The 68,682-nt window shown below is 41.5% G+C and overlaps 3 protein-coding genes across 7 annotated transcripts; all 3 read left to right on the top strand.

Annotated features, from left to right (window-relative positions):
• The first annotated feature begins 16,706 nt into the window (after positions 1 to 16,706).
• On the top strand, positions 16,707 to 29,585 carry LOC115003709 (sine oculis-binding protein homolog). The gene is given in 8 exon segments (XM_029425609.1): positions 16,707 to 17,031; positions 19,624 to 19,753; positions 20,052 to 20,246; positions 21,224 to 21,375; positions 22,727 to 22,822; positions 23,060 to 23,665; positions 23,667 to 24,950; positions 27,121 to 29,585. Coding segments are annotated over 7 exon segments (2,547 nt in total). The 5' UTR covers positions 16,707 to 16,938; the 3' UTR covers positions 24,942 to 24,950; positions 27,121 to 29,585.
• Positions 29,586 to 30,444: 859 nt separating this feature from the next.
• On the top strand, positions 30,445 to 58,162 carry LOC115003454 (rho-associated protein kinase 2-like). 5 transcript variants are annotated; one of them, XM_029425240.1, is made up of 34 exons: positions 30,445 to 30,883; positions 35,151 to 35,232; positions 35,949 to 36,049; positions 36,738 to 36,875; positions 37,596 to 37,856; positions 38,501 to 38,645; positions 38,752 to 38,890; positions 40,678 to 40,769; positions 43,305 to 43,464; positions 44,636 to 44,732; positions 44,846 to 44,925; positions 45,343 to 45,391; positions 45,485 to 45,620; positions 46,025 to 46,116; positions 46,329 to 46,575; positions 47,854 to 47,960; positions 48,164 to 48,323; positions 48,662 to 48,822; positions 49,000 to 49,184; positions 49,357 to 49,426; positions 49,602 to 49,705; positions 50,240 to 50,426; positions 50,963 to 51,056; positions 51,334 to 51,428; positions 51,699 to 51,887; positions 52,012 to 52,180; positions 52,475 to 52,690; positions 53,285 to 53,352; positions 53,455 to 53,543; positions 54,199 to 54,277; positions 54,400 to 54,664; positions 55,252 to 55,531; positions 56,678 to 56,787; positions 57,567 to 58,162. In XM_029425240.1, exons 1-33 carry the CDS (start codon positions 30,788 to 30,790, stop codon positions 56,757 to 56,759), a joined length of 4,515 nt encoding a protein of 1,504 aa, XP_029281100.1. In that variant the 5' UTR covers positions 30,445 to 30,787; the 3' UTR covers positions 56,760 to 56,787; positions 57,567 to 58,162. The 5 variants fall into 5 exon arrangements, with proteins under 5 accessions (XP_029281100.1, XP_029281101.1, XP_029281102.1 ...); XM_029425241.1 differs by lacking the exon at positions 56,678 to 56,787 and adding an exon at positions 56,395 to 56,477; XM_029425242.1 differs by lacking the exon at positions 57,567 to 58,162 and adding an exon at positions 56,395 to 56,477 and having other exon boundaries at positions 56,678 to 56,693.
• A 3,006-nt stretch (positions 58,163 to 61,168) lies between these two features.
• On the top strand, positions 61,169 to 65,315 carry LOC115003901 (platelet glycoprotein V-like). The gene is made up of 2 exons (XM_029425841.1): positions 61,169 to 62,500; positions 63,951 to 65,315. The coding sequence occupies exons 1-2, from the start codon at positions 61,509 to 61,511 to the stop codon at positions 64,960 to 64,962; spliced, it is 2,004 nt and encodes a 667-aa protein (XP_029281701.1). The 5' UTR covers positions 61,169 to 61,508; the 3' UTR covers positions 64,963 to 65,315.
• Positions 65,316 to 68,682: the final 3,367 nt, after the last annotated feature.

Genomic DNA, 68,682 nt, shown 5'->3' with positions numbered 1-68,682 from the left:
AAACAGATAATTGTTGTTTTTACACTTTAATAAATTAGTATTAGTTCTACACAAATGAGTGAGTCTTAGAGGTATTTTATTACCTGATTGAATGCATTTTAATCGTGTCTACTGTGTGTTTTATATATATATATATATATATATATATATATATATATATATATATATATATATATATAATATATATACATATATAATATATATATATTAATACATTATATATTTATATATTATATATTATATATACATATATTTATATATATATATATATATATATATAGAGAGAGAGAGAGAGAGAGAGAGAGAGAGAGAGAGAGAGAGAGAGAGAGCGAGAGGAGAGAGAGAGAGAGAGAGAGCGCGAGAGGAGAGAGAGAGAGAGAGAGAGAGAGAGAGAGAGAGAGAGAGCGAGAGGAGAGAGAGAGAGAGAGAGAGAGAGAGAGAGAGAGAGAGAGAGAGAGAGAGAGAGAAACCCTGCACATTTATTCAGCCTGGTTCACAAATGAATGTTCTTTCCAACATACTTTACACCTGCAGGGAATAAATGTAACCCAGACAGCTCTTTTACCAGAGAACGCTGCACATTACACAATTACAACTAAACTTTCTCCACAGTCTACTGTGTCTCACTCCTAATTGGGAAGCTGTCTGATAAATAAAACACATTCATTGCACAAATGTCAGTGGCTGCTGGTGTAGTGTTTAAATAAGAGAGGGCTGGGAGGAGGGGCGGAGGGGCTGGGAGTCTAGCTGACATGCTAATGAGATATCTTCAAGGAAAAAAGCTCCTCAGTCCATTTAAGAGGCACAATTTCTAACATAGTAGATGGGTGTTTGATATAATGAGGCACGCTGTGGAATTAAGGTTTGTCTTCTTGTTGTTTTTTTGTGACCGTAAACCATTTCCATCACCATCATTACATGTTTTCAGCGGTTTTTCATATTGAACATGGTCAACCTCTATCCTTTATTTCTTTTAAGTGCAGGAAAACACTCCAACAATGTTTAAATATTTTTCCCTCTTTTGCTATTCAAATTCTCTCACCACATGTTGCTGTTTACAATGCAGCAGTGGGTGTGATATGTTGGGAACAGAAAGTAGAGCCCTATCTGATATCCATTTTAAGGTGAAAAAAGCTTGTTATTGTAACAAAAGAATAGGTCGCATGGGCAAAAATGTTTTTTCTGCGTTACAGCATTTACCTTTGCCTTAAAAAGCACGGCAGAGAATATCTTTATGTAAATATGGCGTGTAACTCAATAGTGACATGTAAACTGAGTAAAAAAACACATTAGCCGCATGTCACACTGTGCTTTGTTGCCCAAGGTGAGATGCAAAGACAAAATACACAGTAGTGAAGTGTTCAACAGCAGATGGTACTTTGAATGTACTTTCTTGACGGGAGTTAGTTGACACAATCGGCCTCAAGCTTCTCATGTAACTTTTGACGAGAAAACATAGGAAGTGTATCTCAAACTATTCCTTTTGACCCATGAAACCCATTTTTTAAAGCTGTGCCATTAGGTCAGATAAAAGAAATGCGCACACACCTTGCAGAGCGCATATCTGAATGTGTCCTAGATATAAAAAACAAATATTGTAATCAGCTCTAGGATCATACACTGAAGTATACACTCCAGGGTACACACCAGATGCATCCTGGTTTGAGACCTACAGATTTAAAATGAGCTGGAGTCAATTTACTGATCAACTGTTGTTGATGTTAAGAGCAAATCTGGGCCACACCGTGTACAAAACTATACGAAAGAGTTCATAGATGTTGCGGGAAGTAAAAATCATCACTTCATCTGACAGCAATGGAGTCAGCAGCTCTTTTGCCAAAGTTTCCAGATGGCCTCTGCTTTGAACATTGTAGTTGTGGAAAAGATGGAAAGGATGTCACTCACTGTTTACTGAAAGTGATGGTAACTAAGGAAGTTAAAGAAAAAAGGTTGGGCAGTACTCAGTGGATGGTATTTTAATATTATGGAATATATCATAGATAACAAAATATCTGCCAGATGATCTTGAAAGCCACTTATAAATCATCACCGCTATGACTTTCATAATGGTGGTCAAACGTTGCTAGCATATTTTGTTTCTGAGATTCTACTAACATGATAGTAAATGAACAGCTCTAAACTCTGAGCTTTGGTTAAAATGGTCAAATTTCATAATACAAAAGCTGTTGGCATTGGTCTTCAAAAGGTTGTGGTGGCCAAAGGTTATTTCCTCAGCTACACACAGTTGACATTCAAATGGCTTTTTACCAAATTTGACAAGTATTGAACTATAAAACCTCAAATTTTCGGCTGCTTTTAACGAGATCCCTTCAGAGATCCCTGGCAGGAAAACCCGTTTTAAGTGAGTGCAGCTTTCAATTTGTCAGATGTTTCTGACAGACAAGTGCAGCTTAAAGAAAAAACATTGATTCTCTGTTGCCTCGTAGACCAGATGGTACTGAGACACGCAGACTCCCTCTCTCACGCATCAATGTATTCAACAGTCATTGTGCGCAGGATTAGTGCATGTACATTGAAGGTTTCTGGCTCGGGCTTCTCGTGTTGTCTTCTTTCAACACAGAGTGGGTGGAAGCTCTTCCGAGCAAACAGGTGCCATCGTGTGGCATCAGGTGTCCCTCCAAAAGGTTAGACAGAGAGGGGAGGATGGTTTGTCCTAGATATGCAGTTAGTTAGATCAGAGGCGCTCTCAGAGGACACTCTGAGTTCGGCGGCCACTGACAGCAGGGACAGTAACGCTGTAAATCTGGGATGCAACCTGATTTGCTTGTGAAATCAGGTTAGCTCTGTGGGCGATCATGTCATGGTAAACAAGTCACACAACACTAACAAAAAGACTTTGCATGTCAGCAGAGTGAATATTAATCGATGTAAAGTGTACTCCATTAAAGTCCCACCTGTCTGATCGCACAGTAGTATGTCCAGCGTTGATAAGGCAAATACTCAAGGGAGCATTTACCCAACAGGACAGTTTTCCAGGATCAGTGTCAAATGCCCATTTATGTACCTAATTGACGAGCTGCGCGGTACATGTTATTCGGGAAAATTAAAGAAACCAAACAGCTTTATGTGAAGTCTGCCCTCATCGCTGCTAAATAATCCACTGTATCTGTCTGTTGATACAGCAAAGGAGAGCGTCATTGTGTCTAAAAAGCAACACGCTTCAGACACAAACGAACAGCTGACCATCTGGCAGGAAGGACCTTTCAGCTGATTTACAGCCTGTTGTCTTCCTTTTCCCTTTTCCCTTCCTCTATTCAAGTCATTAAGGGCATAATGTTACTGAAATGTTCCTGCAGCCCTTTTTAAAGATTAATTTACAATTGATTTCCTTTTAATGGATCAGAGAAAGATTGTTGGAAGTGATGTTTTCTGCAGTTTAGTGCAGTTATTTCTATGTTGTGCACACAGCGTGGTTTCCAGGGGCTTTAATCAGCATTAATCAAATTAACAACCCTCCAGGCATCAATCAGGCAACACAAAAACAGGTCAGCATTTAGCAGCATATCTCAAATGGGTAAGAGCTAATACAGCTTTTCAAAAGAAGGCAATAAAAGTGTGAATATGAGTACACTATCCTTTAGTTATCGCAGATGTTGTTTCTTTGAAAAATAAGTACTTCTGAGGATGAACGTGACAACCTTGTTTCCTAGTTTTGTACTGAACCAGTATGGGAGTCTTTTTTGGCAGCTCAATGATTAAAAACAGAACTAGAAAAGCTTGGTGAAATAAGCTTACTCTTATGAGTTAGGAACAGCAGAAGTCTTCCACAGAGGCAGCACAAAAAGGAAGCAGCAGTTTATGTCATCCTCGGTCAGGGATGAGTCTGACCAACGCCCTTTTGGTGCTGCAATAAATATAATTCAAATCTCATTTATGCCTCAGCATGAGCTGTGTATTTGTGCTGAGATGACTTTTATTACTCTCTCTTGAGATATTAAATGCCTGTTTGATACATCAACTAATGTTGGTCCATTTAAGATGAAAGTAAGGTGTTTGTTGCATTGATTGATCTGTTTAACTGTATATCTGTCTATATTTGTGTTTTTATTTTAAAAATCAAGGAAAGTTCAAGTACAGCCAAGTCGGCCTAAAGGCCCTGTCACACATATCCGTATGACAGAAACGTATGCCGGCGCATACGAAAATCTGTCAGAGTCCAAATACATCCAACTTTTCATCGGGACCGGATCGGAAAAGTGAACATATACAGATACACATGTCTAACCTATTGATAGAGTATTACTTATACAAGATGTATCAGACGAATGCCCAACGAATGCATAAGATATACAAAAATATGGCGTATACAAAATATCGGCAACACGCTGGTGTACGTTGATATAAGAGCTCACTGTGTTACGCTGGGGTGCGTTTTTGAACGCTGATGTTTTGAGCATGTTCAAAATTACCGGACGTACCCGACGTGTTCTTCATAAGATATGCAGACGTTACGTTGCGTTAGACATACGTGAATACGGAATACGTACGTGAATACTTTCCTACGTAAATATAGTACGTAAATATAGTACGTGAATACTTACCTACGTAAATACAGTATGTGAATACTTACCTATGTAAATATAGTACGTAAATATAGTACGTGAATACTTACCTACGTAAATACAGTATGTGAATACTTACCTATGTAAATATAGTACGTAAATATAGTACGTGAATACTTACCTACGTAAATACAGTACGTAAATACAGTATGTGAATACTTACCTATGTAAATATAGTACGTAAATATAGTACGTGAATACTTACCTACGTAAATACAGTACGTAAATACAGTACGTGAATACTTACCTACGTAAATATAGTACGTAAATATAGTACGTGAATACTTACCTACGTAAATATAGTACGTAAATATAGTACGTGAATACTTACCTACGTAAATATAGTATGTGAATACCTACGTGACTACGTTAGAGGTACGTTAGATAAAGGCTACGTCGGCTGACGGTGAATCCTACAGCCAATGTATTGATAACGAGTGGATAACCTATTCCTACCCTATGTTAAGATGATGCCTGACGACGGAGTAACTTATTAAACGTGTTTCTACAGTACAGCTAGCGTTCAGCATGTTAGCCGTTCTCCAGCGTCAGCATGACGTGAACCAGATGGCACTTTTCCAGCTCCGTTGGCCAGACGCTCTGATATGTTTTAAATAAGTAAGTGATACGCTATCAATGTTTGACATACGTATAATAATTTGTTATGTATTCGTTATGTATACGTCAGCTACAACACCGCTGTGGAAAAGTTGGACGTATTTGGCTAATTTTCATATACGCCAGCATGTTTCTGTCATACGGAACTGTGTATGTCTGGCGTGTTCGTCATATCGTCTGTGTCCTTCAAACGATCACAACATACCCTTAATTTATATCAACGTATTGTCGATATTTCATAAGTTTCTGTCATACGGATATGTGTGACAGGGCCTTAACCTAACAGTTTGAGCAAGAAATTAATCTGTACTGGTTTAATATTAATATTAAACTATTAGTAAGGACAAGAAATCAAAATAATGTAAAGCATTTGGTCTCATTTGCTGTAAATAGCTTTTGCTGGCTGAAACTATCGGAAGAGACTCGACAGATGAGGGAAATGTCCTCGCAGACGGCAACAGCTTGTTCCAGTCGGGAAAGTCAAATGCTGACAGGAACAGATGATTTGCATAAACAGGATAGAAGAGTGATAAACTGAAACACGGTCATGATAATCTAATTTCTGCAAAGTATATTACTGTTACAGCCCTGAAAACCACACAGCATTTACATTAAAAGCTTTTTAGATATTACATAATGATTAATTGATAGATATAAAACACATAAAATGTATTGATTGATTGTATACGTATAGTAGTGTGGGTAGGCATGAGTTCACCCTTATATTCACAATAAATATTTAACGTTCAATTGTTTCCAAAACGCCACATCATTTGACGATACGTTTTAAATATGCAGCTTTGTTTTCCATCATCATAATCACTAGTATGCATTTACTTTTTAAGTGTGCTTTAGATGAAAGTACATAGTTGCTCATATAATTAATGTCTACTTTCAAATGAATAGTTTCGTCAGTAAAAGATGATCTTTAAGTTATTTAAGTACATATCCATGTCATGGAAACCTTGCAAATCTGAGAGAGAAAGTTTGCAAGAATGTAAATTTGTGTAAATTGTCTTTGGTCCTCGAGTAAATATCTAAACTCAGAAGGTCCTTCCTTGTGCATGTGACTTGTGTGTTGATTGCTTACAAATTTGGTTCTTCTTCAGGAAGACTCACAGAGATTTGAATGACCTTGGTTCTTTTGAAAACACACCTGTTAAGACTTTGAGGGCAATTCACCTCCTCGAGTTCTGTTGGGTGTAAGTTTTGAGCTTGTATAATTCTTTAACATAATTCACTTTTACAGTGTTTCCATTAACTGCTAGATACACATTAGGTTGAGCATTTTAAAAGAAAATTAGCCTTAAAATAATATTTGGTAGGTTGGCTTCAATACACTTTAGACTTTATAGACCTGTTATAGACAGACAGACAGACAGACAGACAGACAGACAGACAGACAGACAGACAGACAGACAGATACTTTATTGATCCCGAGGGAAATTTAGACATCCAGTAGCTTAAAAGACATATAACATCTGCCCCCCCCCCCCCCATTAAAAAGTAAGTAAGAATAAAATACAAAATAAGCGATAAAGGCTGTACATTATAAATACAAAAGTAAAAATACAGGCTGTTGTGAAAATGTACAAAAGTACACTGCAACATTGACCAAAGTTTGAAGTGTTTGAATATTTATTATAATTACATTACATTACATTACAGGTCAGGGTTAAGTGCCTTGCTCAGGGGCACAATGGTGGCAGCCCTGGTATAGAACTCACAACCTTGTTGTATTTGGAAGACGTACCACCAGACCACTAGGTCAAAACCAAACCCTAATACTTATAATATACAATACACAGAAGGAATCAGTATTTTTAATTAATATGTCCCCAAAAACAGATTGTTTTGACGCAGCGTTCTGCAGCTGTTACCTGTTTTTCTTTGCACCAAGCGAATGAAAGGCTAGTTGTTGTTAACCCAGGAGCTGTACTGAGTGTACTGTGAGAACAGCGTGTGGGCCGCTGCTGTTTCTGATCTGACCATTTGAGAAGTCAAACCATTTTTACCTCACTTATCTCCCGTCTATAAATCAGCCAGTGGAGAAAGGGGTTTCTGGCCACTTGGCAACAAGCACAGGGTTGGACAGGTGTGACATCGAGCCTCACATTTGTCTGAGGTGTGAACTGGATTATTCATGAGCCCAAAACTCCTGGATAGAGTGGAAGCTATAAACTCTCCCTTACAGCTGAATAGGTGCAAACAAATAAAAGCTACATTTGACATTTATAAGTGGATTTTGGAGCACATTAGTTTTATATATTTGTGAAATATACAGATTTGTTGTCTAAAAAGCTGCTTTATTGTTCCTAAGCAACTCTGCAGTGAGTCGTCTTACTACTGTCCTGAAACATGACACAAGTCAGTGGGGCCTTCATGACAGAAACGTGACTAAAGTATCTAATATCAGTTACATTATTGCCACAGAAACATACACTTTTACTAGTGTTCACACACTTGCTTTTACACAATGAAATGTATGAAAGGCACTGAAGAGATGGGTGAGTTGGGAGAAGAGCATTGTGTGTGTGTGTGTGTGTGTGTGTGTGTGTATGTGTGTGTGTGTGTGTGCGTGTGTATGTGTGTGTGTGTGTGCGTGTGTGTGTGTGTGTGTGTGTGTGTGTGTGTGACATTGTCCCCTGCAACACTGCCGGCCATCTGAATAATTCATAAAGCCGATCAATGATTAAATGTCTGCTGGGTGTCACACCTCAAACCAGAAGAGAGGTCACTGTATGTCATTCGGGGTTACGGAGATAGGTTGTTGAGGTAAACTGACAAGATGTATTAAAGTTAAACTTATGGGGAAATACAATACGATTTAACTGAAGGTCTTTTCTCTCTTTTATTCTTTTACTAAATGTTTGTTCAACTTCAAGTATTTGTTGCGTTATACATACATATACAAATAATTCACTTATTATTTAGAATACTTATTCCATTTTATGACTTATATAATTGCCAGTTGAAGTAGTATAATAGCAATTTACCTTCATCATGAAAGCTTGCACGATTGCTGTCGTGGCTAACAGCCTGTGTCTAATGGGTCTTTACAGGAAGAAAAAAAAACACACTGGCACACAGGAAGTATTGCTTCTGAGGTTACTGGAAGCAGCAACTCCAGTTTATTATTGAAATTCAGAAGAGACTAGACACAATGGATAAACAGACAAAGACCTAAAGAACTTTATCAATGGGAAAAGTACACAACTCTTATGGGATGGGAAGTGCTTTATGTTCCAGCAATATGTGGTCAAAACTAAAAAAAACAAGAGTCTTGTGGAGAGGTTTTATAAGAGATGTTGTACTTCTCATCTTGGCTGTGAGATGTAATTAAAAAGAAGAAAACGAGCAGCTATGGAGGAAAATTTGAGACACTTGAGACCCATCTCTATAGAAATGACTCTGCAAATTGCTGTACTGATGTGTGTTTAAGTATTACTTTTTTCAATATATATATATTATTTAGTGAAGCAATGTATGACAGGTGTGACGACACAAGATAGTATTGCATTAGAGTTATGTACAAGTATTACTGTATATTATGCTACTAATACTACTTCACTCCTAAACCAAATGCTGCCCAAGACACTGGAATTATTTTCTGCGTATGTAAACGGTCTTCATTGTTAAACAATAATACATTTCTTAATAATTGGTCCAGATTGGAGATTGGCTCTTTCCGTGGTATTAAAGCAAAGGGTCATGAGTTGAGTTCAGGTGATTAATGTTTTTAATTTCAAAGATTCAGCAAAACATCTTGTCTTCAAACTTCTATTAGTTCAAAGTTTCTCTACTGTATTTACATTTAGTGCAACACAAATGGTAATGCTCACGTGACTATTATATATGTATGTGTTGACAGCAAATCCATGGAAGTAAGATGCTCGACAATAACTGTCTTACATCATTGTAATGCTTAATACAATCTAATAGGTTATTGGCTATTTTATTGATATTGAGACCTCTATATGCTGATGACACAGTTATTTACTGACACAATGTTTCTGAGCAAATCTCCGTTATAAACCTGCAGTTTATCTTCAGTGTTTCATGTAACTTTATTAGCTTGGGGGAGGGAGTCAACCGCAATTATACAGGGATGGACATAATTGAATTGACATATGTACAATGTAATTCAAAACATTAAAACATTGCAATACCAAAATATTACCTGTGTGTTCATTTTTTTGTTGAATGACAGAGTTGCTGTATTCCTTGATGTTGTATTGGACTGTATTACATATTGTAAGGTGTTGGTTGTATTTTGACCTCCCATTATTTACTGGTAGCCATAGTCCATAAGCACCTGCATAGTGCAATGCAACCCAATCAAAACACTACTTTTAATGGTTTCAAAGACCGCAGTAGAGTGTAAAAGTATTCATGATAGGCTCTCTGAGCTAACGTGCTGTATTTACCCATTTGCAGATCCATTTAAATGTAATGTGTTGACATCATCAACCTCCAAGGGTTACAGCTGTGCTATACTCGCTGTACACTGAGGGCTGAACAAAGAACCTTTCCTTTTGTTTCAGATTGCAACCATGCATCCACCTACACACTTAAGCCTTTAGATGTCACGTTGTTTATTTAGAGAGAATTACTGTATTCCAGGAAATGCCATTTGCATTAGTCAATCCATTTTATACCAAAGACTGAGTTGGCTGACACGTTTTATTTATGAAATAATAGCATAAAGAAAAGGCTTTAGTGAAGTAATTAATTTAATTTGTTATTGTTAAATGGAATTAAAGTTTACCAGACCTCTCTGAGATCCTTAATGTGTATTAAAGATGGTAATTAAATCAACTGTTCAGTGAATTGTTATCTCATAGAGGTGAACTACTACACTCTTTTTCAACAGCGTTGAGAAAAAGAAAACCCTTAGTCATTTTCGAGAACCCACATCTGTAGAGTCCCTGCAGACCAGACTGGTGGACAGTAAATGGATAGATCCGGAATAGGGATGTTAAAAGGGGAGGGGAGATGGTGGGGTGACGGCGTTGTGTGGAGAGAGGTTAATAGTGCAGAGAGGATTGAGAGACAATAGGCTGAACTAATGAGTCATGAGGCCGGCTTTACTGGTGCTGAGGCATTTCCGAGCTGCACGCTACTCACTCTGCCATCACAGTGATCACCCAAAGCTCACATACAGTAGTGCTTTTGGTAGTTTTGCTCCTGTTGATCGGTTTTAGTACTTTTAATTGATTGCTTGTCAGATCAGTGGTAAAAAAAAAAAAAAAACACAGATGGTTTGGATTGGAAGAGATTTGTTCCAAAAAATGCTTGAATGGACAAAACTGCTCAAAACTCAGTCTTCTGTGTTACTCTACATTTTTTCATACTGGTAAATTACTATATAAAATGTTAAAAGTGTAAAATTCATTTTAAGCCAATTTCTTCTCCCACTGTAAATTTCAAAACCATATTTTCATATTAAATCTAAATAATAATACTATTTATCTATACAGATTTGTCCATGCTCTGCAGCTGTTAAGCACAGGGACACAGACAGTGTTGAGTAAGCCAAACGTGTTCACCTTATCCAATATAACATTGGATTCCCTTTATGGGCTCTTTAAACTCATATTTATTTTTCCACTAATTGAAAGTTATAAATAATGACATCCAAACTCCTGACTGAAAGAACAGGTTTCTGTATGCTGACAGAAATGGCTAATCTCCTCCTGGTAGAGTCAAATGAAGAATTAATAATCAATAATAAAGACTGTATACATCACTAGAATACCATCGAGGCTGGTACTGGTTCATATCCAGTCGGAGCAGCTCTGGCACTTATCCAGAGGAGATCAGTGGGGGCATCAGGGAATGCTGAGTCCATCTCTGGCCTCCAGCTCAGCAGTTGTCAGTCTAGACTGCCTGGCAGCTCAGTAATGATAAATATGACATCACCACCCAACATCAACTACATGAGGGTGGTTTTATGGACTGAGATCCATACACATTTGGAGGATGTAAGATTATCTAAGAGGAAATTGTGTTAGGAAAATATAGGATTAAGTGCTGCTTTCACAGAAAAGATAAACTGTTTACGTTAAACAAGACGGGAATCAAAGAAACAATTACAGTTGTCGTAATTTTTCATAATTTATTGTACATTTCTTCCATTATTTTATACCCAAACTAATAAACAGTACAACATTTCCATTTATACAAAATATAAACTATAAGGGAGAAATATAAATCTAACATCAACCCTTCCCATATGGTTATACAGTCATTTCCTGGGTCTAACCCATGGATGAAGGGGGAAAGGTGTCAATCAAACCCTCATTGTAAAAGACCACAAAACCTTTAAAAATCACTAGGAAAAACTGACAAGTCTTGTGGCAACTTATCTGCTACATACATCTCTTTGACATTTCTAATAAAAAGACCGAAGAGCCAAATTAGGAAAGAACCCAACTAAAAATTCTGGCTCACCATTTTTTTTTTTTATCTCCTAGTGTATGTGCCAAACTTCACTTAACAGACACCATTCTGATATTAATTTCCAGGTGGATTTAAAACTACAAAAAGAACCTCTGTACACTCAAGTGGCCCACATTTCAATCAAGACATGCGACCGCAGCCCTGAGCATCTCCATAATGTGATAGCGTGACTATGGAAACAAAAGCCAAAAGGGAAGCTGGGTGTAACCGCCACTCCTTTTGATTCCATGCAAGGGGCTGAGCGGGGGAGGGGGGGGGAGGGCTTGGTGATGATCTCCAGCCTGAAGGTTGAACCCCTTTTATTGAAAGAAATGTCTTGAATTATACATTTTTTAAAATCATTACTTAAGGAGGACAAAGGAGGTTGTGGAGTCCATCCATGTTAGTCTTGTGGTCTTTGTGCAGTGCGGTGAAGAGGAGAAGAGTGAGGGTGGGATGATGGGATGGGAAGTGAGGAGGAGTGTTGAGGCAGAGAAGAGGGGGCATGTGGTGGTCCAGGGCTTCAACAGTAGCGCAGCAGGAGAGAGGCTACCATGGTGACGGGGATCAGGAAGGAGACGGTGCCCGCGTGCAGCGAGACGCCTGCTCCGGTGGCTGTAGTGTTGGCCGAACTGCTGTGGGTGTCTGTGGCCATGGTGGTGGTGTTGAGGTTGGAGGTGGAGTTCCCCCATGCTGTGGGTTCTGTGCTGTTGTTGACCGCCTGTTGGAGTATAAAGAAGAAGAAGAGGAGGATTGAGGGACGAAGGGGATTTAAATCTATTCTGTAACAACGCCTCTGCTTCAGCACTGAATTTAGACGTCACATGAGGAAATACACTGATAATAAAAACCAGACGCTTTACATGTATCAATACCTGATACATTTTACATGGAGCTATTAGCTGTACTAAAACTTAATGAAGCATACTGAGATTGTGAGCAAAAATAATTAAACACTGAACATCTATTAAAATATCAATCAATCTTTGCCAAGTGTTAAATTGTTACCACATATATTCCTGACTGCTCATCCAACTAATAATAGGCTATATGGTTTCTAGCAACAACAAAAAAAGACTGACCTACGTTTCTGCGCGTGCGTATCAGGTTTCGTTTAGCACACACCGAAAAGAAACTTTAGATTCTCTCCCCACCTTTGCACAGGTACACAATACACTGCACCTGAATCATTAATTCACCGGAGTGAACGCTGATCAAGAGGTAGAGATAGGCTAAATGTGAAATAAATATTAGGACTGGAAATTAAGTTTAATTAAAGACACACCCCAATTTAGAAATCGACTGACAGAAATTCAGGATCACGTTCATTTCCCAGGAGAACTTCAAGTCTAGCCTGATGTAATCCAGACCATCACCCCCCCACCCCAACCGATTATTAGCGTGTAAACCCGGTCTAGGAACATCATTAAAGTCAAAGAACCCATCGGCACACGGATCATTTCCATTGGTAATAAAGATAATATCCAAGTAAACACAATAAATGTCAACCTCAACCTAAATAATACAATACATTTTACAGCTAAAACATAAACAGAATATATGTCAGCATACCTGTGTTGACAAACATATGGCGAACACAATCACTCCAAGCTGAACGATCGTCATTTTTGACATTTTCTTCTTCTCTTTTCTTTTTTTTATGTTGCAGTAATTTGGCCAGGTGGAGGAGGCTGCCCACAGACGCTGCTTCTCTCTTATGTGGACGCTGCTTCAGACGGAGCTTTTTATACCAGCTACAGGTCTGTGACGTAGCCTATAGGGTCCTGACATCCGGACATGGTGAAAATAAGAGTTGAAATTGAATATGATGATAATGGAAAGTGGTTTGACCACAGGAACTTGAATTGTAGACACGATGACACACTTTAGGCTAATTGTATTCAGTAGTAGGCTATTGTAAAAAAAAAGAAAATGTGGGAAGTCAGCTGAGCGCGCATGCTCTATCCAAATCCCAAACGTTCCACTTTCCTACCATATGGTTTAAATGCCTTGCTCGACAGCATGAGAAGAATCCACTTTCACCAACATAGCGACAAAGGATGTCGAGCCGGGTACCATCTGTACACACCTGCACACTGCTCCCACCGTTATGTTGCCATGGTGATAGTGTTTCAGGCTACCATTGGGTTTGTGATTATAGAGATGTCAATACCTATTTCCACTTATACGACTCAGAATCTTTTAGCCTATTTATATTTTCAATAAAGTGACATAAATCGAATGAATGATGGAAAATAATTAATGCAACCTGTTGAACAAGCTCTCGTGTCAGGCTATAGCTTTAAGTGTGGCAGCAGTGACACTTGGTGGTCAGTACTGTATTGCATCAGTTATTCTTTACTAAGTTTGAACGTAGTCCTTCCTAAGTTTTTTATTCATTTTATTAAATATTAGTTTCAAACTAGTGATTTATTAAATCAGGTTGCAGCATTAAAATATGAGGTATGTCTCTGTATTGGATCGTGTTAACAGACAGACATTCAGCAGGCATGCAAATAAATATTACAGGGTGTAATGTGAATCAAATTAAATTAAAAAGTAAATCAATTAAATGATGTATGGTACATAGGGTATCTAAACATAATAAATTAACACCCAAAAAATTATTCTACTTTAATCAGGAGCCACAGAAAAGTATTCTTTAAAATATAACCATGTACGTTCAGTGAGTGTGCAACAACTATTCTCCACGTGATAAGAAATAGTTTGTATGTTGGTGCTTATCTGCAGGCAACCCTTTATTTTTTATATTTTCACATGTTTATGTCTAACTCTATACTGAATTATCAATGAAAGAAAAAAAGATACATAAATACACAATTAAAGGACAGCCACACAAAATAAGGGAGGGGGATGCAACTACAGTTCAGTAACATATGATCCAACATCATCTCATTGAATTGAAGATTAATTACTGTTGAGGAAAATGTCAAAGTCGATAATGAAATGTGAATACAAATTAGAGTTAAAATTCTTTTATATATGCTCCAGGTCAGTGTATTTGGTCACTGAGCCAGAAACACAGGTACCCTCGGCATGACTGTATTTGCGTGTAATATGATGCAGGGAAAAGCCCATTGCTATATTCATTGACACATCTATGTAAAACCAACAGGTAGACATCGCCCCCTAACGGTGAAAACACATTACTATAAACCACAGTAGATCACACTGTAAATCCCACCGTGAAGACCAGACTCCAACATTGTGTATCATCTTCTAAATTGACAGGTTATTTTTTACTGTAATCGTGTATCTATGGACCATAATGGAAGTAATGATACACCAAAGTGGCCAATTTTTATGATTCGGTCCAGATGTTGGGGATTGTAACTTTTGACTTATAGTCTTCTATCATTTGTGTGGATTTCTGAGGGAACAGTGATACTGTCTTATCCCTGCCTTCACCCCCAGAGGAACCTGAAGGGACAGCACTCCCTGCAGAGGCACCAGATGTGCGCTGTTATGGAGAGCCGGAGAGAGGGGCCTTTTGTGAGGCATCAGATAAGCCCTGTTCCCAAAGCCGGGCCGGATCAGGTATCATCAGCGGGTGTACGAGGGGGCGAAATCCAAGCCCTGCGCTGGATCGGGTTTCTGTTTACACGAGCCGTGGTCCCTGGATTCCTCCAACCAGAGCAGACCGAGGACAGCTTGAGACAGGGAGGAGAGAGGCTCTGAAACAGCCCTCACGTCCCGCCTGTCTGTCTACCTGTCTGTCTCTCTGCATGGGTTTTAGTGACCAAGTGAAAGTTTTGCAAAAGAGAGACATGTAAGGATACTATCCATAAGCCCAGTTTGCCTACATATTTGGTAATGACATGGCCAACGTTATGGCCTAAATTCATCATAATAAGTAGGAACCTGTTGTGAGTTAAAATGGGGACGCTTGTATAAAAGAATAGCAGAAAGTAGTAAATTAAATAATAAATAAAAATGTTCCAACATGTCTGAAATACACACACACACACACACACACACACACACACACACTGATCAAACAGATGCCATTTGAGCCACATGCATTCTGTCATGGTATCATTTAACTCACAGCGTTCTTTTCATCTCTTTATTTTAAGACAAGTATACAGACAGTGTTTGTACTGTGTCCCCTCAGATAAAACACAGTCTTTGCATTCCTTATGAAATGTATCTGTTGAGATTTGGGAGGGGTGGGCGCCAGGTGTTGGGTTACATCAAATTACAGGGCCCTCCCTTCCCTATCCGGGGAGGACAGCGTCAAGTTCAACAGAAAGAGCAAGAATTAGACCGGAAGCTCGGTGACTTTGTTTTCAGAATAAAAACGCAAAATGTATCTTGTCAAAAGGACATCACAGAGAAGCAAACTTTATTTAGACACACATAATGGAGCTAAACATACCCCCTTTTATTTCGAAGATGTGCAGTATTTTACCACCCATACAATATGAAGTTAGTTTTTGACAATATGTTTGCATGTTTGCAATATGTTGCAATAGGCCTACAAGTTTGTTTCACTCAAAAACAAATAAATGGTGCAGCATTTATTTCTGAAGTTCACATTTGAACAGAGCCAATGAGTCTTAAAGGGCACAGTGTTATTGTTTATCAAATATGTTTTATTTTATTTTAGTTGTTAGATTTGTGTTTGTTTGTTTTTGCATTATTTCAAATGCTGCAAAATTCAAATTCAGATAATATAAAAATGCGTGAAGTTTAGTTTGACCTGTTATTGTCTTGTTTGACTATGGTTTGTGACAACAATGCTGTTAATATTAAATTGGACTTCAATTGGGATTATTATTTGAAATGAAAAAATGGTTAGCATCAAGAAGTTAGCATCAAGTTTTAGTTTCTAAAGGTCAATTAATGTTGGTCATAAGTCATTAAATATATATTTTTTAATTCATACCAATATCAAAGCTCCATAATTAATCCAAAAAAATGTTGATTGTGAACATTGGTTGTCCTTAATTTGCTTTAGAAATCCCTAACGTTGGGTTGTATTTAACAATTTACTTTGAAAGTTCCAACCGGAAGCCTTATCTTTGTTACCTGCAGATACATGACAGCGTTGGAGAAGAGAAGTGAAGATTGTTCGGCGGCGGACCCTCCAGCCCGGAGCGCACGCATGTTCAGTGGACTCGAATGGTGTGAAGCCCCAGATGAGGGACTCAGACGTACGGGAATGACAGCCGCTGTCACCAGGAGTGACAGCTTTCACTCTGAGCTTCTCCTCTAAAAACTCTTCAGCTGACAACCAACACTGATCCGGATCGGATCCAGACAGACAAGGACTATGCCAGAGATGGAGAAAGGGAGACCACCGGAAAATAAACGCAGCAGGAAACCTGCGCACCCCGTAAAAAGGGAGATCAACCAGGAGATGAAGGTGAGAGTGAGTTTGTGTGCCACTAATATATGTGTATCAAGTGAGACGTGTTGACCGAGCGATAACTTTTGTACGCGCACAACCTCTTCCTACTCAGAGCAGAGCGAGAGAGTCGACTGCGCACAGATCAATGCTGGGAATAATCAGACACATACTGTATTTGTTTTCAGTCAATGCTCTCCTTGTGTCTTTTATGTAAGCAATCATATTTCATGAAGCCACTTTTGCTGCAAAAAAAAAAAATCACTGTGATCTTCAAAGTTTGCACTCCTTGGAGAACAATTAATTAATCATAATAAACATAATCTCGAAATGTCACACGGAGAGACACAGGACGTTTTAATTATAGCGGTTCGCAGTGAATAAGAGTAGGTTGGCCTTTGGCTATTTGGGACGCCATATCAGGCCAGCTGTGGCCGGACGCGCTCACCGTAATGTCCAGTGGAGATCCAGATGTGCGTCACTTCTTCCCCGCTCTTGCGGTGCGCACACTTGCTGTACCACAGAGGCTAGCCCTCATGCCTCCCAAAAGAGAGAGGGCATTTATATCCTGCAAATAGCCTACCTCAGCCTTACACTGGGAAAAACACTAAAGCACTATGACACCATTTTAAAGAATGTAAATATCACATCAGAATAAAGTTAGTGTTCAGAGATAATGTTCATTAGGGCACTTCCTTTCGTAAAAGCTCATCTGTTACTTGCTTTAAAGGACAGTCACAGTTAAATCACAGTAACAGACATGATTCCCTCCCACTATTATGAGCCCATTACTGCATGGAAACTAATCCATGGATTGTCTGCTTTGTTTGGGTTTGGACACTGGCTATTTGAGAGTATTGACTGTGGTGGTAAGGGATATCTGAAGCTCCTTCGAGCAAGAGCGCAGAAATCTAAATAGACAAGCAACTTTCCTTTGGGAGGAGGGGGGGGGGGGGATTTGGGCCTTTTCGTGAGAGAGGAAATGTGTTCTTTTTGTGTAAGTGGTTTGGATTGTAGCGTTTGATATCCAGGGGAGGTGTAGTGTTACAACTTAACTAATTTTAATCAAAACATGTGAAACGATATCCCCTCTTGATGTGAGCCTGCCTGGGCTGAAGCTCAGGGTCGGCCCCGGTTTGTTGCCTTTGGCTGCGACTCTCTCTGTGGTTTGGGATATGGCTTGTCACTCTCACAAAGCAGATGTTTGTCTGAACTGCCAAAAAGAAACAAAAACAATATTGTGGGAAGTGGAGGGTTGGGTAAAAAAAAAGAAGAAGAAATGCCCGTCTTTCGTTAGCAAGAGAACAGAGAGACTAAATGAAACTGAGCTGTATGAATAAAGGAAAGAATACCCAAATTAGATGTGATGTGAAACATTAAGTTCAATTGTAAAGTAAAATCATAGAGATGAATGATGGCAGAGGAAAAAAAGACAGACAGGAAGGCAGGCAAACTGATTTCTAGCTCAGCTGAGGTCCAGCCTTGTGTTGTCTCTGTAATACATCTGTTTCAACACCACATTCGGACCTACTCCCTCCACGTCAGACCCGAGCGCAGCACCAGACACCGGATACTTAACTTTAATCATCGTTAGGCATATTTAGCTGTATATGATACGACTGCTTGCACTCACCCACACACTCTCCCAGACACACACACACACAGCAGAAAGTGAGCAAGCAAGGGAGAGATCCATTTCTTTGAGGCCCTAGAGCAGAGCAGAGGTCGGAGTGAGGAAAGCAGGGGAAAGAATGTGCAGTCAGAACTACAGCACTACAACACCACCAGAGCAGACTGGCTGTGCTGGAAAAGGGTGAAACCTGAGAGTCAGCGCTGTGTCGGGTGTCAGGGCTGGAAGGTGCTGGGGTGGATGGGGAGGATGGTGAAGATGGGAAGGGGGGGGGGGGGGGCAGAGGAGTGAACGAGAGGCAAGGGGAGGGATAGGGAAATCAGAGGAATAGAGAGAGTGGTGGACACTGGAGAGAGAAGAAGGGAGAGGAGTGGGGCATTTCCGAGAACCGTGGGACCTCACTGTGGTGTAGGGTGTCCCGCTCTGATTTCTGCCTGTTCCGGATCAGGTTTCTCCTCCAATTCGGTTCTCCCAAAGCCACAGAGAGAGGTGGGTGGATAAAGAGAGAGACCTTTGTGTTTTCTGTTTTTTTTTTCATCTGGACGTAATAAAAAAAAAAGAAAGAGGGGATCACACATCCCATCTGCGGGAAACAGTTTTCTTTTCTCCCTCTTTTTTCCAATTAAAATAGATAAACAAAGGATGATTCATAGATTTCACACTGGTGTTAGATTTTAAACCTTTCCGTCTCAGATTTAGCAAGAGTAAACAACATGAATACATCATGGAAAAAGCGTCATACTGTACTCCACTGTGCCCATATTCATTTCCCCAACTGGGCCGGGGCTGAGAAAGAATCCCTTGCATTGATTCAGAGTAGGAAGGTCTGATTATGTTTAACATAGGATAAAAAGTTCCACTAACAACCCTAAGATGTACGGTCACAATTTCCCATTTGCAGGAAGGCTATGGCTCAGTTACCCCTATCCATTTACATGGAGCGTTAATCAGTGATTTCTTTTCCTCTTTTTCTCATGCAGACGTTTGCAGAAAGCACCATGAACGAACTTCTAGGATGGTACGGCTACGACAAGGTAGACCTCAGAGACTCGGAGGCCAACGAGATCAGAAACTACAGAGAGAGGCGTCAGCATGTGTCTGTGCTTAAAGGTGAGAGCAGGTGTCAACAGTTAGACCAGATTATTCTTGAATTTACACCGACAGGTTCTGCAGGTTTCAGTCCAGACATTTGAGCAGATGAATTAACTAGACATACTCTCCTGTAGTTCTCAAGTTTCATTCACTCAGATACATCTATTGTTTCTCAACACGACTGTTCTGAAAAGTTAGTCTAGGGCATTGTTATTGGCACAGACGTTACTACAGTATCATGTAAGCCATACTGTGGATTTATGCTATTATATTACATGAAAAATCAATAGCATTATATTGTGTTTATGTCTTTTAGAGAACTCATTGCCAAAACCCAAGAGCCTGGATACCAAAGTCGGTAACACGGTCCTCGCCATGAAGAGTGGAGAGAGAGAGTCCTCCAGTGTCCCTTCCTCTTCACCCTCCTCTTCCTCAACATGTTCATCCCTGACCACATCCAAAGAGCACACGAGTGCCCCTGTCATTGTCCCCCTTATAAAGCCATCAGCAGGTATGGGGCTACCGGACTACATATTAAGTGATTTTAGTTTATAGCGTTGTTGCCCCCTAGATTCACACGTGCACAAATAATCCACAACTTGTATTGTGTTTGTATTTGATAAGTCAGAGTGCAGGGTCAGGAATGTGGATGGGGTAAATATGGGTTTCAGAAATGTCATCATGGCTCCTGCACATTTGTAGAAGCTCTCTAGAGATTAACACCACACTGTTAAATATAGTATTAAGTCAATGTATTATTGCTCTAAGTAAAAAACAATACTGAGATAAATTACTTTGGAAATTGTGTTGCTATCACACTAATAGCTAGTTGAAGCTCAGGAGGAGTCAGCTCAGTTAATGTGAACAAGTTGTGCAAGTGTAGTAACATATTCTGATATGAACCTATGTGTCTAAAATAAGGTTCAATTTAATTTTCTGTTGTTTTGAAAGTTTACTCCAGCATCTTGGGTCTAAAATTAAACAATGATTAAAATAGATATGTGCTTATTTTCAAAAAGGTTTGAGAGTGTCATCAGGTTGAACAGCGTAGGAATTGTTACCCTTTCCTGCATTGTCCTGCAGCACTGTACATATTCTGTATACTGTACATATACTGTATGTACAGTATAACACTCGATGTTGAACCTAAGGCATTGTTTCATTTCAATATGCCAGAGTACAAAGCCAAAAACAATTTAAACATGTGTCAGGGTCCATATACCTATGGACCACACAAAGCAGTGATGCAGATAATTAGAAATAACAGGGGTGCAGCAGGATCTCCGGCCTCCCTCAAAGAATATAGCCCCAGTACTTCTTAAATTAATTCACAGTGGGATATGTCCCTCTTGAAGTTTTGGATTTCATGATTCTCTAACATACTGATATTATTCAAACATACTTGATCAGATAACTGGCTAAAAGATCAGTTATGCAAATTGCACTCAATAGTTGACCTTAAACTTTTTTTCTGCTTTTCCCCTGCAGTGGAAGATGTACAGAATGTGCAGATAGTGTGTGTTTGGTGCCAGAAGGAAGGGGTAAAACGCTACTCTTTATGTATGGGTTCAGAGCTCAAGAGCTTCTGCAGTGAGAAGTGTTTTGCCGCCTGCAGACGGGCCTACTTCAAACGCAATAAGGTTAGTTGAAAACAAAAATGTTATGCAATACTTATCAGCATCACTGTTTGCAGTCACAAACATTTAGATATAGCTTGTACATAATTGGTGAGATGTTGGAAATCCTGATATCTATATGGTAAAGAACTGTAGATTTGTTTTTATATTTTAGAATTTTGAATTCAGTAGACTCTCACACACAAATGCACATCCACTCACACATACAAGTACTTTATATGGACAGAGTTTGGGCCAGCTGTGTCACTCTCGATACACAGGAGACCTATCGTCAAGGCATCAAGTGGTTTCTGGCAGTTAAACAGTCCTTCTGAAACATAAACCCCTGATCATGTGAGGTCATAACTGATGGATTAATTTACAGAACTTTTAAAAGGGAGGATCTCTGTGAGCACAGTTTCTAGTTATTATGGAGGACCCAGTGTAGGAATGGAGGAAGGGAGGTCAAAGTTTGTAGAGGACACTTAGTATCAGTTTCGCGTTAATGGAGGAGGGGCCGGCCATTAAGTGGCTCTGGTCTGGAGGACAGGAAAGCTGCAACTATGGAGAACCGCTCTGATGCACATTGCCGTCATTTTTCACCTTCCATTATGACATGGATATACCCTCTTTAGAGGTGCGGTGTGACAAGCAGCTATATCGCCTTTCACCCCCACTGTTGTTTATACTGTGATAGGTTTATTCACACGATAACAGAGACAAAAAGGAGGGCTGAACAGACTCTGCGCGCAACAAGCCTTCTAGTTTTTCGGAGGCGGGGAGGAAAGCATTGCCGTTGGCTTGTCGCTGCTTGTCTAAGAGGAAAGCCATGAGGCCTAGGCGAGGTGTCCACTTTCAGTGCATACCTTACCTTCAGCTGCCTCATGTTTCGTAACTCAACACTACTCACAGAGATGGGGGAGAACTCAGATCTCCAGCAGATCAGCTTACACGAATCAAGAGGAATTTCCTATATTAATACTGGCAAGGCCATTAATAATATGACAATACATCACCTGCATTATCTCCCTACTTGGTTGTAGAATCATATCTGTTTCACAACACAGTGGTTTCCCTTTGTTGTACTGACCTTTAGGGTTTGGTGCCATGCCTAAAGTTGAAACTGCTTTTAACCTTGATGACAAAGCGATTAATTCGAAGCTATTTTCTGCACTTGTTATGTAAGAAGCCCAAATTTGGTTTAATGACCGCAGACTAGTTCCAGTGTAGCATTTTTATTTAAAGCAATCCACAGCTACAGTACATCATCATGAATTGGAGAATAAATCCATCAAAAGAAGGATAAACTCAGAGCTGAAAAACCGCTTCACAGGGTTCATGTCATGTGTGTCATACTGTGGTTTTCCTATGTCAGGCCAGAGATGAAGACCTCCACGGTGAGAGATCTCCCCAGCACCCCCATACAGAGGACTCGCCCAGACTGGTGCTTAAGATAAACAGCAATGTCAGAGTAAGAGGACACTATCAATGTATCTTTTCTTTTCAAATGTAAAGTATTATTATGAATGTGTTATAAAATGACATGAGTAAACAGCTTAATACACATGTAGCTTGAGTTCTTCTTACCTTAAGAGGTTGGGATATAGTCAGCCTCCCATTACTGCATATTTGTACAAAGGTCTTAAAGTTTTCATCTAGAACCTATCACTTCAATGACCCTCCACAGTCTCTCTCCCCTGTGCCACAGGTATGCGATTGGTGCAAGCATGTCCGTCACACTAAAGAATACCTGGACTTTGGATCTGGGGAGGAACGACTCCAGTTCTGCAGCACCAAGTGTCTGAATCAGTACAAGATGGATGTTTTCTACCGAGAAGCTCGTGCAGCTCTCACCAGCTCCAGCCCAAACAGAACCAGCCAGGAGGGGCGGGCGGACACCATTGTGGCTGGGCAAAAGCTACTCACTCCTGAATCTTGGAGCAGCAGCAGCAGTGGAGGAGAAGCTCGTCATAGAAATCTTTCCCCTAGAGGGCCTACGCCAATCCATGGATCAACAGAATCCACCTCCATATCCCCCTCAGAGGCCTCCTCTTCTAATTCAAAGATCCCTGTCTCTGGGATGAGGAGCCTGGAGAGACCCATCCAGCCTCCTCCTCCTGCTGTGGCGGTATCACCCCACCATGCTACCTTTCATCCTCGTCCCCCTTTGGAACATCAGCCGTTACCTCAAATCCACATGCCCTTCATCAGACCTCCTCTTCATGCTCAGAGCATGAAAAGCCCTCATGTTAACCCTACCAGACACCCAGGCCCCCCTTCAAGCCCTATTTACAGACCTCCTCACTCTCCTCATCCTGCAGCACCCAACCTCTTCAATGAATCCCCCTGGCATGATGCATCCCTTCCCAGGAGCCTACTTCCCTGGCTTGCACTCCCCTCCTCTGAACATGATGCAAAGAGGTCCTATCCCAATGCCTCACATGATGAACTATGGCATTCCTAATTTTAGCCCTCTTCTGCCCCAACCCACTGTCCTGGTGCCTTATCCCATTATTGTTCCCTTACCTGTCCCCATACCCATTCCTATCCCCATTCCATACCCTGCCAAGGCAACCCTAGAAACTCCAAGTCACAGTGGAGTTATTCAACCTGTGCCAGATGGGGTAGACAGAGGTAGATCCAGGGATACCAGGCTGCCATCTCCAGGGATCCTTGAAGCGTTCAGCAGATTGATAGCCAACAAATTGGGTGGAACCTTGAGTCAAGGTCTCCCCTCACCAAGTGAGCCCAACACAGATTGGGTTAAATCAGAGAGGCCATTCCCGTCCCCAACATCCACACAACACAGTGGAGCATCCTCCCCGAGAGCACAGTACAACAAATCCCCCTGCTCAGCCTCAGGGTCAGAGGGGCTGACAGACTTTAAGCAACAGCAGTCAGAGCGACAAGTTATCCAAAGGGTTCTTCAAAGGACCCAAGTAAAGCCCAGTGCCAATGGAGTGGTGGACCTGTCAGGGCTGAGAGAGTCAGGAACTGGGCAGGGTACCAGATCAGGGCTTCACAACATCATCAGACCCACCCCTCCTCTACCACAGTCCCCTTCACCTGACACTGTCTACCACCACCAGGACACTCACACTCCACCTTCACACACCCCACCCAGCCCTACTGGGAGCGGCCATCTGTATGATGCCAGATGCTCTGCTTTCAAATCTCATGACCACAGTCCAAATGGGATGTCCTCCTCATCCACACCGGCCAGTCCGGACTCCTCCTTACCCAAGAGAGTACCAGCACCACCCCCTGACCCTGCGCTCAGTGAGCTGGAGGCCATCAAAGAGAACAAGTGCTCTGTTGTCGGCCCAGTGCGGGTTGAGGGCCCAGTCAGTCTGTCAGAAGAGCCCTTAGCAGTAGTCGTGGAAGTAGGAGAGGACCCCCATGTTCCTGATGAGGACCATGCCTATGCCCTGCCCACAGCGCCAAAGACAGGTGGGACCACCACCCCGCTGCTCTTGCCCAAACTCAGGGACAAGGGTAGCCTGCGGAGCCCTGCTAATATGCCCAGTGCTGGAGACATGGAGCCAGCTCTGAAGAGGCGATGCTTACGAATCCGTGATCAGAATAAGTAGAGGATGGAGGTGAGAGATTCTATTACAAGGCAAAGTATAGATATAATTGGTTTCACTAGCTGTTATATCTAATATTACTGAGTTGTACATTGAAAGAAGGGAGAAATGCCACATTGACTGGCATTCACTGCATTTTAGAGATTGTGAGGTACATTTAAGTAGGATACCAAATTGACCCTATCTGTATTTACATAAACTTCCTAAATCCTGTTGCTTTGTTCTGTGTGGCAAATCCCACCCATGTGGTATTCTGTTTTGGTTAAATTAAAAACCAGCAATTGTTTTTAAACAGCATTTGAATAGGGATTGGAAAATGTGCGCGTACACACATACACAGGGCAAGCTTAATCACAGGTATCACAGTATGCGCATGGTCACTAAACAGCATGGCGCCAAAGAGAGAGAATCCCAGTAACCTGGCACTCCTTTGGGCTCTAAGGTTACAGCAGGGAAAGGAGGTGGAGGGCACAGGCAGTGAGAGTCACTTTGAAAGGCAATCACTTCACCACAACCTGACAGTCACAATGCTTTGTTTGCTTGGCAGCCTGTTTTGTAGGGAACATTTTGCCAAGATATGTGAGTATGTGTCTGTTTAAGAGGGAGAGAGAGATTTCTACATTTTCACCAATTAGCTGATGTTTTTATCCAGAGCCGTTTGCGATGTATGAGAAGGTACTAGGTGAAGAACAGATGGCTGCTGCTAAATCGAAACTGTGACCTGAGGTTATGGGATGATCTGTCCAAACTGACACTGAGACAGATCAAGTGAGGTTGATAAAGTGTGACCCCAAAGTCAAACTCTTGCTTCTTGCAGTATGAACGGTGAGGCAGTGCAGACACGTTTCTGAGGTCATTGTAGAGACAGAGGTGATTGTCAGGCAGACTATAAGGCGCTGTGAACATGAGAGCCAGCCCTCATGTGATAGAGCTCTGGGGGCTTCACTAGAAAACACAGGGGCAGAACCAGAGCGTTTCGATTACACATGTCATAATGACACCCTGTTCTGGCTTCGGCTCGTCTCTCTCCCATGTATGAGTTTAGCACTCTACTCTCCTCTCCCCTTTCAATCCTTTCCCTTTTCTTCACTCACCACCGCTGTCCTCTGCCAACCAGATGTTGTTGTTAGAGTACAGCAGAAAATCCTCCTTACTTTGGACCAATCAAAGGGCCTCTTGATTTCACTTGCCTGATTGGTAGTCCAAATGGCTGTAACACCACTCGTTGCCCTCACCTGCTGGTATCTCACCATAACAAGATCATGTTACCATTTTACTGTATGTCATGACATTAATCTGCTGCTATTACAGGTTAGATTTCAACTGGCCTGCTTTAAAATGATGGCTGTTGATAGAGAAAACACAACATAAACCTTTATCTTATACCCCAGATGTTTTGTGTCAAAGTCGCAAGATTCCCTTTCATTAAATGAGTTCCAACCATTACTCTCTGTCATTTGTTGTGGCTTCATGCGTCCCCTTAGTAACCAATACATATGAAATCACAGCATGCTGCTTGTGTCGTGCAGACGGATTTATGGCCCTGCCTTGTGTGAAATGGGAGCTGCCCGCCGTATGCGAATTACTTTAGCTTGCCACCTCTGTGCTCTGAGCCGAACATTGCTGTCCTGTTCCATTGTCTCCACTGCTAAAAGTCTTTAAAAAATCTCCCACTCTGACAGAATCAGCAGCCAAGTGAAGGATTTCACCTCAGGAAACAGCCCATTTTTTTCGTCTCAGTTTTCTTTGCCTTTATTTGGGATATTTTATAGCCCCATGTAATCCGATCCCACCACATGGGTATTCGCTGAGCGTTTGAAACTAAAACGCAATGGGACAGAGGGAGTACAGAACCCTGGTTTGGCCCTTACATGACAGTGTGTGTGCGTCTGTTTACGTTTAATATGTGTGTGTTTGAATGAAAGTCTGTGTTAGTGTGTGAGAGAGAAAGAGGCCAGATGTTCTTGGTTTGATTGTGCCCTGTGCGACAGTTATCTGAGTGTAGACACGACTAAAAGCCTCATTCTCAGCGTTCATGTAGAATAGGTGGATTAAGGAATGAGTGTCCAGAGCAGGAGGGGTTGATATAAGATATCCTAGAAATCGAAATTAGAATCAGCCCAGAATCTATAACATCTCACCACTCTTTCTCCCTCTCCCTCTCTCTCCACCTAATGAACAGACTCCCTGTTTAACACTGTATGGCAGTGCCAGATTCAGTGCCACGCCCTCTTGTGGACAACACCAGTGCTCACACCCTCCGGCCTGTCCCTCAGCCTGTCAGCCCACCAGAGTGCTCTGCCTGTAGACCAGCAGGGTGCCAACCCAGGAAGCAGTCCAGATGGCCATGTTATCACAAGTCAACGTGGGGGAAGAACACAACACAGTCACACGTTTTGTCTTGGACCAAAGAGTATTGCTGGTGTGTTATGTTGTGTTCAGTGATCGCTTGATATGGAGCATCTCAGATCTTCTCCCTGTCTGACATTGCCCTGAAGTGTGTGTGTGTATGTGTGTGTGTGTGTGTGTGTGTGTGTGTGTGTGTGTGTGTGTGTGTGTGTGTGTGTGTGTGTGTGTGTGTGTGTGTGTGTGTGTGTGTGTGTGTGTGGCTGCCCAGATGCGCTCCTCCTCCTCCTCCTCCTCCTCCTATCCTTGCTCCATGCAGCAGACAGGGCTCTGATCAGCCTTGTGTGGTCTTCTCAGATGGAGCCTGAACATGATCTCTTTCCAGGGGAAACGGTTTGTTTTCCCTGCCCGGCCCGTACAAAGAGCCACATTGTTCCTCTCCCCATATCCCACGCTGACTCCCCACTCCAGGTTTTGGGTTACCTGGCCGACAGGGTCTCAGACTTCAGGAGCTTTTTTATTTTTTTGACCGGCAGCCAGGAATATAGTATACCTTTCTCCCCTCCACCTCGCTGCCCAATCTAAATACAGTACACAGTAACACACTAGTTCTGAGGCTTGATCCCTCACAACTGAATGCCTGTGATTACTGTGAGAGAAATTCTGCTGAGATTAGGACTTTATCATTTGGCAGTTTATACACTGTGGGTAGAGAGCCTGGCTCTGAGGAGGATGGATGCTCCCTCTGCCTCCTCTAAAACAAAGTATAATGAGATAGAATATATGAGCTGACACCTACTGATCTACAGTAGCTGAGATGGTATGTGGACACTTAAGTCGTCCTGATGACGCTGGTCCCTGACCTTTCACCTGACCTGCTTTGACAGCAAATCAGAATTCAAATCACTTTTAGCACCAAGTGCTATGCATGGCACATGATAGTTTACCTGATCCTGATTCAGATTTTTTTTTATGTCACTAGATCTGATCAGACTATTCTAAAAATTAGGCTGGTAATATTACCAAATGTGGTGTTATACTCAACCATGACATGCTGTAGTATGCAGCAATCAGTATTACAGTTTCCAGCTGTTGGGGATACCTCATGAGATGTGATCCGGATAGATCACTTCAAGGCTGTGTCAACACTTGTCCCATTGTAAGATTTCAGTTTTTCTTGTTGAACTCTACACAGATACTATTTGATGTTATATTAATTTATGGATGATGCATCTGTAGATTTTCACAAAAAAAAGTGCTTTATTTCTTCATTTGTTTTTTCTGTGATTGTATTTTGTAAGTGCCGAAGCTCTTAAATGACCCTTGTCTTTATGTTTATATACTGTATCCCCACTAGAGAGCAGTGTTTGCCTTTGTAACTTTGCACCTGCCCTTAGTTGACAAGAAAGCACCAGGAGACCCATAGGCAGCCTGCTCAAACCCATATGAGTACACAGAACAGATAGACTGATAGCCAATGCCAAGTCAATAGCTTTTCCTCCACATCTCGTTGCCATTATTTTCTCTTTACATCCTAATATTGCCTAAAATCATAGCAGTGTCAACAAGACCCAGGGTTCCCTTCAAAGCCTCTTCTTAATGAAGAGTTCAACAGTTACCTGGGATAAATAATCATCATGACCTACTCCTAGAATAACTCCAAATGTGTCCCACCCCTGCCATCATTCCAAAATGACATGCTTATCAGTTTGTATGTATGTATGTGTGTGTGTGTGTGTGTGTGTGTATGTGTGTGTGTGTGTGTGTGTGTGTGTGTGTCTCTGTGTGTGTGTGTGTGTGTGTGTGTGTGTGTGTGTGTGTGTGTGCCTACAGCAGCGACACATTTCTCCCCACTCATTCCAGCCTACATCTTCACCACAGGTCATGCCATTATGTTAGTTTCATCCTCGGCTGGCCAGGGGACTTTGACAGTGATGACATCACTCCATGCAAATAGCTGTGGTGTCAACAAGTGGTCTTCTACTCTGATGCCAGAGGCCGAAACAGACATTGTTAAAGACTGCCATTGTTGGTTCTATTGCACATTTTAATCATTGCCATTTCTGACCTGAAACAGTATGTGTGCTAATCCAATGTTTGGACAAAAAAAACCTTTTGTGTCAGAAATGTTGTTGCTGTTGTTGCCTGAGATTCATTGGTACTTTCTGACCTCCCCTGTTAAACATTTAGCCCACTGAATAGATTATTCACAGATTGTTTGTATTTGAATATAGATTCAGTAACCGGGAGCTTTGGTGGAGACCTCTTTGTAAAGTAAAATAAATAAAAGTTATTCTAAGAGCAAGAAAATGTGGTCTGTTTTCACAGTTCTTCATTTTGTATCTATAGAACTGATATTGTGTTGTGTTGTAACCTTCTGAATCTAAATGTAGGCCTGTATTATCCTAACTCATTTACACGCATAAAACAATTATCAAGGTTTTGAGCTGTAGCTAAGGATCCTTTCACAAGCGGTCCCTGTAATTTTCTATTTTTAGTGGCTGCGCATCAGCATTCCTAAAATACTGAAAGTTGGTCGAGGCCCTGAGCTGTGACGGTAAAACAGATGAATGAGATAAGAGAACAGGAATTCCGGCTGGGTGAGGGCTCGGTGGGAGCACTTTGGAGGTATTTAGGAGGCCAGCAGTAACCCGGCCTGGGAGAATTCACAGGGGAAAGACTAAAACTGCAGTACAGGAATCCTAAAAAAGCACTTATCAGTACGGGCCCACACCGGAAAACAAGCAAATGACATAGAATTCCTTTAATTATCAAGTCACCCACATTTAGACAGTATAAACCGGACGCAGGATTTGCCTTCATAATAAAAGCATTCATCAATTTGACCCATGAGCATGTGTTATGATGAGTTTTTACTATTTTAAATGGTTATTTGTTATATATATATATATATATATATATATATATATATATATATATATATATATATATAGTTATATATATATATATATATATATATATATATATAGTATTTTTTTTTAATTATTATTTATTATTCTGACTATTCTTACCATCTTCCTTATTGGCTAACTTTATAAGCAGTAGCATTTATTTTTGAGGTGTAATGTTCTATGAGAGGTTTAGTTTGATAGTTTTAACCGGAAGTCGTGCTGTCTAACTTGACTCTGGACTCTACACATTGGACACGTTGAGGTCGGATCAGATTTTGTTGTATGTACCGGGAGCAGACGGGGCGCACCTGGAAGTGAAACGCGCCTTCACTCGTCTCTCAAATATCCGCTCGGTTTCACTTTGTTGTGAGATATTAATGAAAAGGAGTGAGGCAGCGGATAAATAATTAACCTGACAACTCAAGCGGCAGTTTGCAGAAGAGCTGACATGAGGAGCTGAACCAAGTAGTAGCGGAGTGTGCCTCCTGCCCGCCTGAGTCCCGAGACAAAAAAAAGAGGCCAACAGGTGTTTTTTTTTTTGTATTTTTGCTGATTCATGTCATTTTACCTGGAAACACTTGCACTGTAATCATGCTCGGAGCCGAGAGCAGGCTGGAAAGCCGGTTGAAGAAGCTGGAGACCCTCATGAGGAACCCACAGTCGGCACTGAACTTAGAAACTTTACTGGTGAGTTTGCATTTACCCTCTGCGTCTGATACAGGTAAGTCTCACAACTCAGACTGAGAGATACTATTACACACAGCTTACATAGCTGTGCTGTGAGCTGTTATTCTGTTCATGATCACCTGAAGAGACATGTCCGGTGTCTCATAGGACAGCTGGAGTAAACAAATAAAAACAAAAACAGTTGCACAATCTAAAGAGAAAGAAACTCATACTAATTGCTGTTATTGTACCAGTGAGTGAATTGGAAAATAATCTTTATAAGATAACTGCTTGTGAAAAGTTGCCATTGGTTTATCATTACTTTGGCCTTTAGTCAGGGATGCAGCAGAGGGAAACCCCACCTAAAATCTGTGTTGCCACCTTTTCCTGTGTTACACAGCTTAATCCTCGTTTTTACAGTTATGATGAAAATAAATGATAGGAAATTGAGTTTATATTAATGATACATTTTTAGAACGGTCATTAAACTGAACCTTGCCATTTAAGGATATGGACCAAAGAACCAAGAAGTGCCCTCCTCTAGAATCCAAGTATTTCACCTTTTTCTTTTAACTCCATCACTGTCTGTTTGTGATTATTCTCGTCTAATTTAACTTGCCCTCTCTCTAACCTGTCCTAAGAATGTACTCGGCCAACTTCGATAGAAAACGTCTGCCGCTGCTAATCTGCCACAACCTTTTCTTGAGCTGATATGGAGCAACTTTTGTTCTGCACCTCTGTCTTGACAGGATCTCCCACCAGGCCACAAACTAAAACTTGCCTTATTTTTGAGGTTTGCACAATGCAAAACCATTTTCTCTGTACATGTGGAGGAATACATTTTAATATTAGCCTTTTAGACAATCCAGAGATACCTGAGGAAATGTCTAGATTGGATTAAGGTGCTTTCCTACGTGGTCCCGCTTTCATAAAATAATCGAATGGGGGGAAAAAAAGATCAGAAAAAGAAGTTATTCAGCTGCTTCGTACAGGTTTTATTAACAGAAAAGCACCGGCCGCGGTTGGCAGTCAGGTTATCCAGATAATTATGCTTAGGGATAATTATAAATATGTCAACCTAATGAATACATGAGACAGTAAACAGAGATGTGATGTTGTATGTGCAGGCTGTTCACACACAACAACCCTTTTATCTGCCATATTTCCTGCTCTGGGACACCATGTCTACTCTCAGTGCTGATGAGTCACAAATAAAGTCCAGCTTAAAGCTGGAGCAAACCCAACTCGTGTCATACAATGACATAATCGGACAACAATGTGAAGTGAATCCATTTGAGTCCATTTTGACTGTCCATCCAAAACCTCACCAGTCACTATTCTCAGTTTGATTTCAAGCAGTTCTGTGGTGGACATAACAATGGCTGCCTAATGCAGGGAGCTACCACACAGGAAGCTGAAGTCACTTCCTGCAATTGAGATGGCGTTAACCTGCAGTGACCCCATGCATCACCATTTCCTGTTTGTCCACAATGTTTTTTGTTGTGTTTGCACAAACAATGTTTTTTGAAGCATGTTTTTATCCGTAGAGGAAAGGATTTGGGTCTCAGTCGATGGAGCTTTTTAGAAGATAAGCCGTCCGGACTGTTTCTGTATTGATTGTATTTCTTTTCCTTTTGAAGCGGTGGAGACTGGATCAGTGCAGGCACGACTCGGTTTACATTTCGATGCTGAGACGCTCTCCATTGTTGCTGACCGTGTGCTCAGGCAGTATCCGCTCACAGTGAGCGGTGCAGGTGGGAGGTGTTGTCTGAGGACACACTACAGAGCCTAAACTTCAGGCTCATGTTCAGATTTGTCCAGATTCCAGAAGTGAAAAACAAACCAGTTTGATGTGATTATCTTCGCCTCCGGGCGTTCTGAGCTTCGATCAGGAGGCGAGAGATTTAAATCCTGAACCCATCACACTACAAGTGTCGAACTTTAAATAAATCGTGAAGGGAATCGCAAACTATCACGATAGCAAAATGATGATTTTCATGATGATGATCATGATGGAGAATAAATGCCTTTTTTTTTTTTATCAGAGTAATGCAATTTTTCGTTGATGTTAACCCCTTGTTTCTTAATAAAAACGTCCCCATGTCTGTTCTTAGTGGCTTTCTACTCAGTAATTCAGTCAGCCTCTCTGCCCAGTGGTGTTAGGCTGCAGGTTATTCTGGTATCAACAAACTCCTCCAAGAAAAGATTGAAAGGGAACCTCCATTAGTCATTGGCTAAGTCTAAATGTGAGTTTTGTCAATACGCTGAACTCTACAGTATGATACAAATATCCTTTCTTTATCAATTGTTAAAGAGGCTGGAACTTATGAATCAAGCTGTGCTGGGATTGCAGATAGGGTTCGCTTCTCAAAGCTGGTTAAATAACCAGGTTTGATGAGAACACACTCCAATAAATCTCGTATAAAATCGTTTATCGTTTTCTTTCTAATAGCAAGAAATATACAAAACTCAGGTAGCCATTCAAGGAGATTGTGCCCTGTGGAGTTCTCTTGTCCTTGAGAGTTAACCTATTATAACCTATTAGGTGTATTACTCATTATTATTTTTAATTAAATATATTTGTTGTTGCCCTTCATGTTGACTTGCCAGTCTTCTTCCTAACTGCCTGTGTTGGTACATTGCTGTGTAGCTTTTTGGCTCACTGCCAACTGTTGATAGGGCAATAGCTTGAAACCAGTCTTGTGTTGACTGTGTGTGTGTGTGTGTGTGTGTGTGTGTGTGTCCTTGTATAAAACAAATGCCTGTAGTGCTATTAGTGGTAAAAAAAATGTTGCATAAAAACTCCTCAGGGCACCTTTTTGACTATCTGGTAAAACTTGTTTTAGATATGTCCTTATTCATCCAGACTGTAGTTCAGACAGTAATTCTGGATTTTAGATTTGATACTGAATCCCAGTCCTAGTTTCCAATTTCATTTTTTATCCCTTTGAACATTTACCTAATGTACCTGCAATTTTCGCTTCCAGCCAAGTGATTACATTAACAATGGGCGGATTCAGCCTTCGTGTTAAAAAACAAAACGGGTTTCAGTTCCAAGGAAACCAGCCCAGAATCATCACGATGTTTGTCCCCCATTCCCGCAGAATACACACACTCCGAAAGCTTCTGCTAATATTAGATATTATTTGCATATGAACACAGAGTTTAACATTTCTCACAGAATGTTGAGTTCTCTCTCTACTGCAGTAACCATGGCAGTTACAACACACACACACACACACACACACACACACACACACACACACACACACACACACACACACACACACACACACACACACACACACACACACACACACACAGTGTAAAATGATCACAGATCCTCGAGCGAATCCAGACCCATAAGCTGTTTGTCCCACAATAGCTTCTGAGCCTTTAGGTCTATTTCCACCCGTCTGCAGTGGGGGGGGGGGGGATCTTTCTGCACCGCCGCTATTTAAAGGTGCAGAATTGTTCCACATGCCCCTGCCCACCCACTCATGTCCCCGAACAAACAGGCCGATAGACACCGCTGTGGCTCAACCACCCTGCCCCACCCACACTGGATGTCTCTACTTGACCCTTGTTTCTGGGGAACAGCGGGTCATACTACACCCCCACCCACCTGCCCTAACTGCCCTGCCAGCCTCATGCGTTCGGATCACAGATGCCTTTTGCCTTTACGTGAAACTCAACACCGCTGATTTAAGCACCGATGACGCTGCCGAGGCTCCGGCTCTCAGTCTGATGCCGCCACTGCCCCCTCCATGTTAGGCCAGAGGGAAGGGGTTTTGTGTTTGTTTGGATGGAGCGACGAGCGTTGATGCGTCTGTGTTTGGGCAGGGGGCTGTAACGACATCATGTGACGAGTTATTGTTATTGTGACTTGTTATGTCTTCGTTCCTCCATTTTTTCTTCTTGTCATTGTTTCGTTATGCTGCACATTAGGGATCTCCTTTTCTCTTCCCTTAGTGTTGCATTTAGGAGCACACAGCTCACAAGAAAGTCATTATTTCCTTCCTCCATTCGTTTAGTTTTCTTTTACCAGCGAGCAGAACGTTAGTTTTCTCACAAGTCTTGTCCTGACACATTAACAAGGGACTCGTAAAAAGAAAATATTTCCTTCTCCCATGCCAACATAAATGAAAGTTGAAATCGGCTTTAAAACATGATTAATTATCATGTTTCTCTATTTGTTCGGGAAACATACAGTCGAACCCAAGCAATAATAATAATGTGTTTTGTTTTTCAAAGGTTAATTGAATATTTGGTCTTTTGTGTCTTTCAGGATTCCATGAGCGCGCTGGCTCACGATCTGAACTATCCTGCCCTGCGGAAAAACAAAAACATAGAGTCCTTTCTGAGCCGATGTAAGAGCGAATTGATCATGTGACTTGTTTTGTCTTGGCGCACGAACTCTATGTACAGTAGAACTTCCTTACATTGTAAGAAAATCTGAATTCATCTTCGACAGGCCACATTCTGGAGTAGTGTGCACTGTGTACACAAGTTGTTGTTTCGGCAAAAAGGTCACAAAAGAGATAAGAAACATCAGACTAAGCACTTCCTGTATTCTCATTTGGGTATTCAAATCAAATGCTATTTGGCCCTGATGGATTGTACAGCCAAAATATCACTGAAAGTTAGATATGTGTCACTTTGTGTACAGACGTTTTGCTTTTTCTTATCAATTTGTTGTGAAATCTTTTGCCCTTTTTATCTTTTGTTGGACTTGACACTATATACAAAGATTGACATTGACATCATGGGCCAACCTGTGGCTAACATGTGCCTTATGTTGGAGAGAATACGTACATCAGTATGTCTTCCACCCACCATACCACTAATCCGTCTTTCCTTTCTAAAAAAAAACCCACTGTGTCTTTAATACATTACATTAGACTGGTCTAGATTTGAACACTCACGGCGGTCAGATGATTAGCATGTTCTGTCCCTGTGCGACATGTTTACTCTCTCTGACCCCTCTCCGATCCAGCAGTTAACTACTGAACCGTTCCCTTTAAACCTGAATGGTTGGAGCTTGACCTGTGCGTTTGCCATGGTAACATATATGTCCGTCCCGCAGATGAAAAGGCGGCGAGTCAGCTGCGAGAGCTGCAGGTGAAGCTCGAAGACTTCGAAAAAGTGAAGTTGATCGGGAGAGGAGCCTACGGAGAAGTGCAGCTGGTGAGATGTGTGTGTGTGTGTGTGTACGTGTGTGTGTGTGTGTGTGTGTGTGTGTGTGTGTGTGTGTGTGTGTGTTGTTCTATAATTGTGCTGCAGCAGTGCACTTTGATATAAAGGTGGAGCAGGAGAGTTTCTGCAGATGTTCATACATTTGGCACTAAACTAAAAGAAATGTGAACCACTAGAGGGAGCAACAATCTGTCCAATCTACCAAAATATGTAACATCTGCAACTTGTTTTCTGGTGTTTCAAATATAAAGTGGCACATTTCTCCTCATCATGACCATCTTTAAGTTTAAAAAACTAATTAGGGCAAACGGGAATTCTTTGCAAACTCTCGGTTTTCCCAGATGTCTGTCTGTCTTGTGCTGGTGGAAGCTTGAATCTGGTCTCTGCTGAGCGTCTTGTGGCAGAAACGAGTCTGGACAGGCTCAGTGTGTGGGAGAAGCGTGAAGTCTGGTGTGGGGGTGTGGAGGGGATGCTTTTGTGTGTCTGTGCTTGAATTCTTGTGTAAGCACGTCTTTCTATGGGTGTGTGCCTTCAATTATGGGTTCCCCCGCTCGCTCTGTTTCATGTTATCTTTGGTCATTGTGACATTCTTACTATCTTGTTCCCATTGTCCTCGCTTAGTTATCGCTGTTTACACGCTAACGTCTCCTCTTGTTTCCCCTGTCCTCCTCCGCTGCAGGTCCGTCACAAAGCCTCGCGGAAGGTTTACGCCATGAAGCAGCTTAGCAAGTTTGAGATGATCAAGCGGTCAGACTCGGCCTTCTTCTGGGAGGAGAGGCACATCATGGCCTTTTCCAACAGTCAATGGGTTGTCCAGGTGTGCACATATACAGGTTTTATTCTATTGAAAACACAAAGTATGTAACATAGTGGAAGGATGGAACATTTAAACATGAGAGAAAGAAGCATGTTCTCTGTCCTTACACTCGAGATACTGGAGAGGTTTTTGCTAAATGTTTGACCCCTTTGAGGAGACACATATACTTGATTTATGTTTGTTTGTTTTATACACCTTTAGAAATGACCTGTGTAGTCCACCTTAAGAGAAAAAGAACGTTTTACAAATACATCAAATTGGCTTCATTATTATTATTATTATTATTATTATTATTATTATTATTATTATTATAGCCATCAAGCGACCAATTTCCCTGATTCTTTATTTTCTGTTTCAATAAGAATGCTTAAACTGTTACACAGTTGAATTGTGGATTGTACAAATAACCGTATCAAACATAACATAATCACTTAGCCTGAAATGTGGCGGATTTTTAACCTTTTTATATAATATTTATTGAATCATTTGTAAAACATGCAGCTCTATATAGAATATTGAGGACTTTTTTCCCAGCTTTATTTAGTGTGCACTGGAGGAATAACCTGCCGTCATGATGTTGCCATCACATTGGAGTTAATTATCCATAACTGTCATCATCCAGGCACCACACAGTCACACCTTGTAGTGTAATCTGTTTTTAAAGTAATGGCTTGTAGCATCTTTGTGCGTTGGTGACTTAAGTCTATCGTTTTTTTCTAGCTGTGCTGTGCTTTCCAAGACGACTGCCACCTCTACATGGTGATGGAGTACATGCCTGGAGGCGACCTGGTCACGCTCACCATGAACTACGACTTACCTGAGAAGTGGGCTCGCTTCTACACGGCCGAAGTAGTGCTGGCGCTGAACTCCATCCACTCCATGGGCTTCATCCATCGGGACATCAAACCTGACAACATGCTGCTGGACCAACACGGACATCTCAAACTGGCAGATTTCGGCACGTGTATGAAGATGGACTCAGTAGGTTGGACCTGGATAGAGGATGAAACTATGGACCTAGAAGCCTTTTTTACTTAGTCTGTTGAATTGAGAGTGAATTGACTTTTCTGTCTGGAGACTAGTGGCTTTTTACCATGCCCTAGTGCACCACCAAGTGTCCAGGTTGCAAAGTGTAGCTCAATGTGGCATTCTTGAATCAAGTGGTTTTAAAAAAAAAAAAAAAAAAAAAAAGGCCCCAGAAGTAATTGTGCTAAACATACAATCCAGAGTACAGCAGTGGTTCCGCTTCTGGTGCGAGTCAGGAAGTGTTTCTCCACCTTTTTTTTTTTTTGTTTTTAACCACAGCAATGTTTTTAAATAGCTGCTTCAACAAGTGGCTCCACACATTTAAACTCTGAAAGTCTACCAGTAGGAAGAAAGTGTCACATAAACATGGTCGAAACAGACCGGCGGAGATCTTCTACCATTTGCCTCAGAATATTTGGAGTGTTGTTAACATTTCATCGGTGTTTTATACAGGAAATGTTTTTTTGGAGGTCATGGAAAATATAAATGTACTTTACAGACATGCATGTTTTTATTCTGTTCTACCAACATTTTGTTCTCACCGCTTTCCCATTCTTGCTTTCCCTCTACAGTAAATCTGTGTATTGTTTTGTCCGCAGAAAGGCATGGTGCACTGTGACACAGCTGTAGGCACACCAGACTACATCTCCCCCGAGGTGCTTCAGTCTCAGGGGGGCGATGGTTACTACGGCCGTGAGTGCGACTGGTGGTCTGTGGGAGTCTTTATCTATGAGTTGCTGGTCGGTAAGTGACCTATCGTACAGATCGTGGCAGTTTGGCAGTTTAAAATCTTGAACATTTTCATTATAACGATCAATTTATTGTACAAAACGACTTTTTCTTTCCGCAGGTGAAACTCCCTTCTATGCTGAATCCCTGGTTGGAACTTATGGGAAGATCATGAACCACAAGAACACGCTCATCTTCCCGGTGGATGTGCCGATTTCTCAGGATGCCAAAGACCTCATCTGTGCCTTTCTTTCCGACAGGTTGGCACATGGATCTCTAAATCGTATATAAACTAACAACTAACTTGTGCTTGAACAAGAATTCAGAGCATTTCACATTCACTTCCAGTTTAGCCAATTAAGTAAATGGACTTTGTTTTAATTCAAGACAGAAGTTATGAAAAGACAAGGCTGCTATAGCTAGTTATTCCGTCTCTCAATACTTTACAACTTTCCCAAACTCTCTGGTTCCTACTGACGATGTAAATCTTAAAAAAAAAAGTTTTAGGGCTGAACAATATCCTAAAACAGCTCAAACAGGAGCACTGTGTCCAGTGTGCATGCTGCAAAGGTCTGGCTCATTGATGCATTTTTAATATTTTCTAGACAACAATAGAGCTCTATGGTAAAGAAGAAGAGCTTATTGTATATCAGGCTTTAGGCTACACAGTAAACACTTGACAGTAGGATCAATTCATTGTTGGTTTTCATATTTTAATGGCTTTTGGTGACAAAAAGAAAAATATAGAATATATACCAGCAATATCCTTTGATAAAACTATTAGCTAAAAATAAATATCAGTGACTCCATTAGTGCTAATCGCACCAACCATCTAAATAAAAATAGTGAGATGTTTATATGTGTAATAACATATTATTAGTATTAAAGGTAAAAAGGTACATGAGTGTGTGGGCGTGGGTCATGTACTTGGTTAGAGGCCCATCCCCCTGGTAGAAAACACTTCCTGTTTACATTAGTAGCCCCGCCCCCCAAGAGGACTCAAACATAGGCCCTTTCTGCTGCAATACAGAGCAGCCTTTCATTTTTCCTCACTCAGTTTATTTACCTTCTCACTCACCATTCTCTCACCACAGACAGAATCTCACATGTGTCCGGCTGCCAAGCAACACCCCCACACACACACACAACCACAACCACACACACACACACACACACACACACACACACACACACACACACACACACACACACACTCACTTATCTTGAACACTGACCAATACATTCATTCACCACTTAACCAACATGCTCTGTCACTGTCTTGCTGAATCATTCCTGTAAGCACTGCCACCATTCACCTCTCCCCCTTTCCCTTCTTTTCCATGTGTTTTTCATCACTCCCCATTTGTAATGTTCTTCTTCTACCTTTTTCTTGGTGCCACTTTCCACTTCTCCATCCTCATCCTTTTTTCTGGTGTAACTTTCTCCTTTGCACTCGTGTAGTTTTCTGGGCATTAAGACAGGGCCCTTGGGAAGCCTGGCATGGTTGCATGTCAGATTATTTTGCGGGGGTTTAAAAACTCTCTTTCTTCCTCCCCACCCCTGCCCTCTCTTCCTCTTGGCTGGGTCTGGAATGTCCCACACGTGGCAAGCCCAAACTGCCGCACCCCTCCAGCCCTGTACCCAGCCATGGAGGAGGGAGGAAAGGGGGACGAGAAAGAGAGAGAAAGAATGTGTGTGTGTAGAGTTTGAGAGAGAGAGAGAGAGAGAGAGAGAGAGTGAAGAGGAGGGAAGACGGCTCTTGCAGTTGTGTTTGAGTCAGTGAGAGTTGTTGATGCTGGCTCCTGCGCTCTGATCTTCACTCCCTTTTGTCCTCCTGGATCTACATTATCTTGGGTTAGAGGAAGTTCCAGTGTCCGCCAGTGGTCGTGTGGCTCTCCATGCTGGTCAGTGTGGTCAGTGCCTAGTGGTCACTCCGCTAGGCTGTGTGTTTGGGATGACATGGTGATGGTGAATGGAGGGGACGAGCGGGGGTGTGTGTTTTTTGTTCAGGCTCTGCTCACACTCTTGGTCCTGTTGCTGTGTGCAGGACGGTTCGTCTGGGCCGCACTGGAGTGGATGAGATCAAGTGCCACCCTTTCTTCAAGAACGACCAGTGGACGTTTGACAACATCCGAGAGAGTAAGTGTGTGCATGTGCATATTTTTGAAACTTTTCTATTTTTTATTTTTTAAATCCCCACAATGCAGGTGCAGACTTTTCCATTTCTGGTGAAACATGTTTTGTTCTACCTCTCGTGGCATTTCCTCTTTCTTTTTCTTTTTTCTTTTGCTCATACTTCTTATCATCTCCAGCCCATTCCTCTGCAGATCTGCGTCTTTTCAGCCTTAGTTCATAGATTATTCCAATATCCTGAGCCATTAAGCCTGCATATATGGTGCATATGCTCTCCATATGCTCATATCTGTTAACATTATAGGACTGGATGCTGTGCAGAGCATCAGAGCACATGATGCACGAAACCTGCAGATTAACCAGCTGCAAATGGGTGCCACTCCAAAAGAATTGAGATAATATCAAACACTGCTGCATTGCTTTATGCTTGATGGTAGCCATCCACAGATAGGAGGGTGTTGTGTTGTATGGTGTGTAGCAGCAGAACTTAATCATATGAAATTCCCATTTAGCTGACGACAAGAAGTGATAATAACTGCTAGTGACAAAAAGTCTTGTGTAATTTATTTAGGTTATTACTTTAACTGGCTTTTGTAGTGTACAGTTAATTATTATTTTATTATTATTATTCATATTATTGGATACATACATAACTTTAAAGATAAAGTTATATTTTTATTTATTTAAATATTTAATTGCTTTTTCTTTATGGTTTCATTTACGTTTTGAACAAACAGAGAGAAAAAAGAAAACATCAATGCAAAATCAATTATCATATATACTCATTTTAAACTATTTTCTTAGGTTTAAAAAAAAAAGAGTTCATATACCTGTATATCCTTTTTGAATGCATTTATTGTATTAAAAAGAAAACACATTAACTGATCTGGGTCAAATAAAATCCAAAACAAATCACCTTAAATAATGAAAAAGATTCTAAGATTTTTATTTATTATTGCAACTGTTATGACATCCATTGTTACATTATTAAGCTCAAACTTTACATTATTCTTTTAAATGTATTCATTATTCATTGCACTCCAGCATGGAGTACCTGTAAAGAGTCATTGTTTAATCTCCCTGTATACAGGTTTATCAGAGTAAGCATCGCTAAGGAAAGAAGGAAGGAAATAAGTAAAGGGGTATTTTGGGGATATGAACAGGACCTGTGTCTGTGTGTAATCACATGCAGGCTCTCTGCTTCACCTGGCTCTGATTAAGACAACAGACAAAACTTCTGACTGAACTTCAGACTTCACGTCTGGAACACAGAACCACTGCTGTGCCACTGCTGTGCCGCTCAGCTCTCTTTATGTTTGCACATGCATGTCCACTCACACACTCACACACACACTCAAAACATGACCCTGCTTCCATTCTAGCATCCCGCAGAGCTGCATGTACCTCCCAACCCTCCGTGTCTGTTTAAGGATGACTTTTACCCCTGGCTGATCTTGGCCACGTTTTCCATGTTTGGACTCTTTTGAAGACTCTCCCAGCAGTCTTCATGTTTATCAAGCTTATTAAGCACTGGGCTGGTGATGAAACGAAGCTAGCAGCATGGATGGATGGATGAGCGGATGGATAGATGGGACGGGAGGCAGCAACCCCCCGTAGCGGCGGGCGGGGCAGGTCGTGCGGCCTGTGTGGACTACTCTAATGAGAGGGGCGCCACAGTTTGGAGGGTTGCTCCCGCTCGCTCACTCTCACTGTGGCCACGGCTTCCTGTCATTAGCCGCCCGCTATCAGAGAGCATTCTGGGAAGTCGTGCCACAAGGGCCTCCATGGAGCGGTCCGTGTCTCTTTCTGTCTCACCACATTTTGGCTTTTATTTTTTCTGCCTCTTCTTTTTTATTTCCCCTCATTTGTTTCATTCTTGTGCTTGATCTCTCTCTCTCCCTGTTTTTTCTCCACCGTCTTTAAGTCACATTCGTCCTGCCGAGGGTTGTGACTTGACCAAACCGTAATGAGCTCTTTGCTCAGAGCCAGAATTGCACTGGTCTGAGGAATTTGATCCATAATGGCTGCTTTTTTTTCTGCAAATTAGGAACTATTTATAGGTTAAAGGACTAGCTTAGTTTAATCTGATTGGCCCTTTTGACACATTCTTGTCTGCCTGTTGTGTTGTGCAGACGTTTAAAGCACGCCCGCTCTCTTCTCACAGGAGCAGGCTGGGTTTGTGAAAGGCACCGTGTGCGGGGCACAAAGCGAGCACTGTGCGGAGAAAGGAGTGGTGTCAGCCTCACGCCAACCTGCAGAGCGCTTACTCCTGCTCCAAGCAGTGCCAACGTTGGCATAGAATTTACTCATAAACACACCTGAAAAAATGTTAAGAGTTTGTTGAAGATGTACTTTAAATTGAAACACTTGTACACATCAGTTATGTCAAAAAACATTGTTCTCTTTTCTCGACCCCTCTTAACCCCTCCTGGTTTGCACCGCCTCCTCTCACCCCTTTTGCTCCATGACTCTCTCTCTCTCTCTCTCTCTCTCTCTCTCTCTCTCTCTCTCTCTCTCTCTCTCTCTGTTTCTGTCGTCCAGCTGTGGCTCCAGTTGTGCCTGAGCTGAGCGGTGACATAGACACCAGCAACTTCGACGACATAGAGGATGATAAAGGAAATGCTGAGACCTTTCCTCCACCCAAAGCCTTTGTGGGAAACCAGCTACCGTTCGTTGGCTTCACTTACTTCAAGGAGGACCAGTAAGTTATTTTAATGAAGTTGTGTCTGGATTAGTGTTTTGCTTTTTTTCATAGACTTTTGGCAATGTTACTGGGATTTCAACTAAATGTGTGGGAACTTTTATAAGGGACTCCAGACTCAGGAAACAGTTTTAAGGGACGGCGCTGTGCCTGAAATGCAAGAGGTAGAAAAAGACAGCTTCACACCCATACCTTTTTTTTTTTTTTAATACAGCCTTACACCAGTCAGACACTGTAGGCCTGTTCGAGCTCCACACTGCTGCCTTGTTCTGACAGCTCCTTTTTTAAATGCCCTCTCTGCTTATGATGGAGTTTTTGAACCTCTGGTCTCGATTTGGTCGGAGAAGCAGTAAAAACATTTAGGATTTATGATCCTATAGTGCTTTAATCTGCAAGGTTTTAACCTCCAAGGTATTTTTTATTTTTAGGCTTATATTCAGTTTCAACTAATGTCATTCTTTTTACATTAATCTGACAAAATAGTAGTCTAGGGCAAAACAATGCCTTATGAGCCAGTAAATGACTATCAATTCGGTGCACAAGTGTCTATACAGGTGGTGGTAAAAATAGCTGAAATTCCTGATAATACATTAATATTGAGCAGGTAATAAAAAGTATGGCTTTAGATCAGCCTTCCTTGGATTTCACACACACTGTATATATGCATGCGTTTCCATTTTTGAAATGATAAACGCCAGCAGGAACAGTTTCAGGGCTGAAATTGTCTTTAAATGATTGTAAAACGGCTTCAGAGTCGTGTAATGATTCCCAGAGATGGAGATAGTTGCCCACCATTAGTAATCCACCACCATGTTGGTTCACAGTTGGCGACAGACAGTGTGGGTTGGAGGTTTTCTCCAAAGGTAAACCCATCCAGATGTAAGAAGAAGACGCTTGAAAGAGCTTCAGATCGTATTGCTTTTTTCTTTCTCCACAGTTTTGTGCTCCATACTAAAAAAAAAACCATGTGATTTCCAAATGGTTATAATAATTCAATAAATGTGGAGTGTGTGTTGGGGAACATTCAGCTCCCTCTTGACCACCCAGTTGGCATTATAGATCTGGTTAGGAGAAAGTTGGACATGATGTTGGATGCTGTCGGGGATAGAAAGCCTCGTCTGGTAGACTGAGACATTTACAGGCTCTCCTCTGTCCCTTCTTTTTCTCTCAGGCTGCTGAAAGTGAATACAAACTGCTCTGTGGAGGAATCAGAGGTCAGTAAGGAAAACTCCGAGGATAAGGATCATTGCTCTGAGAGTAAGAAAGAGGTAGGTGTTTTTGTGCGCGTGGTCTTAATAGTATGGTAACAGGAGAGAGATAAAAGACATGATATAAAAGATGGAAATGACTATTAGGTAATAGCATTTGTCTTTCTGAGCAGCTGCAGGAAAAGCTTCATCAGCTGGAGGAGCAGGTCGACCATGAGATGCAGGCCAAAGATGAGCTGGAGCACAAGTGCAAGTACGGCCAGACAAATGACACAAACGGACACAAGTTACAAATCTGTTACTCTTTACTGAAAACGTTTGTTATCTTTTCTCGTACGATAAAGAAAACCTTTGTAGGAAAGAGTTTTATTATTCTATCCAACATTTGAAAGGTCACATGTTTACATCGATCATTACCACATTCATTCATTCGTATAATTACTGGATTGGAATTCCTGCGGTCTGCTATCCGTTATAAAAGGCAGGAAATGTTTTTGATTGCTTTACACAACAGGAAGTGACGAGCCATCCTACGAAGCGGAAGTTTTCAGATTTTCTGATAATCACTCCCAACATGTTTCGTCAGTAGTGTGAAAGAAACAATCGGTTGATTACGTCCGCTGCCTCTGCAATTAAACGTGTTCTTTCCCCCCCCCCCCCCCCCCCCCAGAAATGCCACCAACCGTTTAGACAAGCTGGTCAAAGAATTAGACAAGGAGGTAAGAAAAGATGGAATCCTATTTATAACCAGATGCGATCGATCGAGGTAGTTCATTCCACTCTCATTCTTTGCGATTCCCTCTCTGATTTAGATGAGCAGCAGGCAGAAAGTCGAGGCCTCGCTCAGGCAGCTGGAGAGAGAGCGAGCTCTGCTGCAGCACCAGAGTGCCGAGAACCTGCGCAAGGTGGAGATTGAAACGGACAGAAAGCGCAGCCTGGAGAACGAATGTGAGCATCTGGGGAATACGTCATCTAAACATTAGGCTTGAAACCCCCACCCCATCCCTCCTCCCCGAATAAGATCAAAAAATGTATTTCTAACTCTTCAAATGTCATGTGATTTCATCATACGAAGAGGATCGAGCCGACGGTATATCTATGTAGTTCTTCAGTTGTTCTCATTTACATGTATTTCACTTGCTCCAACACATGCCGCTAATTCATGTAAAAAGAACCATTTTAATAAATCATGAGGATATATGGGAGCTCTGCATCCCACTGTTTATATCCCAGTATATATTCTATATGGTTGTATGTGCTGGCCGATGTGGGTGGATCGTGGGATTTCCAGTGTCCACTGAAATGTGTTATCTCACATACTGCATTAACTCTAAATCTGTCTGTATCTTAAGTGAACAATCTGAGGGACCAGCTCGAGGACTTTAGGAAGAAGAACCAGAATTCTCAGATCTCCAATGAGAAGAACATCCAGCTGCAGAGACAAGTGAGGGGGGAGCGTTTTATAATGCGTCACTGTAGTATTCATATTTATGTTCATCAAACATGCTAATTGAAACAATCCATGTTCTAGCAAGCAACTGTTTTTTCATGACTTCTCTGCTTTTCCCCTCATTAAATCCCTTTTAATGTTGCTGCCGCTCTGACCCAGTTTAGCCCGCAGGGAAATGTTTCATCCTTTCTGTTTCTCGTCTGTAGCTCGAGGAGGCCAACGCCGTGCTGCAGGCAGAGCAGGAGGCGGCAGCACGGCTAAAGAAGAGTCAAGCAGAGGCGCAGAAGCAGGCTCAGAGCCTGGAGGTCAGCCTCAGGGAGATGCAGGAAAAATGCAGCCAGCTTGAAAACAGCAAGATGGAGCTGGAGAAGCAGCTGAGGGGGCTGCAGGCCGAGCTGGAGGAGGAGAGAAGAGGCCGCAACCTTGGGACAGAAACTATCACCGACCTGCAGGGTGAGAAGAGGCCATTAAACTTAACAATAGCTTAGCATTTCAGCTGAACGCTAAACATTATAACATAACTGTCTGTAGCTAAGTCTCACTTTAATAGTCTATTTATACCATGGCTGCCCAAAGTGGGGCCCGTGGGTTAAAGTTGGGCCGTCTTAATGTTTAATTTGGCCAGCTAGATTTTTAAATTCTTTTTATAATAATATAAATCACTTTTTTTACGCTGTTTGATTCTTTTCTGACGTACAAATACTCTTTTAGAATCCCAAATTATTCAATATGTTTTCATATTCTGAGCGCGGCGAGTGCAGGAAGTCAATGGTGTGAGTGAGGTAAGAAAGAAATGGTAACACAGTGGCACACGGACAAAAAGGGTTTTAATTAAGGGAACTTGGGACCCTAATATCAATTTGCATCTCAACAACACAATAAAACACAATAGGTGCTTTTGGCCCATTATTCAGTTTTGGCACACCAAGGGAAAAAGTTTGGCCTCTCCTGATTCATACACATGTCCCACAGGGGTTTCAAATACAAATAAGCAGAAGAAAAGCACTGTTAAGATGCGGTTGTTAAATTTGTCTTCAATAATCACCACCTTCGCCACCAGCCAACCGTTATTTACAAGCCTTTTTATATTCCAAACTTTAATGTGTCTATTAAAATGAGGTTTGCAACGATAGTCAAAAAGGTTAATTCTCTGCCATAACTGCAAGTAATCAAACTGCAATCTTCATTCAGTAAACATCTCCTCAGTAGCAGGAAACACATGACACAACTTGGAGCCTGAAGTCGGTTATTAGATTGTTTTGGACCGGGCCTTGGGAAATATCAGATCATAGGTGGAAACATCTGTTTAAAAGGCTGAGAGTGAAGCAAGAGGCTGTGAAAGCCAAAGCCGGACCAGAGCCAGCACCTTCTTGTGAGACGCTGTTTGGAAACTTAAACGTGTTCAGTCCGTGCAAAGAGGCCAGTCGCTGAGGTCAGAGGGGACGAAAACAACAGTGTTGCCTGTTTGCTGCGATACCTCATGCTTTCTTTTTTTCCCCCTGCTAAAACTCTCCATGTGGGTGGAGTTAGTTAAAGGGAAAACAAACATCAAGTGTGTTGATTTTCGTACATTGGAGGTCGAATGTGTGCAGGAGCATTATATTTTGTCACACCTAGGGTCGTGTCTGCTTGAAACTGAGCAGTTCAGGTGTGTTTTCCTGTATACGTCCTCTTATGTTCCTTCTATAATGTTCTTGATGTCATTCCCTTTCCCCCATCACCTCACCTCAGGACATATCTCTGGCCTAGAAGAAGAGGTGAAAGAAGTGAAGTCGTCCCTCTCCGCCGTCCAGACAGAAAAGAAGCAGCTACATGAGAAGCTCAATGACCTCGAGAAGGTTAGTTGTCTTTTTTAAATTGCTCATTTTAAATTTGAGAATTGAGAGTTAAGGTTAGCCCAAGTGATGTGAAACTCCATTTCTACATTGACGTTGAAAATGTAACTTTGGCCGTTCTCCGTACAATTAGTCACTTCAATGCAAAAACATCCCTGTGTATTGATGGCCATTAGAGAACCTAACACCCCCTTTTGATTCTATAGGAGAAGAGCAACCAAGAGATCGACTTGACCTTCCAGCTGAAGTCGCTGCAGCAGAGTCTGGAGCAGGAGGAGGCAGAACACAAGGCCACCAAATCCAAGCTCGCAGATAAAAACAATATCTACGAGTCCATCGAGGAAGCAAAGTCTGAAGCCTTGAAAGGTGAGCGGGTGGGAGGACGAAAAGTGTGAAAGAGGATTGCAGGTTGGACGAAATGCATCGGCATATAATCAGCAGATTAAATGTGTTTAATTTAGCTCACTTGGAATAAAAACAACAAAATAGCGCAAGTGTTTGTCAATTATGAAAGTATAATATAGTTATTCATCAATTGAAAAAGATGTAATGCTGAGCGATTGAGTAGACGGTGCTCTCTAACTGTCCTCCTGGACATTTATCTGCTGTTCCAAGGCACAAATAGTTTTGTCAATGCTGTGTTTTTGAGTGCAGGGGAAATGACCGCCCTAATGGTTTTCCTGGTTGTGTTTGTTTTGGTCCAGAGATGGAGTTCACCCTGCAGGAACAGCACAGCTTGAAGCTGCAGGTGGAGGCCAAGCTGCTGCAACAGGAAAAGTCCCACTCCATGCTGGACTGCGACTTCAAGCTGGCGCAGCACAAACTGAGCGAGCTGCACGCACAAAAGGAGAAACTTTCTGAAGAGGTGAGTCTTACTCTGAAATCAATTCATCGTTTGATAGAAGATTCTAACAATTTTTAACACTAAAGTTAATCGTTTTTAAGTCATTCTTTTCAGGTATCTTTCCCCCGTAACTGTGAGTTAGTGACATCACTGAAAATGCTTGTGTGTGTGTGTGTGTATGTGTGTGTGTGTGTGCAGGTAAAGAGCCTGAACCTGCGTCTGGAGCAGGAGATCCACAAGTGGAGCATGAGCCATAGCGATCTGAAGATGCAGAACCAGCAGGTGTCGGTGCTCCGCTCCTCAGAGAAACAGCTCAAACAGGAGCTCAACCACCTGCTGGACATGAAGCAAGTCCTGGAGAAACAGAACCAGGAGCTACGCAGGTCAAACATGCATAACGACATAATGAGCACGATACACACTGAACATAAACACACAACGTTGCTGAGTTTGTTGCTACGCTGTTGGCAAATTGCTGTCATTGAGGAAAGTGCTTTGGCTCAGGTGGTCAGCTGGCCAGGAGCCGTGATTGACAGATTGTTGGTCCTGTTCCAGGGAGAAGCAGGAGGCTGGTGGCCAGCTGAAGGAACTGAAGGACCAACTGGAGGCTGAGCAGTATTTCACAGTAATTCTAACCATCGATTTTACTTATTTTCTGCACGTTGTCTGCAAACATAATGCTGTCAGAGCAGCGATAAAAATCTAAATCATTCTACAATAATGGAGCTTGAATGGGGTGATAAGAGGCTCCATCCCAAATCTGTGATGTGAAATTAATCTCCAACTGTTTTCCTCGCCAGACTCTTTACAAGACGCAGATCCGGGAGCTGAAGGACGACTGCGACGAGAGGAATACGCTGTACAAAGATACGCAGCTACGACTGGCAGAATATCAAGAGGAGAGGTAACCAGTCCAAACACTACAACCAGAAACACTTGGTATTTCTATTATGTTTTAAACAACATACACATAAAAACACTTATACGGAGAGGCTGTGTGCTGCTACGTCAAATACCCTAGGGAGACAAAAAAGGCCTTATCTTGTCTATTACAATAAAGAATGTTTATTATTATTATTACTCAATCAACAGACTTTCCCGATTTAGTGTTATTTTCCCTCTGTGAATTCATCCAACATCCAAACTGGAGGATTTGACCTTTAACTGAATGAGTGAATCAGATTAGCAGCGTCCCAAGATGCACTGCAGCCAAAGATTACTGTGGACAAGAAGTTCAAACTCTAATATGATCCAGTGGAACTCTCGTCTCGCATGCAGTGACGAAAAGGTCATTTAAAAAATAATGTTTGTGCGCACTATAGGCCGTCTACTTCTGACCGGCGTAATAACAGCTTTATGTAGTTATTAGTTATACAGAAATAACAGAGTGTGGTAATAATACGGTAATAACAGTTCCTCCCTCTCTTTTCCTCCACAGGGGTTCCCTGACAGCACAACTGGAATCCAGTTTGACCAAGGCGGACTCTGAGCAGCTGGCTCGCTCCATCGCCGAGGAACAGTACTCCGACCTGGAGAAGGAGAAGATCATGAAGGAGCTGGAGATCAAAGACATGATGGCGAGACACAAACAGGAGCTCGGGGACAAGGAGTCCACCATCAGCTCGGTGAGATCAGGAACATCCAGGAAGTTAATGTTGTTAGAGTTCCAGTACAGAACGTTTTAAACCAAGATTTTTAATTCCACCTAACATCCCTGTACCAAAAATGTAAAAAGTATTTCAAAAATGTGTATTGAACCTGCACTGTAACTCCACAGGGTGCATGTAATTAGATCAGAGTGGTAGGCGGGCCTCCCCAGGGGAAGCTCAGCGGAGGCTCAACAGTTTAGTTGAGTGTCTATGCGATCAAATAACGTATTTATGATCCCGTAAACATCCAGGAATGGAGCAAGTGAACTAAGGGGGGGGGGGGGTTCCATTATTTGTCTAAGGAGATGCTTACGATCTCAGACTTTGAAAACCCCTGAATTAGATGAGTAACATTGAGTTAATTGAGTAAAATCGACCCTGGTTAGACAGGGGGATTAAAACTGAGGACCAGCATTGACATTGACAAGCACAGCAGTTTGGATCATACAGTCAAATGTGCTATATCAGTTAAGTCTTGCTTCTCTGCCCCCCCCCCCTGACACCCCCTACAGCTGGAAGAGTCCAATCGCACTCTGACGGTGGATGTGGCCAACCTGGCCAGCGAGAAGGAGGAGCTCAACAACCAGCTGAAAGACATGCAGCAACGTGAGTTAATGCTCATTTGAAGTTAATGAGCATCGCGTAAAGAGAACTGGTTTCTTCAGGAATGACATTTCCCTCAGTGCTGGAGCACGTGTTCAAAAGCTGTCTTACACATCCAGATGATTTTACGGGGATAGGGCTTTTAAAATGTCATGAAACGGAGCCGCTAATCTGTTCAATCAGGGAAGCAAGTGTATGTAGGACGGCGGAAAGTTGCGCCATGATTTATGGATAATTTCTCTAAAACTTATGTTAATATTCTTCTCTGCTATTTATACAGAGCTCCAGAAAGCCAAGGAGGAGGAGAGGCAGATGAACTCGCTCAAACTGTCCTTTGAAAAGCTGCTGCAGAATGAAAGGACGCTAAAAATTCAGGTGTGTGTCTGGGCGCCTACACAGGTCTGGAAAGCCCGGAATATGTTCTATACTCTCCTACTTTTGCCGTCTGACTTTTTTACGACTGTTATGTCACATCATTTGTTGTTAAGAATAATGTTCAGCTGCAGGCTTGTGTTGAACTCCGGGCAAAATCACTGAGAACTGAAACGAAATCTCTCTCTCACGGCAACATTGGGGATATTTCTGAATTCATATTAATCACAAATAGATCTCTGAAAAGCTACATTGCCGTGTGTTTGCTCCTAGGCTATCAACAAGCTGGCCGAGGTGATGAACAGGAGGGAGACGGGGCGAGGAGGCCACCGGAGCATCGGCACCGAGGTGCACAGGAAGGAGAAGGAGAACAGGAAGCTGCAGCTGGAGCTGAGAACGGAGAAGGAGAAGCTCAACAGCACCATCATCAAGTACCAGAGGGAGATGACGGACATGCAGGCGGTCAGTATGCCGACAAATGGCACGAATATGTACACATTCATTGTGGTAATTATTTTTACCGCAATGAATAGAAAATACATTGAACTGCAATATAAAAAGCTGTTTGTGTGTGTGTGTTATTCAGATAATAGCGGAAGAGAACCAGGTGCGTCTAGATCTTCAGATGACGTTGGACAGCAAAGACAGCGACATCGAGCAGCTCCGTTGCCAGATCACTTCCCTCAGCGTTCACTCGCTGGACTCCACCAGCATCAGCAGCGGCAACGACCTGGACATGGGGGAAGGATACCCAGGTACACAAAGGAGACTTCATCTCACGCTCATCCTCCCTATAACACGTCACCAACGTGTGCGTTCAAATTCACGAAGCCACTCGGCAAATACACTTCTGCATGCACTTCCTGCCTTCCTCTTCCTCTTCCTCTTCCTCTTCCTGAGTTCTCGCTGTTTTCTTTGTGTTCACTTTGAGTCTCTTCCAGGCCAATTATTTTTGACCTTTTCCTCTTTATGTTTCTTCCTTCCCCCCGCCCCCCACCCCACCCTTCCTCATTTTTCACCTCACATTCTCCCTCCATGGTCCGGCACAGTGCGCATTACTCAATCTCACACCTCAGAATCTATGTCCTTCACCTACCAGAGCACACACAAATCTGTCCGCATCGACACCCGGCCCAACCTTCACTCTGCTCACAATCTCTTCGACTCTGACTCTGAGGATGACGAAGAATATGACGGGCAGGGTGAGCAGGGCCACCGTCCCCTGGCCCTTAACCACGAACAGCCCCCTGAGGCTGAACCTGCAGGTGACCCTGCATGGCAGTTCAAACCTGGGGATGGGGATTAAAATGAAAAACGGCAACCGACCTAACATGAACATTTGCCAAAATATGTCCAGTGCTTTCAAATTGGAAGTTAATTTAACATAATAATTCAACCCTGCAAAGTGTCAGCTAATCCCTCTACTCTGTTGATTCTGTCCCTGCTGTGCTTTAATCCCTTGTAATGTTCACTGGACTTGTGAGTACTCACAGCTTGATGCTGGCCTGATTCAGTCAAATGTATTCCCCTGCAAAAGATGTTATGATTTTTCCAAATGTGTGTGGGTGTGGGTGTGTGTGTGTGTGTGTTGAGTTCCTAAAAAAAGCTTTCCATTTTGAGTTCATTTTTTCCTCACCAGACACCTGCCATGCTTTGTGCTTTGTGTAGAGCAAAGTGTCCTGCCACTTGCCCTTAAGTTTTTAGCGAGGAATCATTCCTCCTTCAAGTGATGAGGGTCTGTTTGAGGAAAATGCCATCAAATATTGCCATTTCAAAATGTCACGGTATTCTTTCTTCTAAGTGGTTCACGTGATTAAAGGCTGTTCTCTTCCTGTTTTTTTTTCCCCTCTGCAAACTAGACTCCAGGCTGGAGGGCTGGATTTCCCTTCCTACCAAGAACACAAAGCGGTTTGGCTGGGACAAAAAAGTAATGTATCCACCACCACTATATCTCATATCTACAGATTTGTTTTCTTAAGTCATTTCCCCCTCTAACATTGTGACCCTTGTTTCCCTTTCCTTTTTAAAGTTTATAGTTGTGAGCAGTAAGAAGATCCTGTTCTACAACAGCGAGCTGGACCGAGACAAGGCCAATCCTTTCATGACCCTGGACATCGAGTGAGTCATTTAAAGCAGGGTTCCAACATGTAATACCATAAATTAATGGTAGGCCTAAGGGTAAATTGTATTTATAAAGCACTTCTTAAACAGTGGTTATTAGAGTGGTCACTACTAACAGGTGACGGCCATGTTAGTGGCTCTGTGAGGCACAGAAGTGCTTTGAGCTAAATGCTAAAGTTATCGTGCTAACATGAAGTTTGGCGGGCATGATGTTTACCATAGTCACCGTCTTAGTTGAGCGTGTTAGCATGCTAACGTTTGCTAATTAGCACCTGACACAAAGTACAGCTGAGGCTGATGGGAGAATGCCATTACTTTTGCAATTTGAGACATTTAGTCTGATGATGGCGCTAGATGAAAAGTTAAGGGATCACCAAAGTTATTACAATTAATCCTGAAGGGGTCGTGAATATCTGTACTAAATGTCATCGCAATCCATCAACAATAAGATAAAAGACAGACTTGCAAAAGGCAGTTAAAACAATGACTGGGCAAAATTTAGCAGAATAAACTACATGAAAAATGCATGACTTGAGAAGTTCTTTAAAAGAGGAAACTGATCTTGCTGCTGCTACACATTTTTGTATTCTTATGAATTCCACTTATTATCCTGTGTCTACTCTTAACTCTTCTACCTCTCTCCCTCCTACAGAAAGCTTTTTCATGTTCGACCTGTCACTCATACGGATGTGTATCGTGCAGATGCCAAAGAAATTCCAAGGATATTCCAGGTAATGAGCTTGGGCACTTCCTGCCGTCTGTTTCTTTCTTCAGACTGTCAGTATAAATCAGGTTTTCTCAATTTAATTGTCTGCCTCAATAACTCTTATAATTAAATTCTTATTTTCCCCAGATCCTGTATGCAAATGAAGGCGAGATTAAACGTGAGGAGGCTGTAGTGGATCCCGGGACGTTTGGTGATCGTCCCGCCTACATCAGCCACAAGGGCCATGAGTTCATCCTCACTCTCTACCACTTCCCTTCCAGCTGTGAGGCCTGCGCTCGCCCCCTGTGGCACGTTTTTAAGCCCCCGCCGGCCCTCGAGTGCCGCCGCTGCCACACGAAGTGCCACAAAGATCACCTGGACAGAAAAGAGGAAGTTATTGTGCCCTGCAAGGGTCAGTACGCTCAGTCAAGAGTTTATATAGAAGAGTTACCCCCCTTACATTACCCCCATTGTGCTTGGGATGTCTGACTATAGAAACATATTAGATTGATATTAGATAATTAGACATCAAATATATATATATATGTACATTATAAACAAACAATTACCCGCCTTTACACATTGAAACCAATTAAACGGATGAACACTAACGGTCCATTAATGTATCCTATCTTCCTGGAACTTAATGGAAATGTTATGAATAAATGTTAATGTCCTTATTGAGTGAATTTAAGATATGGTGGGCAAAATAATAGAAAACAATTTCATTATACTGCGCCCCAACACAACACTTCCACAATCTACAGCCTGAAATTGCACCACAGAATTAAGCCCACATACAAAGTAATAAAGACGTCTCAGCAAAAAGTAAGATAGTAAATAGAGGACTATTATGATGCATTACGTATAACGGGTGTTTCTATTTTTCTGGTCACTCCACGTGTGATGATGGTTCGGCCGATATGTTGGATTAGGAAAAATGCCTGGTAAAACCGCATAACTCCTTTTTGTAATCCATTTGAAATCTTTCTTTTACAGTGAATTATGACATTTCCACTGCCAAAGAGCTGCTGCTGCTGACCAACTCTCAGGAGGAGCAGCAGCGCTGGGTCAGCCACCTCCTCAAACGCATCCCGAGGAAACACCCGACACTGAGTCCTCCCTCCGCAGCACAAAACAACCTTCCTGAAGCAACTTCACGCTCCTCTCCGAGACACTCCCCGCGACCTTCACCCAGGGGTTCACCTCATTTGTCGAGCCATCGCGGAGCCATCAAGATCCAGCCCGGCAGACAGCAGCAGCCATCAGGGAAGCCCAGGTGAGGACGGGGAAGATTTTACTGCATAATGATGTTCCCATGACTGTAATGACTGTGAAACACACGATGTTAATCTCAAGGTGATACTTATTATGGATGACGTGTGGTGCTTGTCATTTTTAGTTTTTATAAAAACCTCAGAATAGTGTATTCAGATTGCATTATTATATCAGGCGCAATCAATATCAAGAAAAACAAACACCTACAAGTACAGCTGTGACGTTTAAACCCCTGTTGACGACTTCACATGTCGAAACGTCGAAGCTGTACTCCATACAACTTTCTTTGCGAGCATTTAATTACTGTTTTTTCTTCATAAAGTTTTAATTTAATATGTTAAAACTCCAGAAATGTATCCGTCTATGTTTTGATTGTTAAAAAACAATTTAGATATGACGCCAATCGGACACACGAAAATCGTCATTTCAGCATTAATTGTTCAAATGTTATTTTAAAATGACCATTTACACCGCAAATAATCATTTTGAAACCGCTTGCTTTTGGACTGTGATGCTAATCTGCTAATCTCTTCATTTCCTTTCAGTGTCACAAGAGAACTTAATCTACTGTAAACTGTTGTGATACGTGTCCTTTTGCTTTAAGAAAGGGTAAAAATATCTTTTTACAAAAGGTCCATGTATTTTTCAGTAAAAAAAAATGAATCTCAATCAAAACAACAAGCCTTTGTCTCTGTTGATGATTCTCCATCATGTGCAGCTGCGGCTCACCGGATGTTTTGCTTTAAACAAGAAACCTGAATCATTTGCATAACAGCGTGTGCAGCGTGTTGGGAGCCACTAACTGTAACCATCTTGTCATAGTTTGCTCTCTCCATCACAACCTAACTGGCTCTCATCCCTCAGTGCTGGCCCCATGCTCCGTATCATCCTCCATTGACCTTTGACCTCTGACCCCACCATTCTAACGTCTCTCATGCTGGGAGACTGTAAGTAGCATGCTGTGCTTGTCCGCCCTCCATGTCCTTCATTAACACTCCCCTCATCATAACAAGTAGCGTTCAATGCCTCCGTCGACTACTCACAGCTCTACGCTGCCCCCTGCTGAACCTGGCATGTACTGCCCCAGCAGTTTATGAAGCACGAAAGACTTTTGACCCCTCGGTGAACCTCACACTTGCTGTTTCAGATTGCTTGAGTTTGGCCTGAAAGACTGGAGTTGGCCATTGGATGATGACGATAATGATGATGATGATGATTTGTTCTTCTGAAGGAAGTGAAAGAGGGGAGGGGCAGAGGGTAACTGGACCTCTGCATGTGTGTTTGCAGCTTGTAGGAGGCCTCAACGCGGCCAGAGGCATGTTGTTTTTTTTGTGTGATTTCCAAATGTACAGTTGAGCGGAAAGATGAACTCTGTGTTTGAACTTCATCGGTGCTTTCAAGAATAGTTTGACGGTTTGGGAAATATGCTTGCTGCAAGATGCAGACGGATTTGAAAGTAATCTTGGTCTGCATGTTTGCAATAAGTGAAATATTAAAGCAATAGTTTGTCATTTTGGGAAATACACTTGTTCGCTTTCCTGCAGAGAGTTACGTGACGATATCACTTGCATATCTGTACATTAAATATGAAGCTGCAGCTTGTAAACGGGGAAACAGCTAGCCTGGCTCTGTTCAAAGGTAACAAATTCCGCCTAACAGCTCCTTAGCTCACTCAAACAAAGCGTTATAAAAAAAACTACAGAATAATACAGAGCCAGGTTAGCTGTTTACAGTCTTCATGCCAAGCTCAGCTAAGCTAAGCGTCTGCTGGCTGTATCAATCTGCTCATCAAACTTTTGGCAAATAAGCATATATCCCACAATGCGCTTTAATATTTCACTTCTTGCAAACATGCAGACTAAGATTATTCCCATATCTGTTTGCTTTTTATGAATTTTACTCATGCATTGTGTGGCTACTGGAAAGCTTCCTCGTTTAATATGTGTGGATTTTGCGTGGGCGTGCCTTTGAAATCCTGCCATTCTGTTGGTAGCATCACAGGTTTTCACATCATTTTTCTTTCTCTCTCTTCACAGTTAACCCTGGCTGATCAAAGATGCGTATTTTCATCTTTATTGGATTAAAAACCGCAGTCTGGATGCAGTGCCTTCATGTGTTATGTCTTCAGGGAAGTAGACTAATAATCATGTACAGGAACATTCACAGAACCTGGCTGTCGTCATGAGAACTGGGGCGGAAGAAGAAAATGAGCAATCATTAGTGAGGCTTCATCTAAAGAAAAAGTAAAAAAAACAAAACCTCAACACTCAAACTGCCTTATTTTATAACCATCATGACAAAAACACAAACATTTTATTCTGTCAGATGCAGTGAACCACATGGATTTGTTTTTGTGAGGTGTTAGGCATGTGTGTGAACATTTGTATATAGGATAATGTGTCTGTGTATTGTATTACAGAAAGCCTAGCTCATAGTATATGATTTATTTTTATGGATACAAGTCAGCAGCACACGTATACAATATATACTTGCCTTGTAAATGAATTCAGATTTCATTGCACAAAGAAAAATCCATTTCAACATAAGACAGAATAATGTGAATTGAATAGAAAAATGTTTTTCTTCTCGCCATTCATGACAAATTCTAATAAATTCAGTTTCCCCTGAAAATGAGTAATTCATTGTTCGACAGTGGCTCTAATGATTTATTATGAGCATTCATGTCTTATTTGAAACCTTTCAGTCTGCATTTAGTACCCAAATCCCTCCTCCAGTATAATGTAGATACGGCTTCAAAAGCAGTGAATGAAATGTATACAGAGAAAATCAGGTTCAATGAGTTCGTCTCGATTTTTGACGGGAAAAATTTGGGAAAACTAGGGTTTGATTTTCTCCACCCTCATGTTCCCATGTTGACTGTACCTGAATTATTAGTGTTGTATGAGTGAACTCAATGTTTGAAGTCATAGTTAAAGGAATAGTTTGACATGTTGGCAAATACATTTATTTGCTTTCTTGGCCAGAGTTGAGGAAGAAGATTGATACCATTCTTTATTTATATATATATATATATATATATATATATATATATATATATATATATATATATATATATATATATATATATATATATATATATATATATATATATATATATGAAGCAGCAGCCGGTTAGCTTAGCTTAGCATAAAGACTGGAAATGTGGGGGGAACAGCTAGCTTGACTCCGTCTATCTACCAGCACCTCTAAAGCGCACTAATAAACATATCACGTTTGCTTAATGTGTTGCACTGTACCTGAATTATTAATGAGGTATCAATGAGGTCTTAATTATCTACTAATTAAAAATCATACATTTATACGTAGTGTATATAATATAATAAGCTTTATTTGTATAGCACCTTTCATACAAGAATTGCAACATAACAATTAGTACAAAATTATACAGAGCATTTACAGTACAATAATCAGTGTTGATGTAAATGTGAAATGGCATTAAAATGGTATTAAATAGTGGAATAAAAATAGTAAAAGTGGAAAATTCTAATAGTTAAGATATAAAATAGCAGCTTTAACAAAAGCATTTAAATTAGTTTAAAGTTTCCTAAAGTAGCAGCATTAAAGATTGTATAAAATATCACTATTAAAAGGCTAAAGTAAAGAAATATAAAATATCACTATTAAAAGGCTAAAGTAAAGAAATATAAAATATCACTATTAAAAGGCTAAAGTAAAGAGATATAAAATATCACTATTAAAAGGCTAAAGTAAAGAGATATAAAATATCACTATTAAAAGGCTAAAGTAAAGAGATATGTTTTTAGCTTACTTTTGAAGATATTGAGCGAGCTTGCCTCCCTAATGTCTGCAGGTAAAGTGCATTTGGTGCATAATTGCAAAAGGCTGCATCCCCGTTTTTCTTTTGGATGTTTCTGGGAACATTTAATAAACCAGTAGTGGATGATCGTAATGTTCTTAGAGAGTTGGCAGTGTAACTTGGTGTGGGTCCGTTTAGGGCTTTGTATACATGAAGGAGGACCTTAAAATCAATTCTAAAAGTTACTGGAAGCAAGTGTAGAGCGGCTAACACTGGACTGATGTGTACATTGTATAATAACACTAAAGAGTCACGGAATAAAGAATACTTAAAAAGACAACAATATTAATATAGAGCCCTTGACATTATAAACAGAAATGTTACGGGACTACTGTGGCGAGTTTAAATCTGACGTGTATTTTAGGAGACTATTTGAACTATACAAGAATAGGTCTGTCTCTATCACACAAGGGCATGTGGAGTGAGTGGGCTTGACTGAAATAAATCTTTCAGAACAGCCTAAAGCCAACTGGCACTCATCATACATAATGTAATGGTTCATCATGTAGCCCATCTGTTTAAATCGTATTTCATACTGCAGGTCTAATCCATTCTGTCTATCAGTTGTGTGACTGTATGCTCTGCTTAAAGAACCATGAAAGCTGCTGTACCGACAGCTGCGACCTCAGGTGGCACGCAGCCTTCTCCTGGTGCTTCTTCCTCCTCATCATGAATCGACATTTATTCTCTAGTTTTTTAATTTACATTTCTGAAAAGGATGTATTGCTTTGCATGAGTGTTGAACACTGTACTATGCATTTGAAGTACTTGAGTATTTCCATTTCATGCTACTTTATACTACTACTCTACTTCAATTCAGAGGGAAATATTGCACTTTTTAATCCACTACATTTATTTTAGAGTTGTACTTGGCAAGCTTTTATATACAACACATGAAGATCTTAAAATATGATTTATTATAGATTAAGCTACCAATCAATAGATTATAATTAGCTTATCTTCAGCTACAACAGTAAAACCTTTGCAGGGGCCATTTTTCTGCATTATCAGTACTTTTATTTTTGATACTTGACACATTTAGCTAATAATACTTTAATGATATTATTAATGAAAATACTTTGAGTATGTTTACTGCAGTATTGCTACTTTTGCTGAAGTACAGGAACTGAATACTTTCTCCACCAGGCCATTTTACCTCAAATAATATGGGTAAAAAATTAAAAACACATGTATCTGTAACCTTGCATATATTACATTAATCATACATTACAACATATTTTACTGTACAAATGTGTTGGTAAAGTGAATGAAGTAGCTACATTGTAAAATATAAGATCAGGCATTTATTTAACTATTTTTCGGTGCTGACTGCTATATAATTATATGCAACTTTAAACGTTGCCGTGGGATTTCTTGCCTTTTCTTGAAGATTTATAACGTTTTCAGCAAAATAAATCAAATCCATCTCCTTTGCCCCGGTGATGTTTTTAACCTACCTGCCCTCTCCCTCCCTCCTCCTTCCCCATATCTAAAAATCCAAAGTGCAAAAAATAATGTAAACATCTAACTCAGTTTATCACTCAGTGGCAAACCATCCAAATCATAAACTTCATATTCATAACTTCACGCGTAGACTTAAAAATACATAAATCATATTTCACAATCAGAAGTTTTTAGCAGAACTATAACATATTATTCCATAAACCAACACAAAATAAGTTTCCAGGTTTTGTACTTTCCCTGCAGGTCAGTCACACAACCTGACCTTGACGAATGAGTGTGTAGAGAGTGAGTCCTTGTTGACTCAATAAGTAATGATTAGATTGGGGGATTCTGCTCCCCGAATGACTCAGTAATTTGCAAGTGACCACTGCTGAATCTGATAGAAGGAGCGGTCTGGTCGCTACTACTGGACGGTAAGTTTTATTTTGTTACTCATGATACTGAACATCTTATGCATGATCATTACTTTTATTTTGTAAGTAATGTGCATGAACATAAGTCTCATTTAGTTATTTTTGTAACTTGGGCACAGACATGCATTTGTTTTCTTACTCGTGTGCGAGAACGTCATGAGCTGGAAATGATTTGTGATGTTCTGCAGTGATGAAATACTTCAGTGGCACATTAAAGTATTTTCCCCTTCATCTCTAACTCTCTGTGTTCTCTTCTTCCAGTGATGAAGTCCAGGTGTGTCCTTGCTTTCCTCTGGTTGGCATATTTCTGCCATGGCACTCTGTGCTGCCCGCCACTTTGCAAATGCTACCGCAGAAGAGCTGAGGTGGTCTGTAATGATGTTCCCCTGACAGAGTATCCCTCCGCGGGTCTCCCGAAGAACACCACCATGCTGACGATCCAGTTCACGAACATCACCTCCATCTCTGAGCAGCAGCTGTACGCCACGCCCCTGCTGCAAGCGCTCCACCTGTACAAAAACCACCTGCGGAGCCTTTCGCCTAATCTCCTCAGTGGCGTTCCTTTCCTCAACACTTTGGATCTCACAGGAAACAAACTCAGGGACCTGCCTGCGGACATCTTCAACCACGCACCGCTCCGCAACTTGGTGCTGAAGAATAATCTGATTGAAGAAGTCAAAGCTGAGTGGCTCCCTGACAACAGCAGCATCAACTGGTTGGACTTATCTGGGAACAATTTAACGAAGGTCCCAGTTGCTCTGTTTCAGAAGCTGCCCCACCTGGACAATCTGGACCTCGCCAACAACCGTCTGGAGAAGATCGCCGCAAATTCTCTGGACACCCTGACCAAACTTGAGAGGCTAAACCTGCGGAACAACAAGCTCGACACCCTGGATGCATCTCTACTTCAGAACACCCGTAACCTCAACTATCTGTTGCTCTCTATGAATAAGTTCAACAAACTGCCCCACAACCTTTTTCAGGAGCTCACTCAGCTCAAACACCTGAGTCTGGAGGACAACCAGCTGAGTCACATCCCTGCAGGTTTGCTGGAGCCTCTGAGCTCCCTGGATGAGGAGGGGCTGGACCTGTCCAACAACCCCTGGATGTGTGACGGGAAGCTGGTGTACCTCCAGAGGTGGCTTCAGAAGAACAACAAGACGGTTTTCCTGCCAGAGACCATCATATGTGCCGGCCCCCAGTCTCTGATGGGGCGCTCAGTAATGTCTCTGAGAGAAAGGGATCTAAATCTTCAGTCCTAACTTCTCCATCTCCTCATACTGGTTATTACTTATCTGGTTCTATACGTATCTGATATGGTGATGTAACCAAATTCAGCTGTCTTACTTTTCAATCACTGAAACATTCTGTTTTGTCAGTGTAACGTGAATGTATGATTGAATATGGTATGAATAAAAACAACATACAAGAATTTCTGTCTATGCTTTAATTGCACATAAAATGGGTTACGCCAAATATGACGCCACAGCCAAGAGACGGTTAGCTTAGCTCAGCATAAAGACTAGAAACGGAGGGTAACCTGGCTCTGTCCAAAGGTAACACATCCACCAGCGTCACATAAGACTCTGTAAAGTCATCATCTTTGTTGTATTAATTAAACAAACAAGATATAATATGTTAAAGGAATACTTAACCTTACTGTTACAGCCGTTTCCCCCTGTTTCCAGTCTATATGCTAAGAGAAGCTAATCAGCCGCTGTCTGAAGCTTTGCATTGAATCAACAGATATGAGAGTGATATCAATCTTCTCATCCAACTTTTCCCGAAATGTCAGAGTATTCCTTCAACAGACTGGATGCATGTTCTATAAAAAGGTGAAATCCAAACACCAATAACATGTGATTAAGAAAATGGATTAAAGGCTCAAATCAAATACCTTAATTCATTCAGTTTTTGAAAATACATTTTTTTTGCACACATCTAAGATTTACAAATCACTCTCAAGAAATAACATATACCGTTTGTGGAGACTCTTGTCCACAGTCCGTTACAGGGATGACAGAGAGATGGTATAGTGGCACACACACAGCTTTATTCTCACACACACAGCTTTATTCTCACACAGGTAAGCTTATATTACAGGCACCGCTGACAGGTCACTCTCCTGTCCGTCGCTCTCCAGACTGCGCTGCTTCGTGGCAGAAGAAGCGTCTCCGTCTCCTCTGGAACCCAGCCTACTGCAAGAGAACAGAACCAGGCCATCACCATGCATTTATTATGTGACTGATTACCTGATTCCGTTCAGCTGCCTCCAGCTGGGACACTCCTGTCTCTCCCCAGCAGCCGGCGCCCTAACCACACCCCACTGCCACACCGTTGCATAAAAATGTTCTTGCAGGAATGAAAAAAAGCAACAATATTGATTTGTGTGTGTGGTAACATCTTTGCTTTTGGAAAGAACAGAAAAAAGTAACCACTCACTGGTTGATGAGCTGGTTTGTTTGCTTTGTTTTGTTTGCCTCTTACAACATTTTGTGCTGACTCATTGCTGTGAACAAACACACACAACATTGTATAAAACCAAGTCCGTGAAAACAGAAGGAATTCTGCGGTGCCTTTCAGGTAAGATTATGCATTTATGATCAGATGTTCACAATGCAGTGATATTACTTGTAAATAACTGATCATTTGTACTCAAATTACTATGTTTGCTGTCTCTTATACTGAACATTTCCTTTGCGCAGTGCTTTAAAGATGAACCTCTGGATGCTCCTGACTTTCACTGCACTGGCTGAATGCGCCCACTCTTGCCCAGATCTGTGCTCCTGTTCCTTTCCACCTTCAGGTGCAGAGGTGGTGTGCAGCCAAAGCTCCCTCACACATTTCCCTGAAGATGGTTTACCCTCCAACACCACTCGACTATCCATCCAATCCACCAACCTCTGCACTATCACAGCCACTCATTTGAGTGCTGTGCCACTTTTAAACGACCTCCAGCTGTATCACAACAACCTGACTAGCCTTCCTTCAGATCTCCTGAAGGACGTTCCTCACTTGAACACGTTGGATCTGACAGGAAACCATCTGGTTCATCTTCCTCCAAATGTCTTCAGCCATGCCTCACTTCGCAGTCTTGTGCTGAGGAACAATCTGATCGAAGAAGCTCATGCTGAGTGGACTCCTGGCAACAGTAGCCTGACCTGGCTGGACTTGTCTGGTAATCGTTTAACGGATGTACCCGTCGCTCTGCTTCAGAAGCTGCCCAATCTGGAGAATCTAGACTTGAGTGACAACAATCTGCATGACCTACAGCCTGACGCCCTGAAGAACCTGCACCGCCTGGAGACAGTGAATCTCGCTGGTAACAAATTAAGATCCCTGAAACCTACAATGTTCACACACAACCCCAAACTATCCCAACTGTTTTTGCAGGAGAATCGGCTCCAAGAGCTGCCGGCGACTCTCCTCCAGGGTCTCCAGCGTCTTGATCTTCTGCTGCTCAATCAGAATCAGATGCAGCATTTACCCCCGGGGCTGCTGGATGAGACAAAATCCTCTTTCCGGATTATTTTAACGGGAAACCCCTGGGCGTGCGATGAGAAGATGGAGTATCTGTGGAAGTGGCTCACTGTCCATCCTCAAAATGTCCTCTTTCTGGAGAAGGTGAAGTGTGCAGCTCCTGAAGCTCTTAAACAACAACAAGTGATCTCTTTAACTGACATTGAGCTCGGACTTCACAAGATTCAAAATGAGTGATGAGGAGGTAGCAAAAATGATTGTGTTTGTCCTCTACAGTCAAATGTGAAGGGATCATTGTCTGTGTCAAAGGCTGAAATAAAACTTTTAAAGTACTTATTTTATTCATCACTATTTTCTTATGATCTCTTCATTGTTTGGATAAAGTCCAGCCCACCGGGTGGCGTAAGGCACTCAATAAATGTTCAAAGCAATGAGCTGAACAGACAGTGCAGGTCATTTAAAGAACTCATTTACTGAATAGATACCAGCCAAAGAAAATCAGTCAAATCAAATCGTGATGTTAATGTATTCTGGTTATATTGATTTTGATCTGTGAGGCACATATTCTCAAGGTGAATTAGTATAATTCAAAGTATGGACGGCTAGATTTTAATCACACTCTCTTCATGAAGAGCATAGTCCAACAAATGTGTGATGGAGACAAGAAATGAACATCAGTGGTGTTTAAGAATCGCCAGAAAACAAAGCGGTCTTCTCTCCTTCCTTGATGGGTTTTGTTTTGGGAGTCTTCCGGTGAATTCTTACTCCAGCAGATCTCTCTCTCACTTGGTGTTGGTTGCATCACAGATTGCTGCATTGTTTCAGTCGTGCCCTTTTGTTTTTAATGATGTTGAGCATGTGGGAGTGTGTGGGCAGTGCAATGGCTGAGTCTTCCAGCCGACCTCTTCTGGGCGTGTTTAGGTCTCTCTCTCACTCTCTCATAGTGTATATGTGTGTGTGTGTGTGTATATATCTTCTGTATGCCTACACACCCATGTCCCCAAGCCTTGATCACAGTGAGTGCACCCTAAATTTAATTTATTACTCTTATATCATATAATAAATTGCCTCCTCTAGAGGCTGTTACTTATGAAAATTAAACCTTGTTTATAAATGCTCCTCAAAAAGTTGAGGGTGAACTTATAGAGGTGTGATGTATGTCTTGAATTGTATCCTGGAGGTTAAAGGTCGAGGAAGTGCTGTTACGATAATTCCCTCTGGTTGGAAACTTCTGTTTCGGGGAAAGTGAACAAAGGCACTCTCCATTACCTTAACTAGTGCTGCTCTTTGGGTCAAGACATTTAATCTCCATTTGCTCCTGTGAATCCCCCGGGGTCTCATGTTGGTAAGCGTGTAATGGGGGGAAGGTCGCTCCTTGGATAAGTGAGGATGATCAGTATGGAGGAATGGACCCCGCTCTCTTGCTCGCTGCCAAACTGACGTCTAACGATGACTGACTGACACTGAAATCTAAAAGGTCACAGGCTCGCAATTGAAAATGACCGTGGCCTTTCTGAATTGGTGTTGTAATAATGGAGACATGATCGTCGTTGAGTGCTGCTCATTAGCACATAATGGTGAGTTAATTACTTGTTTTTTCTTTGCAATACTCAGCTAATACAACTTTTCTCTGAATATATATTTCCAGGTGATAAACTCACTGTAGTCTTTGCTTTCTATTATTTTAATTTTTCATCTTAATTGAATTCTGATATTTGTGTTCCCTTTCTTTGTTACTTTAGTCCTGTACAAATATGAGTTTTATTATGATATTATAATATTTTCTCATACGCTCATCTGTAAGCTGTAAAACAATGTATTAAAAATGAGCAGTGTCGGAAAGTCAAGAATTACATTTACTCAAATAAGTACAATATGAGGTACTTAGTTTTTCATGTTATGCCCTTTTACTTCTTCTCCACTACATATCATATGGAAATATGAATATGGAAATATTGTACTTTTTACTTTACTAACAGCTTTAAATAAAAAGCCACTTTGCAGACATAGATTTTACATATTAAAAACCCCAGAGGAGCTCAGAAGATATAATAAATTGTTATATAATGACAACCAACAGTATATTAAATGATTGCCTCCACCTCAATAATGTAAAAATATTCATATAAAATGTTGTTACCTTTGGACAGAGCCATTAATGCTAAGCTAAGCTAACCGGCCTCATAGTAGCTTATAACATAATGAATATGGTAGCAATCTTCTCATCTAATTCTCAACCAAGCAATTTCCCCAAATGTCAAACTTAAGCTTCAAATGTAAGTCTTGTAATAGTGTCTGTATGTTATAGACTGTTTTACCACGGGGAACAAGAGGAAGTTTCTCTGATAAATGTGTATTGGAGAAAAACTGGCTTTAACCGAAGGGAGTAAACCAGTTGAAGGGCCACAGGGGCCCATTGTTGATCTCATGCTTTCAAAATATGGCTCTGATAGTTTAAAACATTTACAAGAATGGTGTGTAGGGTCGTTAAGTACGGCACAGATAGGGAAACTAGGCATGAACTCCAATGTTATTTTATACTATTTTAATTCTGCTATTTTTATAATGGTACTTCAGACTCATTTACATCAACACTGTGATTATTGTTCTGTAAATGCTCTTATTCTGACTAATCTTGTACTAATTATTATGTTTGTTACAATTCTTGTATGTTCTTGTGCTATACAAATAAAGCTTATTATTATTATTATTATTATTATTATTATTATTATTATTATTATAGTTTTGCTACTTTGCTTAAGGATCTGAACATTTCTTCTGCTATTGAAAATATTAAATAAATAAGTGTCTCTACAGGACGGTCCGTGCAACGATTATGGTCTGAAGTACAATTACTCACAAAGAAAGTGATTCCAAAGACACATTTTCCCCTCTAACAAGACACACTTTCATTAACAGACACATCTGTTCACTGCAGCGGTGCACCTTTGTTCTTCAACCTTGAAACTTTGCAGGACACCTTCATACATTACATGACAGGTCATTTAGCAGACGCTCTTATCCAGAGCGACTTACAGTGAACTAAATACAGGGACAGTCTCCCTGGAGCAACTCAGGGTTAAGTACCTTGCTCGATGGCAGCCTGGTATTGAACTCACAAGCATCTGGTGTTGTATTTGGAAGCCGTACCACTAGACCACTAGGCCATCACCACCCGTACCACACGTATCATATGTTACATATGTTTGAGCTCAGGCTGAAAGAAGACGAGCTTGTTAGACTCATTAAAAGCTTACCTGAAGGTGGGTGAAAGGAGTCCCACTGTGGCTGCCCTCAGAAGTTAGAGGCCATGTCCATGCAAGCACTTACCAGCGGTAAAACACTCCCACTGAGCCCTTTATCAACCGTCCCACGCTTTTTTACTCAGGATTGACAAACCTGGGCATGTTCAGGACCAGCATGCATTGCAGCCTACAGCACTCATCTAGCATGTTAATCAATTTAACCATTAAGCGGTTGAAGGTGTGGCAAAATAGCACAATCCCATTCATTAACCTGCATCTTCATTCATCATAATCCTTCGTGCATTGTATTCATCCTGCTCTGCTCATGAATCATCGCTGTAGTTGACTACATAAACATGCCGGGAAGAAATGTGCCCCTACCTTTGTGCATTATCTCATTATTTGTGAAGAGAGCTGAGGCCACTTTCCCGATTGTATGATTAGTTGTTGTAAACGCATGCTCTCCAGGGGAATGGGCTATTAGGAGGCTCCTCCTAGACGGACGCCGTGTTTAACACCCTGACACAGATCGAGCCTGCTTTATATTGGAATGAAGGTTTTGATGGAGGCTCCCTCAGTATCCCCACTCATGCAGGCAGCAACCTCATGGAGAACACATTAACCTTCGAAGAAGTGTGACAGCTGTTAATCCATCAAAATCAGAGGAAAATTGCAGGAAGAGATGGGAGAAAGTGTAGCAAGATGGCGACAA

Source organism: Cottoperca gobio, chromosome 24 (assembly GCF_900634415.1).
Source record: "Cottoperca gobio chromosome 24, fCotGob3.1, whole genome shotgun sequence".
Lineage (NCBI taxonomy): Eukaryota > Metazoa > Chordata > Actinopteri > Perciformes > Bovichtidae > Cottoperca > Cottoperca gobio.
The sequence above is the reverse complement of the archived record's forward strand: the minus strand, read 5'-3'. Positions and strand labels throughout refer to the sequence as shown.

Coding starts and splice junctions, on each gene's coding strand:
- LOC115003454 (XM_029425240.1), top strand. CDS start 30,788: ATGCTCGGAGCCGAGAGCAGGCTGGAAAGCCGGTTGAAGAAGCTGGAG. Junction 45,621..46,024: donor GCGCAGCCTGGAGAACGAAT/GTGAGCATCTGG, acceptor CTGTATCTTAAG/TGAACAATCTGAGGGACCAG. Junction 49,427..49,601: donor AGGCTGAGCAGTATTTCACA/GTAATTCTAACC, acceptor TTTCCTCGCCAG/ACTCTTTACAAGACGCAGAT.
- LOC115003901 (XM_029425841.1), top strand. CDS start 61,509: ATGAAGTCCAGGTGTGTCCTTGCTTTCCTCTGGTTGGCATATTTCTGC. Junction 62,501..63,950: donor GAAAGGGATCTAAATCTTCA/GTCCTAACTTCT, acceptor TCCTTTGCGCAG/TGCTTTAAAGATGAACCTCT.